The following is a 72,089-nucleotide window of genomic DNA, read 5'->3' on the forward strand; positions in this document are numbered from 1 at the left end:
TCACTGTTCAGCTTCCACTTTGTGGTAATAACAAGGTAGACAACTTTCTTTGTGAAGTCCCAGTGATGATCAAGATGTCATGTGTTGACACCACATTCAATGTAGCTATGCTCTCCGCTGTGGGAACGCTCTACTCCCTAGTTCCCTTGTCACTTATCCTCGTCTCCTATGGGTTCATTGTAGCTACTGTGCTCAGGATTCGGTCCTTAGAAGGAAAGAAGAAAGCCTTTAACACATGTGGTTCTCATGTTATTGTTGTGTCCCTCTTCTATGGGCCAGTAATTATTATGTATGTACAACCCTCTGCTACCAACTCCCAGGACAAAAACAAACTCATGTCCCTGTTCTACAGTTTGGTGACTCCTATGCTTAATCCTTTTATCTACACTTTGAGGAACAAGGACATGAAAGGGGCAATGAGGAGGCTTCTTATCTCATGGTGCCATTGGGGAACAGAAGAAACATAGATATATTTGTGTTCCACACTCTCCACATATAACTCAGCAGGTCTCCTGTTCTAAAATTACCTCTTGCTTTAACCTATAAATTTTTAGGATCCTTTAGCACCTATTCCAATTATATGCCTTTGTGCATATTGTTATAGGTTGTCAGATATTTCAAGTGTGAGTCCTAATCCTCAATTTGCCTGCAATTTGCCTGAGAGTGATGATCAACTCACTAAGTTCCTTTGTATTTAGATGCAGAGTCCACTGTAGTAATCCCAAGAGTGGGCAGTAAATAAATGCCTACTGATGGACTCATTCAGTTTGAGACAGAGTCAGATTCTACCATTTTCTTTGTTACTTTGAGAAATATATATAAATATATATAAATAATATACAAATATAAGTGATTACACTGAAATTTACCATCTTACTATTGTGGATATGATTTTGGGATTAATTTTTGGTTTGAAGTCAACTCTACTTATGAATTATCAGCAAGTACAGATGCATTACTAGCTGACCCGCTCATGTGTATATTCTTTAATCCTTTAAAACTAAGACTATTAAAAACACCATAAAACTCTCTTTTCTACAAGTCTCAACAGATTCCCTTCACTTAAAGCTATCCTACTGAAGCAGTCCTAGGTTACCAGTGGGAAAAATTAATGATTAAAATCCTTAGAAACTTCTACATTGTTTCTAGAATTGAACCATTCAGCCTTTATTGTAAAAATGACCTACCCAGAATCAGAAAATTTGGAGTATTTTATAAATCATCAAAGGATGAAATAGTTTAGTCATTAAGGAATCAGAACATTACATGGTTGGCTGAAGGAAAATGGAAAAATTCAAGATAATAGGAAGAAAAATATAAAATAAAATAACTTGTCTATAAGATCATCAAGTCTGAGACATAAGTGAAAAAGTAGAAAATTTGATAATAATGTGGTGTCTAGGGGAGAGGCTGTTATGTTGATTTTATCAATGATGTACACAATATTATAAGTCTTTCATTTTATTATAATTATATGCCCCTTGCCCTTGTAATACTCTCATCTTTCAACTCATGCTTAATGCAAATATGTTTTTCTAACAACAAAATTTGTGTGCTCTTCATATACCTATCCCTCATCTGTGTGCCTGCACAGTCTACTTAATGCCAAGAAGATAATCTACTGATTCACAGTTTACAAGCCTCTGGTATAAATATATACTCAACTCTATTAAATCAATTATAGTAAATGATTTCAATCTTCAGTTTGTTTTGTATTGCTATAAACTTCCCTTTGTATACTTGAGTGGATGAATACTACTATTGGAGACAAGGAAAAATCATTCCTTTAAAGGCAGACTAATACTCTGGCACAGGCACATCTGTTCAGGTCTAAAAATAACGTCTGTTGGTTTTACTGTGTATCCTTCCTCCATAGTACCAATCGCACTTGAAACTTCACATTCCTTTAAATGGTCACTCCTGTCTCCAAAAAGACAATGCAGTCCATTTTTCTCATTTGGTAACTCAAGAAGCTATCACAATGAGTGCTACAGAACACATTCTCAATGAATATATTTAAACAAATGATTGAATGAAAAGTGTTACCTAATATTACCTATTACTGTTAACATTTCCATCACAAAATTATGCAAAAATTTGTCCAGTACTAAATGAGGAATTTAATAAAAATAATTAAATTTAAGGCACTATTTCTCTAATTATCTTGTAATATTCTGGTAGGTATGAAGAAGAGTAGTTTAGAAAAGTAATCTATATTCAAACAAATTTGAGAAAAGCCATGTATTATTCTTGGAATTCTGGAAAAATAACATATTTAATGTTTGAGAATTCCAGAGCAAACTATAAAACCACGGCTAATATAATACTTCCCAGATATTTGTTTCTTATTTTATTAGCTTAGTTTTGAGCAGAAAAGTAAATACCACAATTTTTGAAATAACTCACTAGAAGACAGTGAATCTTAGAACTGTAACAGAGGAAGAAGATGAGCTAAATTATAGTAGAAAATTCTACTTAAATTGTGGTAGAATCATTCTCAGTTATTTAGTTTTGAATGAATAAACATTCTCTTATTAAAGGTTTGTAGATGATTGAGAGAAAACTCCCTGTAATAGTTCTAATATGTCAGGGCTGGGGCTGTGGAGTAGTGGGTAAAGCCACTTTCTACAGTGCCAGCATTCCATATGGGTGCTGGTTTGATTCCTGGTTGCTTTATTTCTGATCCAGATCTCTGCTATGGCCTGGAAAAGCAGTAGGTGATGGTTCAAGTCCTTGGGCCACTGCACTACATGGGAGATGTGGAAGAAGCTACTGGTGCCTTGCTTTGGATAGGCTCAGCTCCAGGTGTTGAGGCCATTTGGGGAGTGAACCAGTGGATGAAAGACTGACACACTCTCTCTCTCTCTCTCTCTCTCTCTGTCTCTAGCCTCTCTGTAACTCTGACTTTCAAGTAAATATATAAATTTTAAAAAAAGGTTCTCAAAGGAAAAGGAAGACCTTTCTCTCTGTCTCTCACTGTCCACTCTGCCTGTCAAAAAAAAAAAAAAGGTTCTATTATGTCTTCCAAGAAATGTGAAATCTTGGTAATTAACTATTTTTTAGAGCAGACAGGCAGAGTTAGACAGTGAGAGAGAGAGACAGAGAGAAAGGTTTCCTTCCATTGGTTCACCACCCAAATGGCCTCTATGGTCGGCATGCTGCGCCGATCCGAAGCCAGGAGCCAGGTGCTTCCTCCTTGTCTACCATGCAGGTAAAGGGCGCAAGCACTTAGGCCATCCTCCACTTCCCTCCGGGGCCACAGCAGAGAGCTGGACTGGAAGAGGAGCAACTGGGAAAGAATCCGGCGCCCTGATCAGGACTAGAGCCATGTGTGTCGGTACCGCAGGTGGAAGATTAGCCTAGAGAGCTGTGGCACCAACTGGTTATTTACTATTTCAAGATACAGTTTTTGAAGTCATTTGTTCGAAATCTTCAAATTGAAGCTTCATTAGATTATTACATTATTTAATTATTTAATTATGGTATAAATATGATAGCAGCTACCATTCAGGAAGTAAGGTAGTTATTGTACTTTAAATATTAAAGTAAATAGAATAAGTTGCTTTCTTTACTGACTATACTGTCTCCTAAATCCTAGCTCTTAAATATGTAACCAATAATAATGAACAAAATGACAAAATCATAATTTATTTTAATTTTATAAATATTTTTTGTAGTAGATTTAATTCTTTTTATTTTTTTAACTTTTATTTAATGAATATAAATTTCCAAACTACAGAATATTGATTACAATGGCTTCCCCCCCATAACGTCCCTCCAACCCGCAACCCTCCCCTTTCCCACTCCCTCTCCCCTTCCATTCACATCAAGATTCATTTTCGATTCTCTTAATATACAGAAGATCAGTTTAACATACATTAAGTAAAGATTTCAACAGTTTGCTCCCACACAGAAACATAAAGTGAAAAATACTGCTTGAGTACTAGTTATAGCATTAGATCTCAATGTACAGCACACTAAGGACAAAGATCCTACATGAGGAGTAAGTACACAGTGACTCCTTTTGTTGACTTAACAAATTGACACTCTTGTTTATGGCCTCAGTAATCACCCTAGGCTCTTGCCATGAACTGCCAAGGCTATGGAAGCCCCCTGAGTTCACCAACTCTGATCATTTTTAGACAAGGCCATGGTCAAAGTGGAAGTTCTCTGCTCCCTTCAGAGAAAGGTACCTCCTGCTTTGATGACCTGTTCTTTCCACTGGGATCTCACTCGTGGAGATCTTTCATTTAGGTTTTTTTTTTTTTCCCCAGAGCGTCTTGGCTTTCCATGTTGAAATACTCTCATGGGCATTTCAGCCGGATCTGCATGCCTTAAGGTCTGATTATGAGGCCAGAGTGCAGTTTGGACATTTGCCATTCTATGGGTCTGCTGTGTATCTCACTTCCCATGTTGGATCATTCTCTCCCTTTTTGATTCTATCAGCTAGTATTTGCAGACACTATTCTTATTTATGTGATCTCTTTGGTTCTTAGACCTATCATTACAATCAATTGTGAACAGAAATTGATCATTGGGACTAGTGAGATGGCATTGGTACATAACCATACCATTGAACCCAGCCATCCCACTCCTTGGAATTTACCCAAAGGAAATTAAATTGGCAAACAAACAAGCTGTCTGCTCATTAATGTTTATTGTAGCTCAATTCACAAAAGCTAAGACCTGGGACCAACCCAAATGGACATCAACAGTAGACTGGATAAAGAAATTATGGGATATGTACTCTATCGAATACTATACAGCAGTCCAAACCAATGAAACCCGGTCATTTGCAACAAGATGGAGGAATTTGGAAAACATCATGTTGAGTGAATTAAGCCAGTCCCAAAGGGACAAATATCCTATGTTCTCCCTGATCGGCGACAACTAACTGAGCACCAAAGGCGAAACTTGTTGAAGTGAAATGGACACTATGAGAAACAGTGACTTGATCAGCTCTTGTCCTGACGCTTGATGTACAAGGTAATACTTTACCCATTTTCGTATTTTTTTTGTTCTAATACCATTGGTTGAACTCTGTAATTAGCACACAATTATTCTTAGGTGTTTAAATTTTAACTGAAAAGTGATCCCTGTTAGGTATTTGGAAAACATTATGTTGAGTGAAATAAGCCAATCCTAAAGGGACAAATACCACTTGTTCTCCCTGATAGGTGACAGCTAACTGAGCACCAAAAAGAAACCTGTTATAGTGAAATGAACACTATGAGAAACGGTGACTTGATCAGCCCTCACCCTGACTGTTGATGAGCAGCTTAATATGTTATCCCTCTTAGTATTTTTTTGTTTGTTCTACTTAATACTTTTGGTTGAATACTGTAATCAATATAAGAAACACTGACTTGATCAGCTCTTGTCCTGACGCTTGATGTACAATTTAATACTTTATCCATTTTAGTATTTTTTTTTTGTTCTAGTACCATTGGTTGAACTCAGTAATTAACACACAATTATTCTTAGGTGTTTAAATTTTAACTGAAAAGTGATCCCTGTTAGGAATTTGGAAAACATTATGTTGAGTGAAATAAGCTAATCCCAAAGGGACAAATACCACTTGTTCTCCTTGATAGGTGACAACTAACTGAGCACCAAAAAGGAAACCTGTTAAAGTGAAATGAATATTATGAGAAACAGTGACTTTATCAGCCCTCACCCTGACTGTTGATGAGCAGCTGAATATGTTATCCCTCTTAATACACAATTCTTCTTAAGTGCTGAAACTTAACTGAAAAATGATCACTGTTAAATATAAGAGTGGGAATAAGAGAGGGAATAGATGTGCAGTTCGGGACATGCTCAAGCTGACTTACCTCAAACGGTAGAGTTAGAAACATACCAGGAGTTTCCAATTCAATCCCATCGAGGTGGCATGTACCAATGCCATCTCACTAATTTTATAAATATTAATATCCAAATATATATAAACTGTTTCTCAGTGAACCTACTAAAATAAATTCAACACCCTTTCATGATGAAAACTCTAAGCAAACTGGGTTGGGAAGGAACATTCCTCAATAGAATCAAAGCAATCTATGAAAAAACCACAGCCAACATCCTGTTGAATGGGGAAAAGTTGGAAGCATTTCCACTGAGATCTGGCACCAGACAAGGATGTCCACTCTCACCACTGCTATTCAATATAGTTCTGGAGGTTCTAGCCAGAGCTATTAGGCAAGAAAAAGAAATTAAAGGGATACAAATTGGGAAGGAAGAACTCAAACTATCCCTCTTTGCAGATGATATGATTCTTTATTTAGGGGACCCAAAGAACTCTACTAAGAGACTATTGGAACCCACAGTAGATTTTGGCAGAATATCAGGGTATAAAATCAATGCACAAAAATCAACAGACTTTGTATACACAGGCAATGCCATGGCTGAGGAAGAACTTCTAAGATCAATCCCATTCACAATAGCTACAAATATAATCAAATACCTTGGAATAAACTTAACCAAGGACGTTAAAGATCTCTATGATGAGAATTACAAAACCTTAAAGAAAGAAATAGAAAAGGATACCAAGAAATGGAAAATTCTTCCATGCTCATGGATTGGAAGAATCAACATCATCAAAATGTCCATTCTCCCAAAAGCAATTTATAGATTCAATGCAATACCCATCAAGATACCGAAGACCTTCTTCTCAGATCTGGAAAAACTGATGCTGAAATTCATATGGAGGCACAAGAGACCTCGAATAGCTAAAGCAATCTTGTACAACAAAAACAAAGCCGGAGGCATCACAATACCAGATTTCAGGACATACTACAGGGCAGTTTTAATCAAAACAGAATGGTACTGGTACAGAAACAGATGGGTAGACCAATGGAACAGAATTGAAACACCAGAAATCAACCCAAACATCTACAGCCAACTTATATTTGATCAAGGATCTAAAACTAATTCCTGGAGCAAGGAAAGTCTATTCAATAAATGGTGCTGGGAAAACTGAATTTCCACGAGCAGAATCATGAAGTAAGATCCCTACCTTACACCTTACACAAAAATCCACTCAACATGGATTAAAGACCTATATCTACGACCTGACACCATCAAGTTACTAGAGAACATTGGAGAAACCCTTCAAGATATTGGCACAGGCAAAGAATTTCTGGAAAAGACCCAGGAGGCACAGGCAGTCAAAGCCAAAATCAACTATTGGGATTGCATCAAATTGAGAAGTTTCTGTACTGCAAAAGAAACAGTCAGGAGAGTGAAGAGACAACCGACAGAATGGGAAAAAATATTTGCAAACTATGCAACAGATAAAGGGTTAATAACCAGAATCTACAAAGAGATCAAGAAACTCCACAACATCAAAACAAACAACCCACTTAAGAGATGGGCCAAGGACCTCAATAGACATTTTTCAAAAGAGGAAATCCAAATGGCCAACAGGCACATGAAAAAATGTTCAAGGTCATTAGCAATCAGGAAAATACAAATCAAAACCACAATGAGGTTTCACCTCACCCCGGTTAGAATGGCTCACATGCAGAAATCTACCAACAACAGAAGCTGGCAAGGATGTGGGAAAAAAGGAACACTAACCCACTGTTGGTGGGAATGCAAACTGGTCAAGCCACTGTGGAAGTCAGTCTGGAGATTCCTCAGAAACATGAAGATAACCCTACCTTTCGACCCAGCCATCCCACTCCTTGGGATTTACCCAAAGGAATTTAAATTGGCAAACAAAAAAGCGGTCTGCACCCTAATGTTTATTGCAGCACAATTCACAATAGCCAAGACCTGGAACCTACCTAAATGCCCATCAACGGTAGGCTGGTTAAAGAAATTATGGGATATGTACTCTTTAGAATACTATACCGCAGTAAGAAACAATGAAATCCAGTCATTTGCAACAAAATGGAGGAATCTGGAACACATCATGCTGAGTGTAATAAGCCAATCCCAAAGGGACAAATACCATATGTTCTCCCTGATTGGTGACAACTGACTGAACACCAAAAAGGAAACCTGTTGAAGTGAAATGGACACTATGAGAAACAGTGACTTGATCAGCATAGCCCTGACTGTTAATGAACAACTTAATACATTATCCCTCTTAGTAGTTTTTTAGTCTGAACTACTTAATATGACTGGATTAATTCTGTAATTAATACACAGATATTCTTAAGTCTTGAAATTTAACTGAAATGTGATCCCTGTTAAACATAAGAGTGGGAATAAGAGAGGGAAGAGATGTATAATTTGGGACATGCTCAAGCTGACTTGCCCCAAATGGTAGAGTTAGAAACATACCAGGGGAATCCAATTTAATCCCATCAAGGTGGCATGTACCAATGACATCTCACTAGTCCCGGTGATCAATTTCTGTTCACAGTTGATCATAATGAAAGGACTAAGAGTCAAAGGAAGCACATAAACAAGTCTAGTACCTGCTAATACTAACTGATAGAATAAATAAAGGGGAGAGTGATCCAACATGGGAAGCGAGAAACTCTGGCCTCAGAATCAGCCCTAAAGACATTCCGATCTGGCTGAAAAGCCCATGAGAGTATTTCAGGCATGGAAAGCCAAGACACTCTGGGAAAAAAAAAAAAAAAACACACACACACCTAAATGAAAGATCTCTGTGAGTGAGATCACAGTGGAAAGAACAGGAACAGGTCATCAAAGAAGCAGGTACCTTTCTATGAAGTGAGGAGAGAACCTCCACTTTGACTATGACCTCGTCTAAACAAGATAAGAGTCAGTGAACTCAAAAGGCTTCCATAGTCTTGGAAACTCATGACTGGTGCATGGGGAGATTACTGATGCCATAAACAGGAGTGTCAATTTGTAAAGTCAACAACAGGAGTCACTGTGCACTTACTCCTCATGTAGATCTCTGTCCTTAATGTGCTGTACATTGAGACTTAATGCTATAGTGGGTACTCAAACAGTATATTTCACTTTGTGTTTCTATGGGGGTGCAAACTATTGAAATCTTTACTTAATGTATACTAAACTGATCTTCTGTAAAAAAAAAAAAAGAGAAGAAATTATCAATTCCCAACTTGACTCTCACTGGGATTAAACATGACAATAGGTCTGATCTGATTTCATCATCATTTAAAAAATCATCTATTATTTTTCACTTTATATTTGTGTGGGAGCAAACTGTTGAAACCTTTACTTAATGTATGCTAAACTGATCTTCTGTATATAAAGAGAATCGAAAATGAATCCTCATGTGAATGGAAGGGGAGAGGGAGTGGGAAGGGGGAGGGATGCGGGTGAGAGAGACGATATGGGGGGGAAGCCATTGTAATTCATAAGCCGTAATTTGGAAATTTATATTCATTAAATAAAAGTAAGAAAAATAAACAAAATTGACACCTTATTGGCCCAAGTAACTAAAAAAAAGAGAAAAGACCCAAATCAATAAAATCAGAGATGAGAAAGGAAACGTAACAACAGACACTACAGAAATAAAAAATCATCAGAAATTACTACAAGGACCTGTATGCCAGCAAGCAGGGAAACCTATCAGAAATGGATAGATTCGTGGACACATGCAACCTACCTAAATTGAACCAGGAAGACATCGAAAACCTAAACAGACCCATAACTGAGACAGAAATTGAAACAGTAATAAAGGCCCTCCCAACAAAGAAAAGCCCAGGACCAGACGCATTCACTGCTGAATTCTACCAGACATTTAAAGAAGAACTAACTCTAATTCTTCTCAAACATTCAGAACAATCAAAAAAGAGGGAATCCTCCCTAATTCTTTCTATGAAGCCAGCATCACCTTAATTCCTAAGCCAGAAAAAGATGCGCATTGAAAGAGAATTACAGACCAATATCCCTGATGAACATAGATGCAAAATATCCTCAATAAAATACTGGCCAATAGAATGCAACAACACATCAGAAAGATCATCCATCAGACCAAGTGGGATGTATCCCTGGTATGCAGGGATGGTTCAACATTCGCAAATCAGTTAATGTGATACACCACGTTAACAGACTGCAGAAGAAAAACCATATAATTATCTCAATAGAACCAGAGAAAGCATTGGTGGGAATACAAAATGATGAAGCCACTATGGAAGTCAGTCTGGAGATTCCTCAGAAACCTGAAGATAACCCTACCATTCAACCCAGCCATCCCACTCCTTGGAATTTACCCATAGGAAATTAAATTGGCAAACAAACAAGCTGTCTGCTCATTAATGTTTATTGTAGCTCAATTCACAATAGCTAAGACCTGGGACCAACCCAAATGGACATCAACAGTAGACTGGATAAAGAAATTATGCCTGTAATACTCTCATGGGCTTTTCAGCCAGATCCACGTGCCTTAAGGGCTGATTCTGAGGACAGAGTGCTGTTTAGGATATCTGCCATTCTGTGGGTCTGCTGTGTATCTCGCTTCCCATGTTGGATCGTTCTCTCCCTTTTTTATTCTATCAGCTAGTATTTGCAGACACTAGTCTTGTTTATGTGCTCCCTTTGTCTCTTAATCCTATCATTATGATCAATTGTGAGCAGAAATTGATCACCGGGACTAGTGAGATGGCATTGGTACATGCCACCTTGATGGGATTGAATTGGAAACTCCTGGTATGTTTCTAACTCTACCGTTTGAGGTAAGTCAGCTTGAGCATGTCCCGGACTGCACATCTATTCCCTCTCTTACTCCCACTCTTGTATTTAACAGCAATCACTTTTCAGTTAAGTTTCAACACTTGAGAATACCTGTGTATTGATTACAGTATTCAACCAAAAGCATTAAGTAGAACAAACAAAAAACTACTAAGAGGGATAACATATTAAGCTGCTCATCAACAGTCAGGGCAAGGGTTGATCAAGTCACCATTTCTCCTAGTGTTCATTTCACTTTAACAGGATTCCTTTTTGGTGCTCAGTTAGTTGTCACCTATCAGGGAGAACAAGTGGTATTTGTCCATTTGGGATTGGCTTATTTCACTCAGCATAATGTTTTCCAAATACCTAACAGGGATCACTTTTCAGTTAAAATTTAAATACCTAAGAATAATTGTGTGTTAATTACAGAGTTCAACCAATGGTACCAGAACAAAAAAATACTAAAATGGATAAAGTATTACTTTGTACATCAAGCGTCAGGACAAGATCTGATCAGGTCACCGTTTCTCATAGTGTCCATTTCACTTCAAGAAGTTTCGCCTTTGGTGCTCAGTTAGTTGTCGCTGATCAGGGAGAACATAGGATATTTGTCCCTTTGGGACTGGCTTAATTCACTCAACATGATGTTTTCCAAATTCCTCCATCTTGTTGCAAATGACTGGGTTTCATTGGTTTGGACTGCTGTATAGTATTCGATGGAGTACATATCCCATAATTTCTTTATCCAGTCTACTGTTGATGTCCATTTGGGTTGGTCCCAGGTCTTAGCTTTTGTGAATTGAGCTGCAATAAGCATTAAGGTGCAGACAGCTTGTTTGTTTGCCAATTTAATTTCCTTTGGGTAAATTCCAAGGAGTGGGATGGCTGGGTTGAATGGTAGGGTTATCTTCAGGTTTCTGAGGAATCTCCAGTCTGACTTCCATAGTGGCTTGGCCAGTTTGCATTCCCACCAACAGTGGGTTAGTGTCCCTTTTTCACCACATCCTCACCAGCATCTGGTGTTGGTAGTTTTCTGCATGTGAGCCAATCTAACCGGGGTGAGGTGAAACCTCATTGTGGTTTTGATTTGCATTTCCCTGATTGCTAGTGATCTTGAACATTTTTTCATGTGTCTGTTGGCCATTTGGATTTCCTCTTTTGAAAAATGTCTATTGAGGTCCTTGGCCCATCTCTTATGTGGGTTGTTTGTTTTGATGTTGTGGAGTTTCTTGATATCATTGTAGATTCTGGTTATCAACCCTTTATCTGTTGCATAGTTTGCAAATATTTTTTCCCATTCTGTCGGTTGCCTCTTCACTCTCCTGACTGTTTTTTTTGCAGTACAGAAACTTCTCAATTTGATGCAATCCCAAATGTTAATTATAGCTTTGACTGCCTGTGCTTCTGGGGTATTTTCCAAGAAGTCTTTGCCGGTACCTATATCTTGCAGGGTTTTTCCAATGCTCTCTAGTAATTTGATGGTGTTGCGTTGTAGATTGTGTTGAATGATTGACCATAGTTTCTTATTTCTTTACCTGAAACATAATTTTTATTGGAAATTCGGCATTTATAATACTACAAATGGGAATTATGGATATAGATTCTCCCTGGGTTTGTTCTTACATATTTTTGTAGTTGACAAACTTGTAGTACATTGTCATTATCTAAAGTCACAGTACTGTGTTTACCCTCATCTGAACCCACTCATTCAACCATTGTTTTCTCAAGGGAAATACATTTCCTGAAGTGAAAACATTTTCTCAAATAATACTGTTACATGAATATGCAAATCAATTTACTTCAAAATAGCAAAAATGTTGAAACAATATAACTATCAACAGGTTTAATGGAAAAACTATACTATATGCAAAAGGGATATTACTATTAAAGAAAAGGAAAAGGTCTGTTCACTTTTACCTGCTGTTTGATATAATTGAGTTTGTTTTCAAATTGACATACTCTGGATTATATATGTATTTGAAAAAGCATGAATATTTTCTACATATTTGGCTATTGTATGAAGTGTGTATGTGGGGAGAAGATTATTTTATCTCCTTATTATAAAGACATTAAATAGTTTTATTGTTTGATAGTTTAATTGGAAAGATCACACTTTTACATAGCTGTATACCTTATGCCAATTTGTTTCACACGTTTGCTCTGGATACTTAAAGAGGTGTCAAGGGAGCCATGGATGCTGGTGGCATGAGTAAACCTGTGAGAGGTTTACAGATGAGGAACAGGAAAACCTTATGTGAGACATTCTTTTTTAAAAAAAAATATTTAATTTATTTATTTAACAGGTGGAGTTACAGACAGTGAGAGAGACAGACAGAGAGAAAGGTCTTCTTTCCTCGGTTAACTCCCTAAATGGCTGCAACAGCTGGAGCTGTGCTGATCCGAAGCCAGGAGCCAGGTGCTTCTTCCAGGTCTCCCATGTGGATGCAGGGGCTCAATAACTTAGGCCATCTTCCACTGCTGTCCCAGGCCACAGAAGAGAGCTGGACTGGAAGACAAATAACCGGGACTAGAACTGGCGCCCATATGGGATGCCGGCCCCATGGAGGATTAACCTAGTGAGCTATGGCGCCAGCCCAAGACATTCTTAAATGTAATAAGTTATTAACAGAAATCCCATTAAAATTTCCCAGAATCATTTATTCTTATTTGTCATCACTAATTGTATCCTACTTAAAATTGGTTTCCAGTATTTTGGGGAAGTGAATCAGTTCATTGTAAAATATATCTATTAATAGAGATTTCCAAGCTGAGTTCAGTAGGTAACTAATTATGCCCAAGAAGCATTTCCATAGAGAACCCTGTCCCAGGGAACTTTCTTTGGTAATTCATCTGGGATAAGAATAAATGGTCTGTTTGAAAACAATGCTCAAGAGATCTCTGAAATATAATACAAATAACACATACACAGGGTTCCTTGATATTTTCTACTATTGTCTTCGTATGCTTTTTTCTTGTTGACGTTTTTGTATCAACAGAAAAAAGGTTTCAAAGCTAGTTCCTACATCCCTTCCTTCATAATTCCTTTCAGTTAAAAGATGTTTATTAAAATAAGGTGAGTAAAAAGACATTTGTTTTTAAATCAGGCATTCTTAGGTAAGGTTGGAATATGTGTAGTTCATACTGGTTAATATATTCATGGAAGGCAGATATCATCATATTTTGTAGAAACTCTTCTAAACTTTGGAAATATCTAATTAAATGGCTCAAAAACTACTAGATTTTCCTGTTATTCAAGTCTTCTCCTTGTTTCTCACAAAAATAAACTTCAAAATAATATAAATTTCAATAAATATTATATTTAGCAAGTACTGAATATCTGACTGAAATATGAAGCCTTTATTCTATCACATGAATTTTTAAAATTTATGGTCCAATTTTGATGGATTAATTTTTTTAACTTTTATTTAATGAATATAAATTTCCAAAGTACAGCTTATGGATTACAATGGCTTTTTCCCCCCATAACTTCCCTCCCACCTGCAACCCTCCCCTTTCCCTCTCCCTCCCCCCTTCCATTCACATCAAGATTCATTTTCAATTCTCTTTACATACAGAAGATCAATTTAGCATATAATAAGTAAAGCTTTCAACTGGTCGCACCCACAGAGAAACACAAAGTGAAAAATACTGTTTGAGTACTAGTTATAGCATTAAATCACAATGTTCAGCACATTAAGGACAGAGATCCTACATGAGGAGTAAGTGCACAGTGACAGCTGTAGTTGACTTAACAAATTGACACTCTTGTTTATGGCATCAGTAATAACCCTAGGCTCTTGTCATGAGTCACCAAGGCTATGGAAGCCTTTTGAGTTTGCCGACTCTGATCATATTTAGACAAGGTCGTAGTCAAAGTGGAAGTTTTTTTCTCTTTTTTCCTTTCTTTGTTTCATTTTTCAATTTTTGATCAACATGCAGTGTTTGTACATTTTTATGGAGTGCGATCTACTATCTCAGCAAATGCACTCAGTATAAACCAATCAAATGACACAACTAGATTTCCCATTTCCTTATCTTTTCTTTGTGCTTGGCACCTATCAGCTCTTTTTCCCCAGTTACTCATGCAATATATAAGACATGATCATGAAGTCTTCCCATCCGACTGTGTTGTGGACACTGAAACTTGTAATCTGTGTGTGGTGTCCATTCTCTCTCTCTCCTTATTCTTCTCAACCTCTAGGAATTACTGTTCTAAGTTCAGAAAGACTGCTTCCTTAATCTCCATGTATGAGAGATAATATTCAGGGCATTGTTTGTTTTTTAAGATACTTAAATGTATATAAAATTTAAAGAGGCTAAAAATAAAAATACTGTGTGTGATAAAAATGAAGTGTAAATAGAATTCAAAGCAGCTAAAATGTGAGTGGACATACAAGGGTGATTTCAACAGGAGTAGAGTTTATTAAAGTAGCTTCATATAGTCAAGGACAAATAAAATCTTGTGTAACGAAATAAGAATGGGAAACCACTGGAAGTAGAAAATATAATATAAAAAAGATGGAATTCAAGAATTGGTACTTATAAAGTGGGAAAATGACATGGAAAATTAGAAATACAGCCATAGAATTGTAGTGATTAAATATACTTCAAGAATAAATCACAATGGTTAGCCACATCTTCTCTGGCATCGCTAAGGTAATATTTGGGGAAATGAAGGGGTTCTGGGGTAGTCATCATTCATAAATAAAACTATACTTAATAAAGTGAACAATGTAAACGCAATTTCACATAAAATAAATCTAATAAAATAGCTGGAAGCACACTGCAGTGAATATTATTATTTGAATCAGATATAATTAACTATGGAAGTATTTACATAGGATCAAATTTAAAATTTAGCTTTTAAAAAAATAGAAGGATGATCTGTGATAGGAAATATAAAAGGTGATTATAACTGTTAAATGAATAGATAATACATGTCTTACATTGCCATATTTAATAATATGCGTAAATTGAAATTTTTAGGATATTCATCTTAAAAATCAAATTAATTCATATGATGTTTTTCTAAAAAATATTTTATTTATGTATTTGATAGGTAGAGTTACAGAGAGAGGGAGAGATAGAGAGAGAGGTCTTCCATCTGCTGGTTCACTCCCCGAATGGCCTCAATGGTCAGAGCTGAGCTGACCTGAAGCCAGGAACCAGAAAGTTCTTTTGGGTCTCCCACATGGGTCCAGGGGCCTAAGATTTTGGGACCTCTTCCACTGCTTTTACAGGCCATTAGCAAAAAGTTGGATTGGAAGAGGACCAGCTGGGATACAAACTGGCACCCATCTGGGATGCAGGTGTCAATGGTGGAAGCCTGGCCTACTATGCCAGAGTGTCAGCTCATAGCATGTTTCTAATATGCCACGTAAACACAGAATTATACCTAGAGAATAAATTGTCAAGGTATTTTCCTAAATTTGATGTGTTCAAATAACATCTTGAATATAACACAGGTCAAAAAATGTGTAGGAACTCACAATTATTCAGGAAACATGCCTAGCATACAAATACTTTCTTCTTAATCTTGGAACTCTGAATTCATAGCTTCAATATCTCTTTTAAGGCAGTGACAGCTTTTGATCATTATACTATCCATGAATATTAGCAGAAAGTAAAAATTGTCATTGGCATAGGATTTTGAAGTTGTTATTAATGACTTAATGGATCTAAAAATTCGTTGGAAAGTTTGTCACACAAGGGTCATGAAGGATTTTTGCAGTTATTATAATTTTGTTATAATTACTGCATATTCTGAACTAGGATAGTTTATAAGAAGGGCATGACACAACTTAACTGAGTAGCTTTGTGTTACATCTCAAAGGATGGTTTTGAGAATTTGATAAAATAGAAAATGTGGAAAATAAACATTATAAACCCATGAAGGCAATCTATTATCATTTAACTACTAATTGATTGGCAGAGTAATCCAGAATTGTATCACTGGGATGCTACCTTAACTTTTTTTGTGAATATCACTCATTTTATAGATGATACCACGGATTGAAAAATATATATACAAAAATAAACTGTCTCAAAATGCTGCTGTACTCAAGTAGTGGACTTTGTTGTTTCAGTGTGCTTTTTATACTGTAAAATAAAGGCGTATAAATTGCAAATGTAAAATATTTTCTGGTTGAGTATCTCTGGGCCTGAATTGTGGTATCAATTTCTCCTCCAACAGCTATTTCCTAGAATTGAAAATATGAAGGCTCTTCAAAATGTTTGGGAACAGGGTTCATTGTGAAAAGATTATGCATGGATTTTAAAATTTTTAAACCAAAATAAACTTATCTTAATTTTATTTTCACATATACTATTTGAAATATCCTTGAATACAATCAATGGGTTGCTTTTAAATATGCAAACTCTTACATTAATGAAGGATAATGAGCTCACTCAATGATGAAAAATTCATATAATACCTTTACAACAAATTTAAATCAAATGATCAAATGCTCAAAGTTTGAACTACATATCTATGTGAAAGAAAACACATAAATGCACAAACAAATTTGTGAACATAGAGGAAACTTTGTCACTCTAGCTTGACTGAATTTATGTGAGCAGTGATCCACTGATAACTGTCAAATCTTGAGGCAATTGGTATTTATAGTATTCAAAATTGTTTCTCAATTGCAAATAGCTAAATGAATTTGTTTAAATACAAAATTTTCTCACTTTCTATGGAGATGATATGATTATTACACTCAATATTTGGGGCTGGACAAGGCCAGTCTCCTTTTTCTTCTGCTATTACTAGCATTTCAATAATTCCTTGCATCAGTGTTTCTGAAAATAAACCATCTAATTTTAGGTGCTCATCCCACATCGACTATGTCAGACACCTGGAGGTACAAATCAATAAATCCATATTAACAACCTGCTCATGTGATCTTTATGCCAAAGTTTGACAGCCATTGTTTTTGGAGTTTCCTAAATAGAATTACTTCTTCTTTTCTGTTAATCATAACCAGAACACAAGAACATAGGAGGAAATTCATACATATAAACAGAAAGGCTTCCAGTTCCAGAGTCATTTGATTACTTATTATAGTTGCTTTTTAGTTTCATGAAAGGATATTATTAGGTCATCTTATGCCAGATCCTTTATTTTATTTGCCCTACAAATTACCGCATCTCATCTTGGATGAGTGAATAGTCAGTGCATAATTATGTTCTATCACTCATCACAAATTTCTGCCTTTGTTCCACTTCCCTACTTAGTGAGACAGATTGAGGATAATGGCGCCAATTAATGAAAGCCACCCTGAAGAGTTCATTCTTCTTGGCTTTGCTGACCGACCTTGGATGGAGCTGTCTCTTTTCATTGTTCTTCTCATAATGTACCCCATGGCCTTGGTTGGAAACATCACCATCATTCTTGTGTACAAGTTAGACCCCTGTCTTCACAGTCCCATGTATTTCTTCCTCACCAACCTCTCCTTTTTGGACATATGTTACACCACCAGCATTGTCCCTCAGATGCTCTTTAACTTGGGAAGCTCTAAGAAGACCATCAGCTACATGGGATGTGCACTTCAGCTTTATTTCTTCCACATAATGGGGGGCACAGAATGTCTGCTCTTAGCACTTATGTCCTTTGATCGTTATGTGGCCATTGGCAAACCTCTGCACTACACCCTCATCATGAATCAGCGCACATGCATCCTGTTGGTATCTACTGTGTGGCTCAGTGGAATTACCTATGCTGTCTCAGAAGCCACCGTTACACTACAGTTGCCTCTCTGTGGTCTCAATAAACTGGATCATTTGGTGTGTGAGATTCCAGTTCTGATAAAGACAGCCTGTGGTGAAAAAGAAGCCAATGAGTTCACACTCTCTGTGGTGTGCATTTTCATGTTAGCTGTTCCTCTATGCTTAATTCTTGCTTCCTATGCTAGTATTGGACATGCTGTATATAAGATTAAAACTTCTGAGGGAAGAAAAAAGGCCTTTGGGACATGTTCCTCTCATCTCATTATAGCTTTCTTATTTTATGGTCCAGCCATTAGCATGTACCTTCAGCCCCCCTCCACCATCTCAAGGGACCAGCCCAAGTTCATGGCTCTCTTCTATGGAGTTGTGACTCCCACATTCAACCCCTTCATATATACCCTTAGAAATAAGGATGTAAAGGGAGCATTGGGAAATGTGGTGAGGAACATTTTCAGTTCCAAGAGTTAGTAGATATCAAGTAAAATTATATATAACAACTAGAGTGGGTTTACATGGGTTTTTTTCTCATAATTAACTCTTGTCTCATAATCAAATCTCATGGCACATGCTCTTGAAAATATACCACACTTCTTGTATTGTTTATAATATTGTTTGATAAGGATTATACTCAAATAATATTCACCAGTGTAAGCACTGTGTTTTTGAAAATACATTTACATAATTTTATTCTGATTGGTACATAGCAAAATAATACTTAAAGCAGTAAAACATATTAATAATATAAATTGACTACTTTAAGCTAATCATAAAAATGGCATGATATCAATTCAACAACGGACTTTCTGTCATGTTGTCTGAGAAACGTTTCATCATTCTCTGTGACTTTTCCCAAGTCTACATGGGCAGCCTGACTACATAGAATATTCAGTGTGAAGCAGTCTATGTGTTAGAAGAAATAAGAATCTCATAGGCTTATCTACCTGTATTTATGCAGATGCTCTTGCTTCTTAAAATACCATTGTAGATATGGGTGTTTGTCATCCCACATCAGGATGCCTGACTACAATACTCAGCTCTGCTTTCAATGCTAGCTTCTTATTCAACACCTGAGAGACAGCAGGTGATGGCTCGAGTACTGACACCCACGTGAGACACCCAAAATTAGTTCTAGTCTCCTGATTTGGCCCGATCTAGTTCCGGTTCCAGCATTTGAAGGGTGAACCAGCAGATGGAAGATCTCTCCTTGTCTATTTCTGTCTTTTAAATAAGTGTATAAAATTATTTTAAAAAATCATTGTAATTTTTATTTAAATAAGTATAGGATGATTTTTGTATTTTAAAGAATTTATCACCAAATATTGAAATGAGAAGAATAATGAAGAAATAAGACAGATAAGTTTCTTAGCTTTCATTTTAAATGCTGTCAATTTAATTCTTCTGAGTTAGTGAAAGAACAGGAAAATAATTTAATAAGGAACCACAACCTAGAGACAATTTTATGCCTAAACAGGAACATCCAGGAATGCCTTTTGTAACTGTGCAAGAAATGATATGAGAAAGAAATAATTTTTACTTTTGGAATAAAAAGGAATTTGATTATATCAACAAACTATGGAAAAAAGTGTCAGTGTAAGGAATAGTGAGAGCTGTGATATAGGATTTTACAGAGGGAAAAATCCACGTTCCCCTCTGATTTTGAGTCTGACTGGGAGGGATGACAGGGGGTTGGGCACCCATGTAGGACTGTGAGGTTGCCCCCATCCTCCCAACCTTTCACAGGTTCCAGGGCTCAAACTGCCATGGTTGAGCACCCACAGGCAGCTGACTCTGGGAAAGTCTCTGCTCTCTCCATGGACTGGACAGGCTAACAGGGCAGAGTGGATCCTCTACACCCTGTGCCTATGGGATCCTTGCACCTTGTGACTGTGAGAAATTTATGAATGCACAATAGGAAGCAGGGTGTAGCTGTGACTCTGGGAAATCACTGTGTCTGGAATCAGAGGCTCAGAGATCCCGGATTGCCTGGGATGGGTTGCTGCTGAGAGATCTGTGCTCACACTGAGGACTGCACAGATCCTTTGTGGCAGTGCAGGTGAGTGTTGCACCCACTGTGGGATAATCTCTGGGCACTGATCATCTTGGAATTGAGGAGATGAGGGTGTGAATACAACAGCAGCGATGATCATACTCTCTCCACTGCTGACAATAGAGATCTATACCCAACTTGAGTATCACTCTTGATACTCATCCACCCTGGAGCACTGACCAGAGCTCCCTGGCTGCAGCCAGAACACACTTCTGGGTATTCACTGAAAGAGCAGATACTCTGCCAAACTACAGAGGCATAGTTCAAAGAAAAATCTATCAGAGGAGAAAACCAACAAATACTTCCCTAAATGTCTAAAAATTGCAGAAATTCAAAAAACAAGAATAAGGAAGACAATATGACTCTCACAAAGGAAAACAATAACACTTCAATATTAGAATGTGAAGACAAAGAGGTTGATGAAATATCTAAAAAGGAATTCAAAAGAATGATTATAGGGTTACTCAGAAGCAATGAGAAGCAAATTCATGAGTTACAAAAATTTCTAAGTGACATGGAGGATAAATTTTCCAATGACATTAGATTTAAACAAAGAAATCAATATTGAATATTAGAAATGAATAATATGTCATATAAATAAGTCAAATATTTCAGATAATATGTCAAATAAAAAATATAGTGGGTAACCTTAACAAAGACTTGGTAAGGCAGAAGAATGAATATCCGAGCTAGAAGACAAATCTTCAGAAATGTCTCAGTCAAACCAAAAAAAAAAAAAAAAAGAAATTAGAAACATTGAAAACAATGTTCAAGATTTATGGGATATTATCACACTACCCAACATATGGGTCTTAGGAGTTCCTGAAGCTGTGGAAATAGAATAAATTAGAAGGCCTATTCAGTGAAATAATTACAGAAAGTTTCTGTAATTTGGAGAATGAGAGGGAAGTACATGAAAGAAAGTACAGAAGGCACATAGAATTCCTAGCTAAATATTCCAAATAATGAATTTTTAAATATTTTCCAGAGACAAATGGTAAAAGTTGTATATGTAATGGGAGTATATAGTAATGTTCCCCTAACCAAGTAGATATCATAATTGAAGATATATGTATGCATATATATGAAGACTCACAAATGATGAAAAGCTGTAATAGTGTATAATACTCATTTTAGTTTCAATCTTACTTAATCTTTCAACAAACCTTCAAGGTGCATATTATCTACATTTGATAGGTAAGATTAAACTGTCTCATTTATTTCTGAGCCTGCCTTCTTTATGTGAAATTGGAATTTCAGTCTTTGTGTTATCAAAAATCCAAGCATTCACCTTATAGCAAGATATCTGTGAAGAGGATAGAAATGCAAGACTATACATTCAAGCGATGAATAATGTGATAAATTTACATGAGGCAGTATGTAAAACTGAAAGCCAGATATATCTTGAACCAACAACTTAGAACCAAATGTGATGTTAAAGAATGTGTATCTCTGTAAGTGATAAGGTCTGGTAGGGTTTTAAATTCTAAAATTATGTAAGATCTTTAAGACTAAATTTCACCAATTAAAATAATGTTTGGAGTAGGAAAACTATAGAAATTGATACATTAAGCATATTGCAACTATTCATAAAATATAAACAGGTATTTAAGTAAGATAAGAGTTCACAATTGATCATAATGAAAGGACTAAGAGTCAAAGGGAGCACATAAACAAGTCTAGTACCTGCTAACACTAACCGATAGAATAAATAAAGGGGAGAGTGATCCAACATGGGAAGTGAGACACTCAGCAGACTCATAGAATGGCAGATGTCCTAAACAGCAGTCTGGCCTCAGAATCAGCCCTAAAGGCATTCGTATCTGGCTGAAAAGCCCATGAGAGTATTTCAGGCATGGAAAGCCAAGACACTCTGGCAAAAGATCTCTGTGAGTGAGATCCCAGTGGAAAGAACAGGTCTTTTTATTTATTTATTTATTTATTTTTTTGATAGGCAGAGTGGACAGTGAGAGAGAGAGACAGAGAGAGAAAGGTCTTCCTTTGCCGTTGGTTCACCCTCCAATGGCCGCCGCTGCAGCCGGCGCACCGCGCTGATCCGATGGCAGGAGCCAGGATCCAGGTGCTTTTCCTGGTCTCCCATGGGGTGCAGGGCCCAAGCACCTGGGCCATCCTCCACTGCACTCCCTGGCCATAGCAGAGAGCTGGCCTGGAAGAGGGGCAATCGGGACAGAATCCGGCGCCCCGACCGGGACTAGAACCCGGTGTGCCGGCACCGCAAGGCGGAGGATTAGCCTATTGAGCCATGGCGCCGGCTGAAAGAACAGGTCTTCAAAGAAGGAGGTACCTTTCTCTGAAGGGAGGAGAGAACCTCCACTTTGACTATGACCTTGTCTAAACAAGATAAGAATCGGAGAACTCAGAGGGCTTCCATAGCCTTGGAAACTCATGACTGGAGCATAGGGAGACTACTGATGCCATAGACAGGAGTGTCAATTGGTAAAGTCAACAACAGGAGTCACTGTGCACTTACTCCTCATGTAGGATCTCTGTCCTTAATGTGCTGTGTATTGAGATTTAATGCTATAACGAGTACTCAAACAATATATTTCACTTTGTGTTTATATGGGGGTGCAAACTGTTGAAATCTTTACTTAATGTATACTAAACTGATCCTCTGTAAAAAAAAAGAAATTATCAACTCCCAACTTGACTCTCACTGGGATTAAACATGACAATAGGTCTGATCTGATTTCATCATCATTTAAAAAAAAATCATCTATTATTTTTCACTTTATGTTTCTGTGTGGGAGCAAACTGTTGAAATCCTTACTTAATGTATACTAAGCTGATCTTCTGTATATTAAGATAATCGAAAATGAATCTTGATGTGAATGGAAAGGGAGAGGGAGTGGGAAAGGGGAGGGTAGTGGGTGGGAGGGACAGTATGTGGGGGAAGCCATTGTAATCCATAAATCGTACTTTGGAAATTTATATTCATTAAATAAAAGTTAAAAAAAAAAGAATGTCAAAAATGGAAAAGATAGAAAATGTGTGAGAGTTTGATATAAGAGACTGACTTAATTGATTTTATTAAATGTAGACCCTCTGGGACAGAGATGAGCCACTGACAATGGCGACATTCAAGCCTACAAGACTGAATAGGAGGTAGAATTTTTGTGAAGAAGTTTAATAGGAGGAAAAGCAATTTTTAGAACAGAAGTTAGGAGGACTATAGAAAATATGAAGCAAAATTCCAAGAAAGATGGTTGGTGTTGTGAAGCAGCAGATAAACCCATTGCCTGTGACACTAGCATCCCCCAGGTGCCAATTCCCATCCTGGTTGCTCTGCTTCCCATTGTGGTTCCCTGATAATGTGCCTTGGAACGCAGTAGAAGATGGCCCAATTACTTAGACTCTTGCCACCCACTTGGGAGATCCAGATGGAGTTCCATCTGCTGGCTTTTGCCTCTCCCTGTCCTTGTTGTTGTAGCCGTTTGGAGAGTGAACCAGTAGATGGAAGATATCCTCCTCCCTCCCTTTTCCCATCCCCTCTAGATTTGCCTTTCAAACAAATAAACATTAAAAAAGAGTTCAAGGAAAATGTACTAATTGTATCCATAAAGGAAAAGACTTTGATTTAATATATTTTAGGATGACGGTTTTGTGCATACAACACTTTTATTTTAGCAAGACTTAACTCTGGGAAATGAAAAGTTACACAGCAGTACTTTCTGTACACACTTAGAAGCTTAAGAGTTTGTAATTCTCTTTCCTCAGAATTCATCAGTGACTTCATAGTACTTATGAGGAACACCTATAATTTTCAGATTTTAAGATCTTTACATATATTCATATTTATGTAAATATGTTGTAAATAGAGGAGACAGGACTATAGTTAGGAAAACAGATGGTAGAGCTCCCGTGTGTGGGCTGGTTCTCTGAAAAATTGCTGGGCACGCTTCTCAGAAACTAGACAGATGATAGCAAGGGTGCAAGCTGGCAAACTGCAAAATGCCACTAGCTGCAGAAGGTACCTGGCTCAATGCCAGGGACCCCTCTGTGGGAAAAGCAAGTTGCCTAGCAACAGCTAACTAGTCTGATAATTGGCGGTTATCTTACTGTCAAGATTGACATCTTGGGGGCCAACACTGGTGCAGTAGGTTAATCCTGTGCCTGCGGTGCCAGTATCCCATATGGGCTCCAGCTGGAGTCCCGGCTGCTCTACTTCCAATCCAGCTCTCTGCTGTGGCCTGGGAAAGCAGTAGAAGATGGCCCATGTCCTTGGGCCCCTGAACCTGCATGGGAGACACAGAGGAAGTTCCTGGCTCCTGGCTTTGGATCGGCACAGCTCCAGCTGTTGGGGCCATTCGGGGAGTGAACCAACGGACAGAGACCTTTCTCTCTGTCTCTCCCTCTCACTTTCTGTGACTTTACCTCTCAAATAAATTAATAAAAATCTTTAAAAAAATGAAAAAAGGACTGACATCTTAGTCAGCCAATAGAAAGAAGATCTCATTTACTGGGATAGAATTATGCCCCAAAGCAAGCCAGATGGTTTTGTACCCTAGGAGCCCCTTCTGTGCCTTTTCCTTACCAATAAACCCACTTATGCTCCAGTGCTTCTGATCCACGTGCAACAGTCTTCCTAGACACGGGACAAGAACCCGACTGGGTACTGACACCGGAATTCCTGTGCCATTTCCTGTGTGATGATTGTGAGCAGAAGTGAAGGGCTAAATGTGCAGTAGGGAAGACTGAAGTGCTTGGAATAAAAACTGCTATAACATTTTTTTCCGAAATTTCTTCTCTTGCTATTACCCCATATCCCCCCATGAAGCAACTACTGCACCTTGGGAATCTTGCTTTTTCTACTGTGGGGAAAGCACCATCTCAGATTGCAAGTTCTTAACTACAGCAAATCCTTGAGTTGTCTCTGTTTAGATTCTATAGAAAGCATTCTGAAAGAGATAATACCAACTAATTAATGAATCTGATGGTAACAAGTGACTTATAGGTAAAAGAGCACATCTGATAGGTCACATTAATGAGGCTATTACTAAATAATTTTTATAGCTCCTATGTGTACTTAAATACCTTTGTTACTACATATTGGCGTGTGCTGTTATTAATAAATTAGTAAATTAGTGCGGCTAATTACAAGTAACACATTCCATCTGTACAAGTGCAATTCTTAGTATAAATATTATGTAAGTACAATATTATCATAAGGATTATATTTTTAAACTAACTGACAGAGATTTAGGTAATTTCCTTTTTGATTTGTGAGAAATTTTTAAGTAAATGATAGTATATAAAGTTCTTTCGCAAACATCTCACTTAAAACAAAGATTTAATGGATGTCAGAGAAAAGTTCCTCAAAAAAATATCTGTGAAAAATGTTGACATACGATCTATTGTCTAAGAAGCTGTCTTGAACATATTAGGTATGGCTATGAATTTACTATGAATTTAACATGCTTCTGCTAAATAATTAATTGTTATTAATTAAATATCTGGTGAAATTATTTGAAAATGAGCATATTAATGATGCTTTTTAGCAAATAATTTGCTCAAATATATATTTCAATCCAATGAGTTAGCCTAAATGAGTTATCATTATTACACACAAAACTTCTTGTGATTTTATTTTTCAATTATGCTAATCCACAATGTACATATTGATATAAATGATTTAGACTTTTATACCATCCCTTAGGGTCTCCATAAACTGTGAATATTAATTTTGAAGTACTAACACTGCTTTTCCATAGTCCTTCTGGCTATCATATTACGTGAACTGCTTGAATTATCAAATTATACCTTACTATGACTAACCTGAAAATTAGAATAGAAAATTCATCTTCTAATACTATAATGGAATCATGAATAAAATCAAGTTTAGATCATTGGACAAGTAGATATAAGTAAGCACAGAGATATACTAGACCAAATGAGGAAACTGAAATATCCAGTGATCCCAGTACATCTCTCCATCATCCCCAACGTTTTCATTCACTTAAGCCAAATACATGGTTACTTTCCCTGCTTCAATGATTATTCATTTATTTTTTTAAGATTTATTTATTTATTTGAAAGTGTTACATAGAGAGAAAAGGAGAGGCAGCTAGAGAAAAAAAAAAGAGACAGAGAGAGAGAGAGAAAGAGAGAGAGAGGTACTCCATCTGCTGGTTTATTCCCCAATTGGCTGCAACAGTCAGAGTTGCATCAATCCAAAGCCAGGAGCCAGGAGCTTCTTTCGGGTCTCCCACATGCGTGCAGTGGCCCAAGGATGTGGGTCACCTTCTACTACTTTCCTATGCCACAGAAGAGAGCTGGATCAGAAGTGGAGCAGCTTGGTCTCGAACCGTTGCCCATATGGAATGCTGGCGCTTCAGGCCAGGGCATTAACCTGTTGCGCCACAGTGCTGGCCCCATTCCCATGCTTTTCTTTAATGTCTTTCCTTTTTGTTCTGATATTCAATCCAGAATACTATGTATCTTTCAGTCCCCTCCATCTGTATTTCCTTGTTATTCACGACCATGACACTTTTGAGGGAATACTGGTCAGGTAATTAGCAGAATGCACCTTGGTTATGATTTGTTTTATGTATTCTCATTATTAACTTCAAAATTTAGGTTTTTTAGAGGTTTTTGGAGGCAAAGTTCTCTTATCTGATCATAGGAGGGAAGACACGATCTCTGCATAGCATTACTGATGGTGCTGATTTTAATCACTTGTTGAAGACAGTGTATGTACTTCATAAAGCTTAAACTTTCAAGCTTATCTTTCCATACTCTATTCTTTAAAATACATCCACTAGGTCTAGCCTATACTTAAGAAACGACAGTAGATAATTATCTTCCATCTTGTTCAGGGGGTATTAGTACAGCCACAGTGAAGAATACTTTCTCCTCCTCTATATCTTTATTTTTAATCATTTATTTATATCAGTGTATTGATTATTTATTTTGTGCATTGGCTTATACTCCAATGCTATTGTATTTATCTTGCTGCTCAAATTTTTCCAACTTGCTATTTTCCAGCTGGCTTGGTTATTGTATTCCTTGCACATGTCTACATTTTTTCTGTAATCCATTTGGTTTAGGAAATCTAAATTTCTGGTACTACTGCTCCTATTCTAGGATTATCTGGTATATTCTTTTATCATACTAAAAATCATATATTCTTCCAAATATCCTTTCATTGAAGAATAATATTACACACTAAAAGGTAAATACTACATATGAACATATGAATATTGCTGCTGGGGTACCATTGCTTCTGGGTCTTTCAGTAGAATTAAGTAAATAAAACATATATACAGACATACACACAGATAACATATACACATATATCTAAGTGTTTATGTAACTGTCCATCTCTGTGTACATGTATATGTATGTTTGTTCTCATGTATGTGTAAACTATCTTATCTAACACAACACAATAACACATGGTTCATTCTAGTCTTTCTCTTGCTTGTCTGTAATTTCCATTACCAACAGTGAGAAATGTTAGATCTCATGATCCAACATCTTTTAACACTTTTGTCCAACACTAGGGAACATGTAGATCTATGCCGCAAATCATTATACCCCCATGAGAAACAAAACGTTAACGCAGAATTATTTTTATCTTTAGCCTCCAATGAAATATACTTTTCTAAAGTTATTTAGGACAGCATTTTTCTAAAGATTTATTATTTATTTATTTATTTGAAAGTCAGAGTTACACAGAGATAACGAGAGGCAAAGAGAGAGAGAGAGAGATCTTCCATCCGTTGGTTCACTCACCAATTGACCACAATGGCTGGAGCTGATCCAAAGCCAGGAGCCAGGAACTTCTTCTGGGTCTCCAACGTGGTACAGGGGCCCAAGGACATGAACCATCTTCTACTGCTTTCTCAGGACATAGCAGAGAGCTGGATCAGAAGTGGAGCCGCTAGGACTTGAACCGGTAACCATATGGGATGCAGGCACTGCAGGCAGTGACTTTACTGGCTACGCCACAGTGCCAGCCCCTAGGATAGCATTTTTTTTTACTCCACTCTTTTCAATGTAGTTATGCTGTATAATTAATATATTCATAGATTCATTTTTCAGAGTCTGCGTTCCACCCTAGGATCTTTAGTATATTCATTGATGTTTTTCTTTGCTTATTTGCATACATTAATTTTTTATTGTTATGGGCATTTTTTTTGTGTTGATAAAATGCAAAGTCATGCAGCATGGGTATAGTAGGTATAGAATAATTCTATCATCCCAAAAGTTCTTCTGTGTGTATTCTTCGTCATCAACCAACCTCCTTTCCACCAACCCCTCACAACCAGATTCTTTTCCATTTGTATAGTTTTGTTTCTCCAGTAATATTAAGAATGGATGCATACAAAAGTCATTCTTTAGATGACTATTCACATTTTCTAGGAAGTTCATTTGAGAAACACCCATATTGTCAGAGATAGAAGGAGGCCATTTTTCCCATTAAAATAAAATATTCCATTGTGTGGGTATACCCCCAGCTTATCTTTCTCCTGTTGAAGGACATAGGTTGCTTACAATTAAGTATTTATCCATAGCCTACTACAAAATATCACACAGATATGCAGTGAACATAAATTTTGAATTCATTGTCACAGTAAGTCTATACTAAACTTTTTTTAACTTTTATTTTATGAATATAAATTTCCAAAGTACAGAATATGGATTACAATGGCTTCCCCCAGTAACGTCCCTCCAACCAGCAACCCTCCCCTTTCCCACTCCCTCTTCCCTTCCATTCACACCAAGATTCATTTTCGATTCTCTTAATATACAGAAGATCAGTTTAGCATACATTAAGTAAAGATTTCAACAGTTTGCTCCCACGCAGAAACATAAAGTGAAAAATACTGTTTGAGTACTAGTTATAGCATTAAATCTCAATGTACAGCACACTAAGGACAAAGATCTTACATGAGGAGTAAGTGCACAGTGACTCCTGTTGTTGACTTAACAAATTGACACTCTTATTTATGGCATCAGTAATCACCCTAGGCTCTTGTCATGAGTTGCCAAGGCTATGGAAGCCCCCTGAGTTCACTGACTCTGGTCATATTTGCACAAGGCCATGGTCAAAGTGGAAGTTCTCTCCTCCCTTCAGAGAAAGGTGCCTCCTGCTTTGATGACCTGTTCTTTCCGCTGGGATCTCACTTGCGGAGATCTTTCATTTAAGACATTTAAAAATTTATTTAAAAGATTTACATATATGGGGTAGAGTGTGATATTTCATTAAATGTATGCAATGCGTATTGATCAAATAAGCACAATTAAAATGTCCCTCTTCTTGTCATCACATTATTTATTTATTCATTTATTTTTTTATTGAATGCATTTTTACATAGATACAACTTTAGGAATATATTGGTTCTTTCCCCATGTTTCCACCCCACTCCCATCCCACCTCCCATTCCCTCTCGCATCTTCTTCTTCATTATGGATTATTTTTAGTATGACTTCATATAAAGAGGACTATCTCTATGCTAATCATATATTTCAACAATTTGCCCACATGCCCATACATAACATATAGCACGCAGTTTGGGGAGAAAATTTGCAGTGGATTCTCATATTGCAATTCAATAGAGACAGAGCTCCTACCTGGGGAGCAAGTGCACAATGACTACTGTTGTTTGTTTGTTTGTTTGTTTTTTTTTAACAATTAACACTCTTTTTTTATGACTCAGTATCATCCGAGGCTCTTGTTGTGGGCTGCTAGGGCTATGGAGGCCTTTTGTGACCATAGACTCCGTCGGTATTTGGACACAGCCATAAGCAAAGAGGATGTTCTCTCCCTTCGGAGAAGAGTGTCTTCTTTGATGACCCTTCCTTTCCTCTGAAGTCTCGCAGAGCTCCTCCTTGTGTGTGTGTGTGTGTGTGTGTGTGTGTGTGTGTGTGTGTTTTTTCCACAGAGTCTTGTCTTTCCATTCCTGAGATGCTCTTACAGGCCTTTCATCCCGACCAGGAAGCCTTATGGGTTGATTCTGAGGTCTGAGTATTGTTTACTGCGAAAGTCATTCTAGGACTCTGCTGTGTGGAGTGCTTCCCATGTTGATCCTTCCTTCCTTTTTTAATTCTATTATTTTTACCTGGGATTTGATGTTATTTATGTCGTCTCTTTTAAACTTAGACTGCTCTATCTGTTGCCTTTAACGTTTCAGTTGATCATTGTAACAGTGAAGATGGTGTTTATACCACTGATTCGTATGGGTTTGGAGCCCCATTGTCATTATGTTATGATTAGAGCCTTTGAATTCTGCTTTTATTTGCTCAGGAAATATATTATATATTATTGTGTAGTATAGTCATCCCAATGTCTTGTGCATTGCTAGAAACTTACATGAAAAACAGTGTGTAGTTTCCTTAAAAAACTAAAGATAGGACTGCCACATGATTCAGCAATAACACTACAAGGTATAAACCCAAAAGAAAATTAACCATTATATTAACGTGCATTTCCATGTTTATTAGCTAAAGTTTCCATCATCAGATGAATGGATAAAGAAACTATGGTATATATAAACACAAAGGAATACTATTCAACCACAGAAAGAATGAAATCTTGTGATCTATGGCAAATAGATAGAAATTGACAAAATTACATTAATTGAAATAAGCCATGCACAAAAATTAAAATATATTACATGTTCTCCCTTATATATGAAAAATTTAAAAAATTGACCTGAATGTAAGAGTCATTACCAGAGACTGGGAAGTGTAGTGGGGAGGGAAGTTAGAGGGAAGTTGCATAATGGGCACCAAATTATAATTATATAGAAGGAAGAATTTCCCAATATTACATACCTAAATCGTAAAAGTCTCAAAAATTACACTGAGATGCAAGTGATTCATGAATTGATATGATATTTACATTGAGTTATCACTTACTCTTTGTTTCACTACAGAACATTATTTCCAGTTTAAAGCAATATATTACATAGTCCATTTATTTCAGATGAGATGATTTATAATAATATAGGTAACAAAACTATTATCCTCATAAAAATACATTTCTTTATTGGAAAATATGTAAGTCGACTTTCATAATATGCTTAACCACAAATATTTAATTTCAAATCAAACTTTAATAAAAATGTAAACTAACATCTTTCACATAACAACATTTATCACAAAATTTTCAAATATATTTTTTTTGACAGGCAGAGTTAGACAGTGAGAGAGAAAGACAGAAAGAAAGGTCTTCCTTTTTTCTGTTTTTCACCCCCCAAGTGGCCGCCATGGCCAGTGCGTTGCGGCCAGTGCACCGCACTGATCCGAAGCCAAGGAGCCAAGTGCTTCCTCCTGGTCTCCCATGCGGGTACAGGGCCCAAGGACCTGGGCTATCCTCCACTGCCTTCCCAGGCCACAGCAGAGAGCTGGACAGGAAGAGGAGCAACCGGGACAGAATCCGGCACCCCAACTGGGACTAGAACCCGGGGTGCCAGCACCACAGGGGGAGGATTAGCCTAGTGAGCTGCAGCGCCGGCCTTCTATGTCCTTTTTATTACTTACTTTTGCTTGAACTAACTGGGATTCAAAAGGACTCAAAGGGCAGTGACCTCAACAATAAATGACCTTCCACCCTTTAAAGGTTCTACCAACTATCAGCGTTACCCAACCAAGAACCAAGCCTCAGGCACTTTAATCTTTTGGAAGCAAATTTAAACACCATGAAATCCATGCCATTACTCAAGAATGAATAGAGGTGTTGGAGAAAAAGATTTATGATATTTTGGGGCCAGTATTTCAGTGCAGCAGGTATGGCTGCCACCAGCAATGCAGGCTTCCCATATAGGTACTGGTTTGAGTTCCAGCTGCTTCACTTCTGCTCCCTGCTAATGTACTTGGGAAAGTAGCAGAAGATGGCCCAACTGTTTGGGCCCCTGTACCCATGAGGGAGACCTGATGGAGTTCCTGGCTCCTGGCTTTGGCTTGGCCCTACCCCAGCCATTGTAGCTTTTTGGGGAGTGAACCAGCATAAATCTTTAAAATATTTATATTTTACTTTTAATTAAAATAATGGTAAACAAACAAAAATAATCTGCCTAAGTGTGAAAAATAAGACATTTTTAAACAATTGAGAATATTTCTCATAGGATTTATAAACTGCTCTCTTGCCAATAGTTGCACCAAATTCCACCACTGTTTTTAATTAAGAGCATGCTACTTTGGGTTCATTAGGATTCTGCTAGGAAATAAATTCTCTGTTTATATTTGGTACTGATTTTACATGGCTGTCTTCTCCATAAGTGAATGCTATTAAGGCAAATGGTGTTTTCTTCATAGCTGTTACCAGAAACTCCACGATCTCTTAGAGCACTAGCTCAATAAATGCTGACAGCATGGCAAATGGATGGGCAAATGACTGGTTGGTGAAGAGATACTCTATTATACTCTTAATAGCATAAGTATAGAGACTCACTCTCTCCCCATTAGTCTCTTTACTGCCCCTCTGACATCTTTGTTTCGGAGGGTATAGATTAGAGGGTTAAGACTTGGTGTCACAACAGTATAAAAGAGGGCAATGAACTTGCCTTGGTCTTGAGAATTTTCTGATGGTGGCTGGAGATATATACACATGACTGGAATGAAAAAGAGTGATACAACCAGCAGATGGGCGCCACATGTCCTAAAGACTTTCTGAAATCCAGTGGTGGATTGCATTCTCAATACAACCTGGGCAATGGCACCATAGGAAGTAAAAATGAGAAGTAGAGGTATGAGAACAAAAATGGAGCTGGTGATCATGAGAGTCAGTTGATTAGCATGAGTATCAACACAAGATATTTGCAGCAGTGCTGGAACTTCACAGAAAAAGTGATCCACTTGGCGATGTCCACACAGGGGTACCCAGAAGGTAAAGAGGGAATGAAGGGCTGAGTTGGTAAAACCACATATCCAAGAAACCACAGCCAGTGCATGGCAAAAACGAGGGTGCATGATGGCAGTGTAATGCAAAGGTCTGCATACTGCTGCATAACGGTCATAGGACATCACCACCAAAAGGACACACTCTGTGGCTCCCAATGCAAGGACAAAGTAAAGCTGAATCATGCAGCCAATGTAAGAGATGGTCTTCTCTGGGCCCCAGAGGTTAACCAGCAACTGAGGGATGGAGCTGGTGGTGTAGCAGAGATCCAGAAAAGAGAGGTTTGAGAGGAAGAAGTACATAGGAGTGTGCAGATGGGAGTCCAGGTATGAGAGGATGATGATGAACAGGTTGCCTATGAGTGTCATCAGGTAGAAAATCAAGATCACCACAAAGAGAACAACTTCCAGGTGAGGCCAACTTGAAAAGCCCAGTAGAATAAAATAGCCTTGAGAACTATAGTTCATTTTTGCCATCAGTCATTCATTTCTTGTTTCCTGAATAAAAAAGTGAAGAAATAATCTGAGACTCATAGGGATGCATGTACAAGAAAAAAATTGCCCTTTAGAAGGATCTACTACTCTTCAATTCCAGGACAATTTGAGCAGTAAGAGAACCTAAAATAAGTTAAACATAAGAATCCTCAAAAAAGAAAATAATTTGAATGAGCATTTGGCTTAACCATGTTAAAGATCGGTTGAGATGTCTGCAATCTGTGTCAAAATACCTCATTTTGAATCCCAGCTCTATTTTCAGTTCTTATTTTCTGTTGGTACATGCTTTTTGAGACAGCAGTTAATGGTTCAAAGAGATCAGTCTCTGTAATACACGTGATAGATCTGGATTGAGTTTTTAGTTCCCAGCTTCTGCCTAACCCAGTCTTACCATTATAGGCATTTGGGAAGTTAACCAGCAGATGGGAGCTCTCTCTCTGTCTTTCCACTTCCATCTCTCCCTCCCTCCATCTCTTCTTCCTTCTGTCTCTATCTCACAAATAAATAAATATAAAAACCTTTAGCTGTTATGAGTTGAGCTGCAATAAACATAGGGTACAGATAACTCTTTTTTTGATTTTTTTTTTTTGACAGGCAGAGAGGATAGTGAGAGAGACAGAGAAAGGTCTTCCTTTTTGCCGTTGGTTCACCCTCCATGGCTGGCGCGCTGCGGCCAGCGCACCGCGCTGATCCGAAGGCAGGAGCCAGGTGCTTCTCCTGGTCTCCCCTGGGGTGCAGGGCCCAAGCACTTGGGCCATCCTCCACTGCCTTCCCGGGCCACAGCAGAGAGCTGGCCTGGAAGAGGGGCAACCGGGACAGAATCCGGCACCCTGACGGGAGTAGAACCCAATGTGCCGGCGCTGCTAGGTGGAGGGTTAGCTTAGTGAGCCATGGGGCTGGTCAAGGTACAGATAACTCTTTCATGTGTTGATTTCATTTCATTTGGGTATACTCTCTGGAGTGCGGTGACTGAGTTATATAGCAGATCTATTTTCATATTTCTGAGGAATCTTCATACTGTCTTCCATTATGGTACACAATAGCTAAGATATAGAATCAACCCAGATGTGCATCAATAGATACCTGGATTAAAAAGTAGTGGTGTATATAAAGTACCAAATACTGTTCTGTGGTGGGAAGACACCGTGTTCTTAAAGTAGTAATTATGAAATGTATAAAGTTTGTACTCCTTAAATAAAAAGAGAATGAAATCCCGTGTTTTGCAACAAAGTGGATGCAACTGGAAGCCATTATGCTTAGTGAAATAGGCAGCCCCAAAATGACAAATATCATGTTTCCCTGATTTATGGCAACTAATATACAGAGTACAATAAAATGTAATGTTTATGAGCAAAATTGACATTTTGAGTTTTGACTCTTGTTTGCAGTCCTTTTCTATACTCTTGAGGCTCAGTGGTTTTTCTACTTACTACTTGTTGAATTCTTTATTTAGTGGAGGGTGAAGCTTGTGATTATAAAATGAACTGAAAGTAGGTCATGGAAAAATTTAAAAAAATAATAAAGAAAGGAGAAGAAAAGGAAGGAAAGTGGGTGGAGGGAGGGAGCATGGGAAGTATCATTATGCTCTTAAATCTGTGTATATGAAATACATGAAATTTGTTCACCTTATATAAATACTTTTTAAAATTTAAAAATGCAGTAATGAATAAATGAATAGTGAATACAAAGTTATTTCATACACAAGAAACCTAATTAATAAAGAAGGAATGATAGAGTTCCAAACACATAGAGTATGCAAAACTACTAGATTAAAAATTTGATGAAGAATGGGATATTTACACATCCGAAAATATCTCTTCCAAATTTGCTTGTCAATGAAACAGTGAAAAATACAAACGTTATAGCAGAAAAAAACCAGTGGTTTTGGTTATGGACAAACCATAACCTAGTTATCAATGTTAATATCAAAAATGTTTTGACAAACCAACATGATGATGTAATATTGTCATGAGGCTTCTAATGTTATTGTTCTGAAGAAAACATGATGTCATTTCAGGGGCATTCCTGGAGAACATGCACAGTCTCATTTAATAATGAAAAAAAAAAGAGAAAACACAAATTAAGATAAAATACATTACCAATACTAATAGAAAAATATATTCAACGAGAATAAAGGGTGATGACCTAGTCCAAATAAAAGGTGTCCATTAAGATACGGTACCTAATGTGTGATTTTGAACATGAAACAAACTATTGGAGACAACTGGGGACATTTTGGTATGGAATTATTTAGATAATAATATTGCATCTGTATTCAACTTGTTAATTTTGATAATTGCAGCGGTTATGTAAAATCTTATCTTTGTTTTTAGACATTGATCACTGAAGTATTGAAGAGTAGAGGAACATCAAGACCACAACTTTCTTTCAAATCATCTAGAGAAAGATGATAGATGGATAGAAAGATGGATATAAAAATTGATGATAAAGCTTTTGTGGGAAAAATATCTGCTGATGCTCAATTCAATTAAAGGGTAAATAGAGTTCTTTGAATGCTTTTTAAACTATTCTATAAGATCAAAATTTACCATAGTAAAAAAATTACAGAAAATAAACATAAAACATTTTTATGTTAATTCAGATATTTGTCTTATAGAAAAAAAAACTGTTGTCTTCTACTCATCTATCCTATGGTGACATCTGGGTAAACTATACAAAATTCTCAATCTGACTGGGGAAGAAAATTTCCATGAAAAATGAATAATTGTTCAGGCTGAATATCAGTTGTCTTTCAGCATTTTCATATCCTTGTATGAAACATAACAATGGCAATCTCAATAGTCTTATGTGTAGATGAAAAGACAGAATGAAGAGTATCATATTCAGTACAGGTTTGAAAATGTTTACATTGGGTAAAATATATTCAGCTTAACTTAAATGTTCTTAAATAAAGATACCATATTTTCTTATCTTTGATGTGTTTCTTTGTATTAACAACTTATTTCTAAAATGAAAAATAAAACATAAATTATGATATCAACAAAAAATACACAAACATATGCACATCAGCTCATGGGTATTCATGATATGAACAAAACTGATCATCTGGGACATGTTATATTAGCCTTGAAAGGATGTGTAATGCAATTGAATTTGAAAACAGAAAATATTATTGAAAGGAAGATAAAAATTCAATGATGAATCAAAGAAGAAGGAAAGGTGTATGTGAAATGTGGAGGAATCTGATTACAGTATTTAGTGTTAAAAGTGTGTATGCCACAGGGCTGAGAAATCTGAACCATAGAGCCTGAAGAAGTTTTCTATGAGATTTCTTTTTCTTTAGGGATATAACTGAGACAATACCTGAATTATGAGAATAAGTTATGACTAATGTGCATTTTATTGCTCATTTGGAAAAATAATTCTGAATATTTAATGAAGCATTAACTTGCTTTTTTATCACTTAATATATTGTTCTTAGTGAATTTTTATTTAAAAATAAAGTGCATATCACAAATAAATTCATATGACTCTTCAGTGACTCTTTCCTGCAGAGTTTCAGTCTTTTATAGGAAACATTAATATTTCTTTTTTTATATTCATTGTGATAAAATATATTGACTCCTGCTTAGGTGTCCTTTTTTCTTTTCTGAATATTTTGCCTCCTCTAACCTTGTCACATCTTTATCCTTTCCACCTCCCACAGCCATTCTTATTCACATTTCTTATTAAGTTAAGGCACAAGAGGAAAGAGATTATAGTAAGACATCTGTGGTAATCACTTCTTGAGGAGGAGGTAATCTCATAATTACATTTGTTTGACAAATTACAACTCTTGTAAAAAATGTCAAGAGTAGCTAATTGGAAGAAAGCTGGTAACATTCTTTGGCCCCAAGACTACAAGTCTGATTCCAGACTTTGCAACTCTGTACAGTGTTGATAATGTATATAACCGTTAACCAGTTATTACACTAGTCTCAACTATTTGTATGATTTGAAAACCATACAGGATAGCAAGTCAATACATTTTCGAATAAGAACTTTTTAAAAGCTACTCAGCATGTAGGATCTCTGTTCTTGATGTGTTGTACTATGTGAATTAACAGTATAACTAGTACTCAAACAGTACTTTATATTTTGTGTTTCTGTGTGGGTGCAAACTGTTGAAATCTTTAGTTACTACATACTAAATTGATCTTCTGTATATAAAGATAATTGAAAATGAATCTTGATGTGAATGGGATGGGAGAGGGAGTGGCAGATGGGATGTTTGAGGGTGGGAGGGTGGTTATGGGGGGGGGGGAAGCTGCTGTAATCCAAAAGCTGTACTTTGGAAATTTATATTTATTAAATAAAAGTTTTAAAAAAGCTATGGTTAAATAAGAAATAGCAAAGGTCAAATAGAAAATTATGAAGATTACTTGATTTAAAAGTCATTGCCATTTGTGGAATGACAAATTTTCCCTAAGATTTTTTAAAAATTCCCTAGAATGGAGATAATGCATCATGAACATATGGAACCCAATATTGTACTTCCTCTGATGCAGATAAAATTTTCTTCTTTCTTCAACATTCAACTCCAGAAATTAGTACATTAACTAAAGCCAAGTGACAGCTAAAATATATATTTATCTATTATATGAATTGTACTTGAACAGTCTCATAGAGAGGGATTAGAAAGGAATCTAACAGAAGGAACCAAAAATACAAGATGCAAGTAGGCGTTTATGATTATGTCTTTGCTATGTATATCTGGAAATCAGTCACTATACAATGAAAAGTGGTCTATTTCCTCCATCCCCATAACTAGACAACATGTTTTTATTATCATATTATTCCATTTGTACTCTTACCTAGTGCTTAAGCAGTACTTGAACAACTCCTTTCTCTTGTGTTCTGTCGGTGCCTGTCCACAATACTTTTGTGTTGTTTTCCCTAACTATGTCCTCATCATGTGTATACTGTAGTCTGTTCCCTGATTTCCTTGAAATTGTCAATGGAAATGACTATCTACCTTATACATTCTACTCCACAGATTGAGGAAAGCAGAGTCTGAAAATAACCATTATTATTATGCTAGAAAGAGAAAACACTGAGCACTGAGTCTAATAAAAGAATTTGATTTTAGCCATAGAAAGGCACTCATTAGAGCACTCCATGTACCTGGGAGTAGATCCCTATTTTAGAGGAAATAAGGTCTCTATGGAAACAAGACTACAGCTTATTTTCTTTGACTGGGGCCATTGGGAGCATGAATCCCAAAGTGTTAATTAATGTTCTTCAAGGAATTGTCTTGGTTAGAACAATTTCACAAGAATGCAGCATGATACTGCCTTGTTGTACCAAGGTGACTATATATATATATATATATATATATATATATATATATTCATCACTGAGAAAAGCAGGGAATTTAATGGATTGTCTTGAGTTACCTGAAATTCCTTCCTCAATTCCTCATCATGCTAAGGGATAAATTAGAAAGCTAATTGTATGAGTACCTTCTATTTATGTAAATTTTGATACAGATTATGTTCAAATATATATATATATTATTCAAAACTTCTAAAACTTTATTATAGAACTCATACCCAATACTTAAAACTTGTCATGAAGTTAATTAACATTCATGAGAGCAAATTAATGGTTTAGTATTGAATTAATATGTTGAGAATTCAACATAATATGTAGTAACAATATAAACACTTGTAAGAAAAATGCCATTGGACTTTTTTGGCTTATGTTCTGCTATAATCAGAATCTAAAATAAAAAATGAATGGAAATTCTCATGCCATTCTAAAGAAAAATCAACTATAACTAAGATGCACTATGAAAAATAACAAATCACCTGGTGGTGATAACAATTCTTTAGTTTGGAAAAAAATTCAGTCACTTTAAAATTTCTCATTACTGGCTAATTGCCAAAAAAGAGATATTTAAATTTTACACACACAAACACACACAAGATTCTTTGGTGTTGAAATTATAGTTTTCATCAATTTTATTACTTAATATGTCTTTTACATAATTTAGTCTTAACATACACAGAAATGTGTAAATTTATTTTGAGGAGAAAACCCTACACACAGTTCATGTGATTGTTTTCTTAAATTATCATCTTTCGGGGCCAGCATTGTAACAATCGGGTAAAGCCTCCACCTGCAATTCAGGCATCTGTTATGGACACTGTTTTGAGTTACAGCTGCTCCACCTCTGATTCAGCCCTCTAATAATAATAATAATGATCCTGCTCTCTTAATAATAATAAGTCAAACCCAGTGCTGTGCCCCTTCTACCCAAGTGGAGATATGTAAGAAGCTCCTGGTTTCTGGCTTCAGCCTGACCCAGCCACGGCCATTGTGACCATCTGGGGAGTAAACCAGTAGATGGAAGATTGTGTGTGTGTGTGTCTCCCTCTTTCTCCATAACTCTGCCTTTCAAATAAGTAAAATAAATCTTTTAAAAAATTATCCTCTACCTTGGACTAGTTAATGGGCATATAGTCATCTGTATCTTTGCTTTATGCATCTGCATGTTGAATAAACTACAGATCAAAAATACTCAGAAACATTTCATCTGTACTAAACATGTGCAGATTTTTGTCATTGTATCTTAAACAATACACTGTAACAAACATTTACATTGAATTTTATTTTATTAAACCTTACAAGTAATCTAGAGACTACGTAAAACACAGGGGAAGATACGCACATATTATACACAACTACTGTGAAATTTAAATAATGAATTTGGGCATCCACTGATTTTGATGACCCCCCAAAAAACTGGAATCAGTACCTGGGAATACTCAGGGATAACTGCTACTTCCTAAGCCTATAAATACTATTCATCTTGGAAATGTGAGTGACATCCAGATTGTGATCAGGACTTTCCAAGAAATTTACACAAAAATCTTAGGGTAAGGTGTACTGAATGTGGTGGAAGAGAGAAACACAGAAATATCTAATTCATACAGACTGCTTTGTATTTCCCGAGTGTATAAAGTGTATGTCAATGTATTCCAACATAAAGGATATCTTATTTAAGTTTTTAGAAGTTATCACAGAGGGGAAGGAACATATTATATTTGAAGGTGAAAGTACACTCTACCTTTGCTATAAAGACATCCTGAAATAACCTTTTCAATGAATGCAATCTTATTTTTTCTATTTTTTTGACAGGCATAGTGGACAGTGATAGAGAGAGACAGAGAGAAATGTCTTCCTTCTTTCCGTTGCTTCACCCCCCAGTGGCCGCTGCGGCCAGCACACTGTGGCTGGCGCACCGCGCTGATCCGAAGCCAGGAGCCAGGTGCTTCTCCTGGTCTCCCATGCGAGTGCAGGACCCAAGGACTTGGGCCATCTTCCACTGCACTCCCGGGCCACAGCAGAGAGCTGGACTGGAAGAGGCACAACTGGGACAGAACCGGGACTAGAACCCGGTATGCCAGCGCCACAGGTGAAGGATTAGCCTATTGAGCTGTGGCGCCGGCCTGATCTTACTTTTTCAAGCAAACATATTTCCTAATGAACAAATGGCATTTTAACTCTAGTTGTAATGATTAGATATATAATGTGGGAAAATCTTTAAAGTAGAAATCAAGATGATTTAGGAGCAGGTTTACTCAACATTAGAGGTGTCCTTAGATCTATATGGCATAATTTCTGCCAGGCAAACTTGCATCCTGCTAAAGGGTACTGATTAAAATAAATACATGTCAGGATTCTGATTCAAAATATGCCTTTCTGACTAACATAAATCCAATGACTTTTCAAGCTGTGGTACCCAGAGTCCTAATGCCTTTGAAGAGTCCCAGAGATCATTAGTGCATAAGAGTGGGGTGGAGAAAGGTTAGATACAGTGAGGTGAGAAAACTATGTTGAATTTTATTTGAACAAGAATACCAGATAAAAACATAGATAACTACTCCCCTAGTCTAATATTAGAAATAACCACTCTACTTTGTTCTTATTTTGTTGTATATTGATCATATGTTCAAATTTTAACCTGGGCAGAAAGTGTGTATAGAATGCATATTTGTATTGTACAGTATTGTGATATGGCATAGTAACTAAATGCTCAAAATTAAACTTCCATGTAGACTTATAACCCAATAATAATTAAATAATTCATTCTATATAAGTTAAAATATGAAAATATTTTTATTACATTGGAATGATATGAAGCATTACTAAAATTTCTGGATATGTCTTTTTTAAACAATATTTATTTATTTATTTGAAAGTCATAGATACACAGAGAGAGAAGGAGAAGCAGAGAGAGAGGTATTCCATCTGCTGTTTCACTCTCCAGGTGGTTGCAATGGCCATAGCTGTGCCAATCTGAAGCCAGGAGCCAAGAGCCAGGAGCTTCTTCTAGGTCTCCCCTGCGAGTGCATTGGCCCAATAACTTGGACCATCTACTATTTTCCCAAGCCATAGCAGAGACCTGGATCAGAAGTGAGGCGACTGGGTCTTGAATCAGCACCCATATGGAATGCAGGCACTGCAGGCGGTGGCTTTACCTGCTATGCCACAGCTCCAGACCCAAGGGTGTGTCTTTTTTAAACTATTTTTAACTTTTATTTAATGAATATAAATTTGCAAAACACTGCTTATGGAGTACAATGGCTTCCTCCCCCATAACTTCCCAGCCACCCTAAGCACTCCCCTTTCCCACTCCCTCTCCCCTTCCATTCACATCAAGATTCATTTTCAATTCTCTTTATATACAGAAGATCAGTTTAGCATATATTAAGTAAAGATTTCAACAGTTTGCACCCACAGAGAAACACAAAGTGAAAAATACTCTTTGAGTACTAGTTATAGCATTAAATCATATTGTACAGCACATTAAGGATAGAGATCCTACATGTAGAGTAAGTGCACAGTGACTGCTGTAGTTGACTTAACAAATTGACACTCTTGTTTATGGCATCAGTAATCACCCTAGGCTCTTGTCATGAGTTGCCAAGGCTATGGAAGTCTTTTGAGTTCACCAACTCTGGTCATATCTAGGCAAGGTCATAGTCAGAGTGGAAGTTCTCTCCTCCCTTCAGAGAAAGGTACCTCCTTTCCCTATCCACTGGGATCTCACATGGGGGGTATCTTTCATTTTTTTTTTTTGCCAGAGCACCTTGGCTTTCCATGCATGAAATACTCTCATGGGCTTTTCAGCCGGATCCGAATGCCTTAAGGGCTGATTCTGAGGCCAGAGTGCTGTTTAGGACATCTGCCATTCTATGAGTCTGCTGTGTATCTCGCTTCCCATGTTGGATCATTCTCTCCCTTTTTTATACTATCAATTAGTATTTGCAGACACTAGTCTTGTTTACGCGATCCCTTTGGCTCTTAGTCCTATCATTATGATCAATTGTGAACAGAAATTGATCACTTGGACTAGTGAGATGGCATTGGTACATGCCACCTTGATGAGATTGAATTGGAATCACCTGGTATGTTTCTAACTCTACTGTTTGGGGCAAGTCAGCTTGAACATGTCCCGAACTGCACATCTCTTCCCTCTCTTATTCCCACTCTTATATTTACCAGCAATCACTTTTCAGTTAAGTTTCAACACTTGAGAATAACTGTGTATTGATTACAGTATTCAACCAAAAGTATTAAGTAGAACAAATAAACAAAAAAAAATACTAAGAGGGATAATGTATTAAGTTGTTCATCAACAGTCAGGGAAAGGGCTGATCAAGTCACCGTTTCTCATAGTGTTCATTTCACTTTAACAGGTTTCCTTTTTGGTGCTCGGTTAGTTGTCACCGATCAGGGAGAACATATGGTATTTGGCCCTTTGTGACTGGCTTGGTTCACTCAGCATAATGCTTTCCAAATTCCTAACAGGGATCACTTTTCAGTTGAAATTTAAACACCTAAGAATAATTGTGTGTTAATTACAGAGTTCAACCAATAGTACTAGAACAAAAAAAAATACTAAAATGGATAAAGTATTACATTGTACATCAACCGTCAGGACAAGAGCTGATCAGGTCACTGTTTCTCATAGTGTCCATTTCACTTCAACAGGTTTCCACTTTGGTGCTCAGTTAGTTGTCACCGATCAGGGAGACCATATGATATTTGTCCCTTTGTGACTGGCTTGGTTCACTCAGCATGATGTTTTCCAGAATCCTTCATCTTGTTGCAAATGACTGGGTTTCATTTTTTTTTTTTTTTGCAGGCAGAGTGGACAGTGAGAGAGAGAGAGAAAGACAGAGAGAAAGGTCTTCCTTTTTGCCATTGGTTCACCCTCCAATGGCAGCAGTGGCCAGCACGCTGCAACCGGCACAATGCACTGATTGGAAGGCAGGAGCCAAGTGCTTCTCCTGGGCTCCCATGGGGTGCAGGATCCTTGCACTTGGGTCATCCTCCACTGCACTCCCAGGCCATAGCAGAGAGCTGGCCTGCAAGAAGGGCAAACGGGACAGAATCCGTTTCCCCGACTGAGACTAGATCCCGGTGTGCTGGCGCCGCAAGGGGGAGGATTAGCCTATTGAGCCACGGCGCCGGCCCTCATTTTTTTGACTGCTGTATAGTATTCTATAGAGTACATGTCCCATCATTTCTTTATCCAGTGTACTGTTGATGGGCATTTGGGTTGGTTCCAGGTCTTAGCTATTGTGAATTGAGCTGCAATAAACATTAAAGTGCAGATAGCTTTTTTGTTGGCCAATTTAAATTCCTTTGGGTAAATTCCAAGGAGTGGGATGGCTGGGTTGAATGCTAGGGTTATCTTCAGGTTTCTGAGGAATCTCCAGACTGACTTCCATAGTGGCTTGACCAGTTTGCATTCCCACCAACAGTGGGTTAGTGTCCCTTTTTCCCCACATCCTCGCCAGCATCTGTTGTTGGTAGATTTCTGTATGTGAGCCATGCTAACTGGGGTGAAGTGAAACCTCATTGTGGTTTTGATTTGCATTTCCCTGATTGCTAGTGATCTTGAACATTTTTTCATGTGCCTGTTGGCCATTTGGATTTCCTCTTTTGAAAAATGTCTATTGAGGTCCTTGGCCCATCTCTTAACTGGGTTGTTTGTTTTGATTTGTGGAGTTTCTTGATTTCTTTGTAGATCCTTGTTATCAACCCTTTGTCTGTTGCATAGTTTGCAAATATTTTTTCCCATTCTGTCGGTTGTCTCTTCACTTTCCTGACTGTTTCTTTTGCATTACAGAAATTATTCAATTTGATGCAATCCCAAATGTTAATTTTGTCTTTGACTGCCTGTGCTTCTGGGGTATTTTCCAAGAAGTCTTTGCCGGTACCTATATCTTGCAGGGTTTCTCTAATGCTCTCTAATAATCTGATGGTGTCAAGTCATTGATTTAAGTCTTTAATCCAAGTTGAGTGTACTTTTGTTTAAGGTGAAAGGTCGGGGTCTTGCTTCATGATTCTGCATGTGGAAATCCAATTTTCCCAGCACCATTTATTGAATAGACTATCTTTGCTCCAGGAATTGGTTTTGGATCCTTGATCAAATATGAGTTGGCTGTAGCTGTTTGGATTGATTTCTGGTGTTTCTATTCTATTCCATTGGTCTATCCATCTGTTTCTGTACCAGTACCATGCTGTTTTGATTACAACTGCCCCGGAGTATGTCCTGAAATAAGGTATTGTGATGCCTCCAGCTTTGTTTTGGTTGTACAAGATTGCTTTAGCTATTCGAGGTCTATTATGCCTCCATATAAATTTCAGCATCATTTTTTCCAGATCTGAGAAGAAGGTCTTCGGTATCTTGAGTGGTATTGCATTGAATCTATAAATTGCTTTTGGGAGAATGGACATTTTGATGATATTGATTCTTCCAAACCATGAGCATGGAAGATTTTTCTTTTTTTTTTTTGGTATCCTCTTCTATTTCTTTCTTTAAGGTTTTGTAATTTTTATCATAGAGATCTTTAACGTGCTTGGTTAAGTTTATTCCAAGGTATTTGATTGTTTTTGTAGCTATTATGAATGGGATTTATCTTAGCAGTTCTTCCTCAGCCGTAGCATTGTCTGTGTATACAAAGGCTGTTGATTTTTGAGCATTGATTTTATATCCTGCCACTTTGCCAACCTGTTCTATGAGTTCCAATAGTCTCTTAGTAGAGTTCTTTGGGTCCCCTAAGTAAAGAATCATATCATCTGCAAAGAGGGATAGTTGGAGTTCTTCCTTCCCAATTTGTATCCCTTTCATTTTTTTTCTTTCCTAATAGCTCTGGCTAAAACTTCCAGAACTATGTTGGATAGCAGTGGTGAGAGTGGGCATCCCTGTCTGGTACCAGATCTCAGTGGACAGGCTTCCAACTTTTCCCCATTCAATAGGATGTTGGCTGTGGGTTTTTCATAGATTGCTTTGATTGTATTGAGGAATGTTCCTTCCATACCCAGTTTGCTTAGAGTTTTCATCATGAACGGGTGTTGTATTTTATCAAATGCCTTCTCTGCATCTATTGAGATAATCATATGGTTTTCCTTCTGCAGTCTGTTAATGTGGTGTATCACATTAATTGTTTTGCGGACATTAAACCATCCCTGCCTACCAGGGATAAATCCCACTTGGTCTGGGTGGATGATCTTTCTGATGTGTTGTTGCATTATATTGGCCAGAATTTTATTGAGGATTTTTGCATCTATGTTCATCATGGATATTGGTCTGTAATTTTCTTTCAATGCTGCATCTTTTTCCAGCTTAGGAATTAAGGTGATACTGGCTTTATAGAAAGAATTTGGGAGGATTCCCTCCTTTTCAAATGTTCTGAATAATTTGAGAAGAATTGGAGTCAGTTCTTCTTTAAATGTCTGGTAGAATTCAGCAGAGAATCCATCTGGACCTGGGCTTTTCTTTGTTGGGAGGGTCTTTTTTAAATTATTGATCTCGAGGTCTTGGTGAATTGCAATGCATGAGGTTCATAGAGACAATTAAGGAAGTGATCTAATTAGCTACAGATATCTCAGTTTATTTCACACAGAAAATAAATCCATTACATTAATGGTCTTTTAATTCTACTTCCCATTACTTTTCCAGTCACAACCTCCTGTAAATTCATCATCAGCTCCCCTAGAACCACCACTGTCACCTCCAAAACCAAACACCTAAACTGTAGCACTTGTACTTCAATCAGTCCAGCTCTGGCTGCTGTAAGTGTTTGGAAGTGAACTAACAGATGGAAAGACTCTGTCTGTCTGTCTCTCTCTCTCTCTCTCTCTTTGCCTTTCAAATGAATGAAAATAAATATTTTTTAAAAAAATAATTAATACTAGAAAGTGGAAAGTTAAACAATAGTAATTTCTGCAGATATATTTGAATAATGGAATATGTCATTCTCTTCTACTAGAACTATTCATTATAAATTAGTAGTAGTGAAAACCACGTGTAAGTTTAAGACTCAAATTTCCTTGTTTTTTTGTACAATTTATTGTCTATGAAGATTGTTAGGACAAACAGAGAAGTATGGAGAACTGAGAAATATTTTGCAGAGAAAATGCTTCCAAATTTCTTTCTGAAATACCTTTTCTTCTATTATATCAATATCCTAATACTGAACAAACCATGGAGTTAATTGTACCATGAAGACTCCACTACTTCTACACTCTGGGAACTCATTATCTCAGTTGCAAATTCTTAAGTGCAGCAAATCCTCTAGATTTAGATTCCATAGAAGCTATTTTAAAAGTGTTTGTATGGCTTAAAGGCTTGATCTAACTGAGTTTACTAAGGAATTCTTAAGTGAATGGGCATGCATTATAAGTCACATTTATGAGACTATTTGCTTATGTACATCAATAGGTATTAGTATATATTTTACTTATCTTTTATTTTAATTAATGAATATATTAATGCAGATAGTTATTTTCTGACATTCTGTTTGCACAAGCACAATTCCTTTTGTGAAAAATGATTTACTTGTTTATTTGAAAGTCAGAGTTAGAGAGAGAGGGAGAGACACAGAGGGAGAACTTCCCTCTGCTGGTTCAATCCTCAAGTGGCCACAATGGCCAAGATTGGGCCAGACTGAAGCCAGGTTCCAAGAACTTCTTGCGGGTCTCCACTGTTGCGATAGGGACCAAAGCACTTTAGCCATCTTCTGCCACTTCTCCATGTACATTAGCAGGGAAGCTGTGTTATAAGTGGAGCAACTGTAACTTGAACTTGCATCCATGAGTGATGTTTATGTCCTGCTACTCCTCAATGCCAGTCCCACAAACCCAATTGTTAGCATTAACATTTATTATAATAATAATTATATAATACAATTCATAGTTGTAATGGTATGGTAAAGTAATTAAGTTCATATTAGATAGACACATCAGAAAAAGATTATTAAATTTATATAAATAGTAGTATACACAGTACATTCAAAAACATCTCATTTGAAAGATTTTATGACTGTACGAGAAAGTTGTTTGAAAATATATAATGGGGCAGGAGCTGTAGCATAGTAGGTTAAGCCTCTGGCTGCAGGGCTGGCATCTCATATGGGTGCCGCTTCATCCCAGCTGTTCCACTTCTGATCCAGTTCCTGCTAATGTGCCTGGGAAAACAGTGGAAGATGGCCTAAATGGTTGGAACCCTGTCTCTTGGCTTTGGCCTGTACTAGTCCTGGTCAGGGCTACCATTTGGGAAGTGAACCAGTGGATGGAAATTCTCTCCTTCTCCTTCTCCTTCTCCTTCTCCTTCTCCTTCTCCTTCTCCTTCTCCTTCTCCTTCTCCTTCTCCTCCTTCTTCTCCTTCTTCTCCTTCTTCTCCTTCTTCTCCTTCTTCTCCTTCTTCTCCTTCTTCTCCTTCTTCTCCTTCTTCTCCTTCTTCTCCTTCTTCTCCTTCTCCTTCTTCTCCTTCTCCTTCTTCCCCTTCTTCCCCTTCTTCCCCTTCTTCTCCTTCTTCTCCTTCTTCTCCTCTCTGTATTTCTGCCTTTCAAGTAAATAAATAAATAAATGTTAAAAAAGAAAATGTACAATATGGATTGACAAGTGCTAAATTATTTGAGAAATTCTCTGGGATAGAATAGATATAACTGTGTATTTATATATTTAACATGAAGTAGTGAGGGTGTTGTAGTGCAGTGGTTATTCTGCTCTTTGTGTTGCTTGCATCCCATATCAGATTATGTGGAATTGATTCCCAGCTGTTCTGCTTCTAGTCCAGCTTCCTGCTAATGCACCTGGGGAGTCATCAGATTATGTTTGACATGCTGGAGCCCCTGTCACTCAGGTGGGAATCTTAAATGGAGTTTGACTCATGGCTTCAGCCTAGCCAGCTCCGGCTGTTGTAGGCGTTTGGGAAACAAACCAGTGGATGGACGATCTTTCTCCCTGTCTCTCTCTCTCTGTCACTCTGCCTTTTAAATAAATAAATAAATGAATCTTTAATGAAAATAAAATTACTAAATTATTCAAGTTTATTAGTGTAACATTTGCTAAAATGATCAGAAGACAGAACATGCTAACTTATTTGTTTTCCCAAATACTGATTATAGTTATAGACAATAATTTCTAGCCTGACTTTTTAATAATTCTACTCCAAAATGGCCATATTGTATGGATAATGACAGATTTTTCTCTCCTTTGTCTTGTTTTCTTGTGACTACTACAACTAAAATATCATTTCTGGCCACTCTCCTTCAGGTTATCATTTTGTGACAATTTTAAAAGGGCAGATTATACTTTGCTATTTTTTTAACTTTTATTAATGTAAAGATAACTGATTCCATGTATTTAATAGATACAACTCTAAGAAGATAGCCATATTTCCCTTTCTTTCTTCCCCAGTTTCTCAATCTCCCTCTTTCCTTCTTTTTTGTTTTTCTTTATTTTTTTTTAAAAAAAAGCATTTCAATTCATTCTATAATTCACCACTTATACGCACCATAATACTCAACAATCAAAAAAGTAGAAAGACCTCAATTCCCTTTGCTAGTGCTAACTTGAAAAGTGGAGTAGAAATTCATCTTTTAATAGACTAATGAAATCATGAACAAAATCCAATATAGCTCAATGCACAAGCTGGTCTAAATAAGTAGTGAGACATATTTAGCTGAAGTACACAGCAGATCTCTCCATGACCACCAACTTTCACATTCAGTTAAACATAAAAGGTGCCCACTTCACCTGTATTGATAGCTACTTCTAACATGTTATGTTCCTGAGAGTCTCTTTGAGACAGTTACAGCTCCCTCTTCCTCTTAGCAGAGTCTATGTACTTTGTATGGAAATTCCTGTATTTATGAGGTGGGAGAAAATAAGAGGCAGTGTTAACATAAATTTTTGGCATTTTACATTTTCCAGCATGTTGGTAGTAATAGTTAGCTGGTAGGTCATCTCTTTGCAAACATTTTGAAACAATTTTAGATTTACATAAAAGTTGCAAAAACAGTATGCAGACTTTCAATATACCACTCACCTATTTTAACTTTCAGTGCTACATTTTGAAATATATTTGTCGGTAAGAAAAGCTACAAATAAGCATGAATGTGGCAAATATAATTGTGGTAGTGATAGCAGTACAATCTCATGTTGCTACATATGTGAATATTTAGCACACATACATATGTGCACAAAGAGATGGAGAATTACAGAGGCAGTTATAAGTATATGTGTGTGCATGGTTTATATATATTATTACTATATATATTACATATATATATATATATATATATATATAACTCAGCCATATCTGCTAAAAAGCCTAAATGCAATATATATATATGTAACTCAATTACTGGTTTATAATATTCTCCAGTGAAAGGAACCATACCCTTGGAGAAACATTTGATTATAAGGCTGAGGAAGGAATACACAAGATAAGCCTAGAGGAGTAGTAGTTGCAGCACTTCTAACAGAACCTAAGAAGGTATACAAAAACTAAATGCAAAATGAAAAATGTTCAAGGAACATAGCAGTGAGAAAATTTTGAGTGACAAAATAAATACCAACCAATGTATAAAGTGAATATCCCTGACTCCACACTGATATAAATAAATGATTTAAAAAAATAAATGAAGGAGAAGAAATAAGTTATTATAGGTATGTAAGTACTCCTCTGAACAAAGTATAAAGATAAATACACCTCCTATCTCTTAAGTATAGGATTAACTCAGTGAATCTCTTTTAAGGAATAGAGCATGGAAAGAAAAATTAAAGTTTTATTTAGTGAATGCACTAACTTCAATAAAGATTAAGATATGCACCATCAGTGATCCATGTACATATCTTCTGTGATGAGATTAGAATAGCATGTTGCCTCTAAGGTTTCTCCTTCAAAAACCCATTGGCTAAACAAACCATGAGAAAACATAAGACAAGCCATAACAGAAGGGCATTCCACAACATATCTGAAAAGTACACCTCAAAACTGTGGTGGTTATAGAAAACAAGCAAATACAGACTGAGGAGACTGAATGGCAGACTGTAGTTTTCCTAGTTTTTATGTATTGAGTATGTAGTTTTCCTACTTTTTATGTATTGAGTATTAGGATTATTGGAAAATTGAGACTGTGGATATAGAGTGGATTAAAATTATGGCTTTGCAAAAACTGATGAAAGGAAGAATGTGGAGGGAGGGAGGGAAACTGGTGGAGGGAGTGAAGTGTGGTTGTCTTCTTGGAACTGTACCTCTGGAATGCAATAAATCTGTTCTCTTTACATTAATAAAAATGTTAAATTAAAAATTAAAAAATACATTGTGGCATCCTGGGTCAGATATTAGAAAAATGGCAACAAGAAAAAGGACATTTAAGAGGCCAGCACTGTGCCATAGCTGGTGAAGCCACCGCCTGTAGTGCCAGCATCCCATATGGGCGCCACTTCTAATCCAGCTCTGCTATGACCTGGGAAAGCAGTGGAAAATGGCCCAAGTGTTTGGAACCCTGCACCCATGTGGGAGTACTAGAAAAGTCTCCCAGATCCTTACTTTGGACTGGCCCAACCCCTGGCCATTTTGGCCATTTGGGGAGTAAAATAGCAGATGGAAGACTTCAATCTCTCTCTCTCTCTCTCTCTCTCTCTCTCTTTTTCTCTAACTCTATCTTCCAAATAAATAAAAAAGGACATGAAAGAAAAACCTCATGGAATCCAAATAAAATACCTAAAGTTAATAGCAATATAATAATTTTAATTTCTTAGTTTTGACAAAACAATAGGAAAATTATTCCCACTACCCACCCACTTTTTACTTTTCTGTTCAATCAATACTAGTACACTTAAAAAAGATTCACTGTACCACATGAGAAACAAACATACTATCTAAATCATACTTTTATAACTTTTATTTAATAAATATAAATTTCCAATGTACAGTTTATGGATTACAATGGCTTTTTGCCCCCCAAAACCTCCCCACAACCCACATAGCTCCCATCTCCTGCTCCCTTTCCCATTGCATTCACATCAAGATTCATTTTCAGTTATCTTTATATACAGAAGATCAATTTAGTATAAATTAAGAAGTAAAGATTTCAACAGTTTGCACCCACACAGAAACAGAAAATGTAAAACGCTGTTTGAGTACTAGTTTTAGCATTTATTTATATTGTACAGCTCATTAAGGACAGAGATCCTACATAAGTGCACAGTGACTCCTGTTGTTGACTTAGCAAATTGACACTCTTGTTTATGGAGACGGTAATCACCCTAGGCTCTTGTCATGAGTTGCCAAGGCTATGGAAACCTTTTGAGTTCACCAACTTCAATGTTATTCAGACAAGGTCATAGTCAAAGCAGAAGTTCTCTCTTCCCTTCAGAGAAAGGTACCTCCTTCTTTGATGACCCGTTCTTTCTACTGGGATCTCACTCACAGAGATCTTTCATTTAGGTCCTTTTTTTTTTCCCCCAGAGTGTCTTGGCTTTCCATGCCTAAAATACTCTCATGGGCTCTTCAGCCAGATCTGAATCCCTTAAGGGCTAATTCTGAGGACAGAGTGCTGTTTAGGGTATCTGCCATTCTATGAGTCTGTTGTGTATCCGGCTTACCGTGTTGGATGGCTCTCTCCTTCTTAATTCTATTGGATAGTATTAGCAGACACTAGTCTTGTTTATGTGATCTCCTCGACTCTTAGACCTATCATTATGATCAATTGTGAATTGAAATTCATCACTGGGACTAGTGAGATGGCATTGGAACATGCCACCTTGATGGGATTGGATTGGAATCCCCTGGTATGTTTCTAACTCTACCATTCGATTGAGCATGTCCCAAATTGTACATCTCCTCTCTCTCTTATTCCCACTCTTATATTTAATACGGATCACTTTTCGGTTAAATTTAAACACCAAAAAATTGTGTTTTAATTAAAGATTTCAACCAATAGTATTAAGTAGAAAAAAAATACTAAAAGGGATAAAGTATTAAGTTGTTCATCAACAGTCAGGACAAGGGCTGATCAAATCACTGTTTCTCACAGTGTCCACTTCACTTCAACAGGTTTCATTTTTGGTGCTTGGTTAGCTGTCACCGATCAGGGAGAACATATGATATTTGTCCCTTTGGGACTGGCTTATTTCACTCAGCAGGGTGTTTTCCAGATTCCTCCGTTTTGTTGCAAATGACCGGATTTCATTGTTTTTTTACTGCTATACATATACTCTATAGAGTATATGTCCCATCATTTCTTTATCCAGTATACTGTTGATGGGCATTTGGGCTGGTCCCAGGACTTAGCTATTGTGAATTGAGCTGCAATAAACATTAATGTGCAGACAGCTTTTTTGTTTGCCAATTTAATTTCCTTTGGGTAAATTCCAAGGAGTGGGATGGCTGGGTTGTATGCTAGGGTTATCTTCAGGTTTCTGAGGAATCTCCAGACTGACTTCCATAGTGGCTTGACCAGTTTGCATTCCCACCAACAGTGGGTTAGTGTCCCTTTTCCCCCACATCCTCTACAGCATCTGTTGTTGGTAGATTTCTGAACGTGAGCCATTCTAACTGGGGTGAGGTGAAACCTCATTGTGGTTTTGATTTGCATTTTCCTGATTGCTAATGACCTTGAACATTTTTTCATGTGCCTGTTGGCCATTTGGATTTCCTCTTTTGAAAAATGTCTATTGAGGTCCTTGGCCCATCTCTTAAGTGGGTTGTTGGTTTTGTTTTTGTGGAGTTTCTTGATCTCTTTGTAGATTCTGGTTACTCACCCTTTATCTGTTGCATAGTTTGCAAATATTTTTTCCCATTCTGTCGGTTGTCTCTTCACTCTCCTGACTGTTTCTTTTGAAGTACAGAAACTTCTCAATTTGATGCAATCCCAATAGTTAATTTTGGCTTTGACTGCCTGTGTTTCCATGGTCCTTTCCAAGAAGTCTGCCAGTGCCTATATCTTACAGGGTTTCTCCAATGTACTGTTTACACACAGTAACTTTTGTCTTCAGTTTTAAATTTTTAGTCAAAACATTGTTTTCCATTTCCCATTTAGGTCAGTACTAATTTGTACTCTACCCTTTCAATTCAGTTATTTTGTATAGTTGCAATATTTATAAATTCATTTGTCATTATATGCATTCTATCTTAGCTTCCTCTGGCATCTTCACTGATATTTTTATTTGTTTGCATATACTAAAGGTGCCTTTTGTGATGGACTCATATATCTGCTGAATAAATATACAGCCAACTAACATTAGGATAGCATTATAAAGAACAATTCTGCCACTCTAAAAGTTCTCCTGTGTAACTATTTTGTCATCAACCAATCTCTCTTTCCTCTACCCCCTGATGACCACAGATGTGTTTTTCATTCCTATAGTTTGGTATTTGGAGGTTGACTTATGAGTGGACTCATACAATATTTATCCTTTGGAATATGGGCTCACTTTTTTAGTAAGTTCATTTGGGAAGCATCCATTTTGTTACAAGAATCATTAGCCCATCTTTCCATTAATATATAATATTCAATTGTGTGTATATGTCCCACTTTATCTTCCCCCTGTTGAAGGACATAGGTTACTTCCAGTTTTGGATTTCTGTATGGACATAAGTTTTGCATTCACTGAAGCAAATGCCTAACAATGTGGTCCTATGTCACAATAAAGCTATATTAAATTTCGCTAGAAAATATCTAAAAGTCTTTCAAAATGGCCTCACCATTTGGCTGGCCCTCACAATAATATGAGAGCCTCCTCTGCTTAACATTATTTACAGGACTTATTTTTGTCAGTGTTTCTTTATGCTATAAAAATTGTAGTATTTGATTTTCCCTCATTATATGTGTACTTTCAATTATACACAAATTTTGTCTCTTGACCTGAAATGTGTAAAATATTGACAATCTTGCAGTCTGTGTGAACGACTACTTACTACAGATTTTTTATCTGGATTTTTTAAAGTCATTGAACTCTCTTTCAGTATACTAAACTGTAAATCAATTATTATAAGCTTTTTAATGGGGGAAATAATTATAGAAAATGGCATAATTGATAGTGCTAAGCCTAATTATTTGCAAAAGTAGTGTGTGCACCAAACAAAGCTGAAACTTAGAATTTTTGTTATGTACACTCTTCATTGAAGGACAGTCTTTAAGTCCATCCTAAACTTATTTGAGATGAAGAGACCATAAGTTCCATCTCTTGGGAGAGGAAGTAGATATATACCTATAAGGAAGATTTCTCTCTTATTTATTTATTTAATCATTTATATCAATATGGACTCAGAGATGTTTATTTTATACTTTGGGTTAGAATGAAATGCTATTCTATTTATCTTGTTGCTCAAATTTTTCAAGCTTTGACTATTGAAGATTCAGATTGATTGCTCTGTCTTTGAGCAGGATTTTTTGTTATGCTTTTGTTTTGGGGGACACATCTTTAATTTCTGATATAACTGTTACTTTAATTATTATAATTTTTTGTATATTCCTTCCTTCTACATGTTTCAAATTGCACACTTTTTAAAAGCATGCATGGATATTTTCACTAGAGAATGATATTATAAACCAATAGTTGAGTATATATATGCACATTGCTACTGGGGTGACATTACATCCAGATATTTCAGTGGTTAGAGCTAAGCAATACCTCTAAGTATTCTAATCCATGCATACATGCATACCTGTAAATCTCTCTCTCCCCTGTTTCTCCACCTCCACACACATAAAGACTCATCATAGCCTTCTTTTCTCACTGTTATCTAATTTCCCTTATCAACAATGAGGAATCTAGATCTCATTATCCATTATTTCTATGGTTATTTTTCTCTGGTTATGTGTAAGACTATTTTGGGATTAATTTACCCTCATCAGAAAAAAAATATTTTCTAGAGTACACTGTTTATGCACAGTTATCTTTGTAGCATTATAGTTTTCCATCAAATTTTCATTTTCCAAAGTTTATACAGAAGTATTTATTTTAATTATACAGTTACAATATTTGAGATAATCTATCACAGTCTGATTTGTTCCTAAGGTCTTTTATATCCTGCTTTGTATAATTACTTGTTTGCAAACATTATAGTTCACTTTGGTGATACACACTTCTGTGAGTTTAGGCAAATATGTAAAGTCATGTATCACTAGCATAGTACAATGCAGAAAACTCCAACTCACAAGTTCCATTGTGTATTTTCTTTGCCATAGCAAATCTTCCTTAACCACCCTTGCCATTTTTCCATTCCTATAGCATTACTTTTTCCAGTTGTCTAATGAATGGATTCATAGAATATTCAGTCTTTTTGAATCTTCATTAATTTAGTAAAATATATTTAATGTGCATATCTATTGTTGCACATATTAGTAGCTATTTACTTTCCACTTTTATCTAGCTTTCTCTTGTGTAGATATACCCAAGTGTATCCTCTCCAGTTGAAGGATATAGCTTGTTTAAATTTTTCAGTGATTATGAATAAAGTTCCAATACATATTTGATGTAGATTTATTTGTAGACATAAGCTTTCATTTCACTAAGATAAAATCGTAAGAATTTTATGATGAGGTCATATGGTAAGTTTATATTAAACTTTCTAAGTATGATAAGTTTAAATTTAATTTTATAAGAAACTAACAAATAGTTCTACAACTGACATTCTCATCATCAGTGCATGAGACTTCTCCTATTTTTAAATTCTTGCTAGCACTTATTACTGCCAATTATTTGTTTTGCAAATAAAGCAAGCTATGGGAATTTACCTTCACTGTTGTTATGTAAGTATTTCATAATTCTCCAATTTTGCCTCTTGGTTTGCCTTTAAATTATTTCTTCTTTTTAAGTTCAGTTTGTTCTTGCTATTCTAAGTCATTGAGATGTGTCATTGAATTTTTTATTAGTAAACTTTCCTGTAAAAACCATAAAAACCATAATGCTCTCAAAAATGTATTTATTTACTTACTTATTTACTTTGATAGACAGAATGAGATACAGACAGAGTCAGAGAGAGATAAAGAGAGAGTGCTCCCATGTTCTGCTTAAAGCCAGGTTTTCCATGTGGGTGGTAAGGACCAAACTACTTGTGTGATCACCTGCTGCCTCCCAGGGTGTGCACTATCAAGGAGCTGGAATCAGGAGTTGAACAGGGCTTCAATCCATGTACTCTGATATGGGATGTGGGCATCCCAAGTGGCATACTAACCACTGGGAAAAATGCCCATCTTATCTATTTTGTTCATCAGTTTTCTTCCTTCTTACTACTGCTTTTTCTGCATCTCACAAATTTTCATAGCTTGTGTTTTCATTTTTATCATTTTCAAGAAATTTTGTGATTTCCTTTTTAATTTTTCCAATGATCCATGGTCATTCAAAAGTAGGTTGTACAATTTCCAAGTATTTTAATTTTTTTTGACAGGCAGAGTGGACAGTGAGAGAGAGAGACAGAGAGAAAGGTCTTCCTTTTGCCGTTGGTTCACCCTCCAATGGCCGCCACAGCTGGTGTGCTGCGGCCGGCGCACCGCACTGATCCGAAGGCAGGAGCCAGGTGCTTCTCCTGGTCTCCCATGGGGTGCAGGGCCCAAGCACTTGGGCCACCCTCCACTGCACTCCCGGGCCAAAGCAGAGAGCTGGCCTGGAAGAGGGGCAACCGGGACAGAATCCAGCGGCCCGACCGGGACTAGAACCCAGTGTGCCGGCACCACAAGGTGGAGGATTAGCCTATTGAGCCATGGCGCCTATTTTAATATTTTTTATAATTCTTTTTCTTGATTTCTAGATTTGCTTCTTTGTGATTTGAAAAGATAATGGGATGGTTTTGGTTTTTAAAAATTTATTGAGGGGCTGGTTCTGTGGTGAAGCAGTGCTGGCATCCCAGATGGGCACCGGTTGGAGTTCCAGCTGCTCCACTTTTGATCCAGCTCTCTGCTATGGCATGGGAAAGCAGTGGAGCCCAAGTACTTCTGTCATAATCCACTGTCTCCCAAGATGTGTAAGCAGGGGACTGGGTTGGGAGAAGAGTATCCAGGACTCAAACAGATAGTCTGATGAGGATATTCCAAAGGGTGGTTTAATCCTCTATGGATGACATCCACCACTCACTATCATTCTTTTATCTTTTTCATTTTGATGTCCATGGAGAGTTTTTTTTTTTTATTTGACAGGCAGAGTTAGACAGTGAGAGAGAGAGACAGAGAGAAGGGTCTTCCTTCCATTGGTTCACTACCCAAATGGCCACCACGGCCAGCACTGTGCCGATCCAAAGCCCGGAGCCAGGTGCTTCCTCCTAGTCTCCCATGAAGGTGCGGGGGCCCCAAGAACTTGGGCCATCCTCCAATGCCCTCCGGGGCCACAGCAGAGCTGGACTGGAAGAGGAGCAACTGGGATTAGTACCTGGCGCCCATATGGGATGCCGGCGCCACAGGCAGAGGATTAACCAAGTGAGCCATGGTGCTGACCCATCCATGGAGATTTTCATCCTGTCTTTTGATTCATCATTATCTCTTAAATTCATTCTCATCATGAATACCAAGTAAAACATGAATTAACTATACCATCACATCTTTATAGAAACAAAAATAAATTACATGAACAAAAAATGAAAAATATGAGATTGTAATTATTACAATGGTTATTAAATTATCTGAATGTATTTGGACAAAAATGTTTTTTAGCCCATTAAGTGTCAAGTTTTCAATTCTGTGAATATTTCAACAAAATTGACACAGATGCATTAAAATACATCAGTAATCATAATCTAGAGCTTATATATTTTTATCATCACTAAGAATGAAGAAACAGATTCCCTATAAATAATAAACTGGGATAATAAAATATGTTTTACATAAATAAACCATCCTATAAATAAGACATTGAGCAAATATTATAGCTTTTAAACATTACAAAATATGCAAAGAAGTGACTTTCATGAGCTGATAAATAATTGCTTTTGCTGGAATGGAGATAAGCATCTCAAACAAAGGCTTACAGTACATTTTTGACAGCATGCTGTTGGTTTCACATGCTTTCAATCAACATTTTTCTTGTCATTTGAGAATAATTTGACTTGTCATGTAAAATATGATACCATCTTAGACAAAAGTAGATTCAAAAGTATTATGATTCTGCCCTCTTGATGGTTTCTTATTGCATAGCATTAGATATACTGAGCAGATATCTCATTTGAAATACAATGAATTTTTTTAACATTTATTTAATGAATATAAATTTCCAAAGTACAGCTTCTGGATCACAATAGCTTCCCCTCCCCATAACTTCCCTCAAACCTGCAACCTTCCCCTCTCCCGTCCATCTCCCCTTCCATTCACATCAAGATTCATTTTCAATTATCTTTATATACAGAAGATCAATTTAGCATATATTAAGTAAAGCTTTCAACAGTTTGCACCCACACAGAATATAGAGTGTAAAATACTGTTTGAGTACTAGTTATAGCATTAAATCACAATGTACAACGCATTTAGGACAGAGATCCTACATGAGGAGTAAGTGCACAGTGACTCCCGTTGTTGATTTAACAATTGACACTCTTATTTATGGCGTCAGTAATCACCCTAGGCTCTTGTCATGAGCTGCCAAATCTATGGAGGCCTTTTGAGTTCGCTGACTCTGATCAATACAATGAATTTATGAGAACTTTCTTGTCTTTGTTCACACATTTGTGAATAGCTCAAAAAATATAAAGTACTGTTTGAATACTAGTTTTACCATGAATTTGCATAGTACAACACATTAAGGACAGAAATCCCACATGGGGAATAAGTGCACAGTGACTCCTGTTGTTGATTTAACAATTGACACTCTTATTTATGATGTCAGTAATCACCCAAGGCTCTTGTCATGAGCTGCCAAGGCTATGGAAGCCTCTTGAGTTCACAAACTCCTACCTTATTTAGACAAGGCTATAATCAAAGTGGAAGTTCTCTCCTCCGTTTAGAGAAAGGTACCTCCTTCTTTGATGGCCCATTCTTTCCACTGTGATCTCATTTAAGCATCGACTCTTGATTCCATGCCAGTATCCTTGTGATATTCCTATTCTTCATGTTTTGGAACCAGGTGGAGGAATACATAATGGTTCATGACCTTATTCCAATTCATCCTATTGTGCCAAGCCCTTATAACTACATTGATAGAGATAAAGGAGGACACTTTATGATATACCGTCCTAGCCCTAAAAAATGTGTTTTTCTGCAATCCATAAAATCCAGAATCTCATTTTGTTTGCTTTTGAATGGACTGACCTATTCTCAAATATAACTCAGCAATATATATGGACAGTACTTTTTTTGTAATGCTCTTGCATAGAACTCAGGTAACTTCAATTAAAAAGGGAACAATTCTACAATATGTAGGTAATATTCTCACTTGCAGTGCCCTCCAAGGAGGACTCACAAAAATACCATCCAAATCTTAAACTTTAGCAAAATGAGGATACAGAGCTTCCCCCCCAAAAAGCTCTGATATCTAAAAAGAGGTAAATTATTACCATATATTTTGATCACAGGAAGGTGTGTTCTTTCACTCAAGAAAAAGTAACTTACATTACTTATGGGGCCCTCTGGGATGGAAAAAGCAGCTGAGGACATTCTTTGATACAGCAGCATTTCGTAGGCTGTGGAATCCATAATTGGGTTGATAGTCAAACTTTAATGAGATTCTAAAAGGTCCTAAAGCAGACCCACTATACTGGACAGAACAGGAAACTTGTCAAGAATTGAAGAGCTGTTACCAAAACCTCCAGCACTAGGAATCCCTAACCTGGACAAGCCATTTACTCTGTAGCAGAGAATGGGGGTATATCTAGGAGTACAGACAAAAAAAATGGGTCTGTTTACATGACCGGTGGCCTATTTTTTTAAATAGTTAGAATTAGTGGTTTCAGGGTAGCCTGCATACTTAATGGCTGTTGATGCTGCAGCACTCTTAGTGGAAGAATCCATCAAGCTTTACATGGTTCAGGCCAGCCAACTGGAGTTCAAACTAAACACCAGATACAAGGAGTTTTAGAAATTAATTAGGATATCAATGGTCGACAGGAGGATATCTCACAAACTATCAGGCTCTTTTCTTAGACCACCTGAGATGACTCTTTTAAAAAAAAATTATTTGTAAGACAGGGTTACAGAGAGGGAGAGACAGACAGAAAGATCTTCCATAAACTGGTTCATTCCCCAATAGCTGCCATGGTTGGAGCTGGGCTAATCAGAAGGCAGAAGCCAGCAGCTTCCTCTGGATCTCCCAGGTTGGCGCAGGGGACCAAGGACTTAGGCCAACTTCTACTACTTTCTCGGGCCATAGCAGAGAGCTGGATTAGAATTGGAGCAGCTGGAACAGTACGCTACACTTTGTGTGTTTGTGTGAGTGTAATCTGTTGAAATCTTTACTTAGTATATACTAAGTTGATCTTCTGTTTATAAAGATAATTAAAAATGAATCTTATTGAAGAATGGGGTGGGAGAGGGAGTAGGAGATGGTATGGTTTGCAGGTGGGAGAGTAGTTATGGGGGGAAAACTGCTGTAATCCAAAAATTGTACTTTTGAAATTTATATTTATTAAATAAATGTTTTCTAAAAAATAAATAAATAAAGATCTAAACAAGCAAAAAAGTAAGTGGAGCATCTCGTACTCAAACCAGTGCCCATATGGGATGCTGGCACTGTCAGCAGAGGCTTGACCCTCTATGCCACAATGCTGATCCCCTGAGATAATTCTTATCATATGCCAAGTTCTCATTCTGGCAACACTACTACCAACTATAAGTGCTGAAGAACTAACACACTCTTGTATAGAGACTATAGGACAGATGAACTTCTAGAAAATTCAGATGTTGAGTGGTTTATTGATGGCAGTAGTTACATAACAGAAGTTCCAAAGGCATGTTATGCTCTAGTAGATCTTACTCAGGTGATAGAATCTCAGGCATTGCCAATTAATACTTCAACTCACAAGCCTGAAAATATTGCCTTAACTAGAGCCTTGTGGTTAGGAAAAGGCCAATGAGTTAATATTTATACAAATTTCCAGTTATGCTTTCCCTGTGTTACATGCACAGGAAGTAATTTGGAGAGAAAAGAGGTCTACTGACTGCATAGAATTCTCCTATTAAATATGGAAAATAAATATTAACTCTCCTACAGATAGTCTTGAAACCATTGGAAGTGACTGCCATTCATCATAAGAAAGAAGAAAGACATGTTAGCAAGGAAAAGACACTGGCAGATAATGCAGCAAAAAGAGCTGCCAGGAAGTTCTAGAAATGGCTGTATTACCTCAGCCTGTAGAGATAACTAAAAATCCCTACTATACTGAGGTTATACTAATGATGCCAGTGGATGGCTGACTTAAGGTCATAGGGCCATTCTTTCAATGGCCTCTCAATGGAAGAGGAGATTTAATGCAGATATTTTCTTGGGTATTTGAAGAGAAAGGACAGCATACTCTCATACTTTTTAGCATACTGTAAATCAACAGGCAGTTACTGATCTAGTGATTTCTTGTCACCTGTATGCTTTTTAGAGATCTCAGTCATCAGGTAAATTAAAAAAAAAAAAAAACTAATCATAGTCTTAAAAAAATTCTGGCTAAGCTTTCCAAGATACTTCAGACACAGCTTAAATTATTGAACCTTGCCCTCCTCAGTATGAGAAATACACCTAAAGTTGCTCTAAAACATCCAATTTGAAATGCTATGTGGAAGGCCCATCTTCACCTCTCACATCTTCTTTAATTCAGAGACTCAAGATTAGATAAAATGTATTATTAATCTAATTCAGGCACATAAAGCTCTGGTGGAGTATGAAATTTTCTCAGTAACAAATTCCCAAGTCATTAACAGCCTATCTCCTCAGGATACCTAGTTTTATTAAAGACTTGGAAGGAAGGATCCCCTGCAGACCAACTGCAGTCTAAATGGAAGGTATCCATCCAGGGTGCTTCTGAATACTCCTAGAAAAGTTACAGGACATCCCATGCTGGGTACATTTGTAAAGGATTAAAATTCTAGCTCTTGAGTCTTCACAGATACACACAAAAGACAAGTCTGCCTACTTTTGTGAACCAAAGATTTCAAATACCTCTTCAAAAGGGTAGAAAAGATAAGTAAATTCTTTGCTTTTGTCATATCAACATTGCTGCACTTCATGGCAGACAACTTTTAACCAACTCCTGTCCTGATTGTCTCAAGAAGCTGCTATTAAACTCCTTAGTGAGTTTCTTTAATATAATAGCAAAGATTCAAGAAGTTCCAGAAGTAAAGTTCCAAGAAGTAAAGATTCTGTCACGCCTTATGGAAGCAGTTTTAAAAATCTGTCCACTGCTTTGGGCAATCAACCCTAAAGTTCAGGTTAGTTTTCACAGCACATACTCAAGTCCATGGATGTTCTAATGCAGTCCACAAAACATATACTGGTAGAAAGAAGAGAAACACATTCAGTGATTAATAAAGCCTCTCATATTTACCCTAGCAGCAGTATGTTCACTAAAAGAGACATTGCAAAGTTCCATATCAAGGCTAAGTGGTTCTTCCTTGCAAGTTTACCCAGGTATGTGCAGAACTTTGTATTGTAAAATACTGGGCTGCTTTCAAGGTGTACTTCCCAGGATGATAGAAGTTTCTATATTCTTTTCTGCAAAAACGTTGTCTTCATTAGGCCCTCACACACACATAGACTAATTTCTAACTTCCTACCTAACAGAAACACAATGCAAAGAAAGTGTCTATTTGCAGGAGAAAGTTGGCTAAGGCACTTCATAGAAATCTTGGATGGTCCCATAGGAACACAGGTATCTCCACCAGATTTGTACCAGTGCTATTATGGCCCCAGCCATTCCACACTGAAAGCCAGTGCCTCTGTGAACTCAACTCCTGTTAGCCAGCCAACTTACCCCTGCTGGGACTGAGAGGAGTATCCATGGCCCATTGTCATTGCCTTCAATTACAGCTGAAGGTATGGGAGACTACATTACAGAATCCAACTAGAACTAAAGTCAAAGTAGACTGTCACATTGACATCATAAGACACATCTTCAGGACAAAGCCTTTTGCCATGAAGGCTACTCCTCAAAGTGAAAGAGACACCACATACACTAGTGCAACTATCAATGGAGGAACACAGGACATATGGAGAAGCAAGACAAGATGATTCTCTCAAAGGAGCAAATTAATGGTTTAGTGACAAAATCCAAAGGAGATTGAATAAAGCCTGATAAGGAACTCAAAGAAAGAATTTTAAGGATGCTCAAAGAGAATATAGACATTTTAATAAAGGCAAGAAATCAATGTAGGACATCAAAGATAAAGTCAGTAAAGAGTTAGGGATCAGCAGAAATTTTGTAAATTAAAAACTCAGTAAGCAAATTAAAAATGTAGTTGAAGTAAAATAAAATATAATTGAAAGTTTCAACAACAGACTAGATCTAACAAAGGAAGGCATATATTAAAATGAAGAAATGTCTTTTGAAATATCAGTCACAGGGCCGGCACTGTAGTATAGTGGGTAAAGCTGTCACCTGCAGTGCCGGCATCCTATATGAGCACCAGTTTGAGTCCAGCTGCTCCACTTCCAATCCAGCTCTCTGCTATGGCCTGGGAAAGCGATAGAATATGGCCCAAGTCCTTGTGCCCCTGCACCCATGTGGGAGAACTGGTTGAAGCTCCTGGTTCTTGGCTTTGGATTGGTGCAGCTCTGGCCATTGCGGCTAATTGGGGAGCAAATCAGCAGATGGAAGACCTTTCTCTCTGCCTCTCCTCTCTCTGTGTAACTCTTTCAAATGAGCAGATACAACTTAATAAAAAAAAACTAATATATATATAAAAAACTAATATAAATCAGATACCAGAAAAAGAAAAAAGATCTTTGAGACACAATTAAACAAATATATCCATATTGAGGGTCTTGAAGGAAAAGGGGGAATGAAGACATAAAAAACTGATTCAAGGGGCAGAGCCCAGATGGCGGAATAGTGAGGGCACGACCGATAGTCGGGGAAAATTTAGTTTAATAAAAGGGGAGTTACGGTAGCCTCAGAAAAAGGACCAGGAAAATATTGCAGAAGAAACTCTTCTGGATCTAGTGGCTGTGAATTGGAGGACCTACTGGGAGAACAAGGTCGCCCACCACGTGGAAGCTGAGCTGCGGGAGCCGCAGGGTCTGCGTGCCAGTGCAGGAAGGGGAGTGCATGTCACACAGACACCAGCGGGGAGAGTTGGGACGCCCAAGGCTCCGAGTCCACACATTGGCGCTGGAAGGGGAGGTGAGCTCAATAACACGAAACATTGGCGGGGAAATGGGGGTCAGAATCTAGAGGGGAGCCAGAAAGTGCACCAGACTCACTACAGGAGAGAAGGAAAAAAAAAAGGTGGGGGGTTTCTATCTCCGCCAACCTTGCAAAGGTTGCAAGGCTGCAAGGCTTGCAAGAATTTCCAAGAGTTTGCAAGAGACAAAGAGCAGGCCCCCTCTCTGGATTTACATAACAACGGGGGAGAGCTAAGGAACTGAGTCACTACAATTAAGTAGCCTAGGCAACCCAGTGGGAGTCCAGAGGAGAAACAGAGCTTACACAGACTCTTTGGGTAGAAGCCAGAGATTGGAAGCAAAATATCATCAATTCTGCACAGCTGTGCCGTGTGGTATTATTTACCCCCTAAATAAATAAATAAAATAAAATAAATAAGTAAATAGAGAGAGAGAGATTTACCACACATGACCTGAGGGTGTCACCTTTGCACACCCGTAACCCAGAAGAACCAAGCAGAGCTCTCAGGCCACACCCATCTCAAGCCTCCAAGGCTCCTCCAACATCAGGCAGTCCGCTTTACACAGACATAGTATAAAATAAAAAAAAAAATAAAAAAATGCACAGTGACAAAAGAAGAATTAACTATGCCAAGCAACAAACACAGAAATTGAGGGAACAAGATCAACGATGACATTATGATGCCTCCAAATAAACAAAACACCCCAAGCCAAGATTATGAAGATGATGAGATAGAAGAAATGCAAGATACGGATTTCAAAAACTTTATGATAAGATCATTTAGAAGTTTTCAAAAGCAAATCCTTGAACTACAGAAATCCTTATTGGACAGGATTGAAAATCTCTCTCGTGAAAATGAAATTTTAAGGAAGAATCAAAATGAAACGCAGAAACTAGTAGAACAGGAAAGTGTGATAGTGAAGAGAAATCAAAATGAAATGAAGAGCTCAATAGATCAAATGACAAACACATTAGAAAGCCTTAAAAACAGAATGGGTGAAGCAGAAGAGAGAATATCAGACTTAGAAGACAGAGCACAGGAAAACCTACAGTCAAACCAAAGAAAAGAAGAGGAAATTAGAAATCTAAAAAATATTGTTGGGAATCTACAGGATACTATTAAAAAAACCAACATTCGAGTTCTAGGAGTTCCTGAAGGCAGATTACTCTCAGAGGATCTCCAATTAGACTCACAGCAGACTTCTCATCAGAAACACTACAGGCTAGGAGGGAATGGCGAGACATAGCACAACTACCAAGAGAGAAAAATTGCCAGCCCAGAATATTATATCCTGCTAAGCTCTCATTTGTGAATGAAGGTGAAATAAAGACCTTTCATAGCAAACAGAAATTGAAAGACTTTGTGGCCACTCGTCCGGCCCTGCAAAAGATACTTAAAGATGTGCTGCACTCAGAAACACAGAAACACGGCCATCAATATGAAAGAAGGTAAAGGAAGAACACCTACCAGTAAAAGAGCATGGGAAGCTCAAAGCATATACTAGGAAATATCTCAGGGAAAATGGCAGGGCAAAGTCACTACGTATCAATAGTCACATTAAACATCAATGGTCTGATTTCTTCACTTAAAAGACACCGATTGTCTGATTGGCTCAAAGAACACAACCCAACTATTTGTTGCCTACAAGAAACACATCTCTCTAACAAAGATGCAAGCAGACTGAAAGTGAAAGGTTGGAAAAAGATATTCCATGCCAACAGAAACCAAAAAAAATCAGGTGTAGCCATATTAATATCAGACAAAATAAACATTAATAGAAAAACTGTTATGAGAGACAAAGAGGGACACTATATAATGATTAAGGGTTAAATTCAACAGGAAGATGTAACTATTATAAATGTATATGCACCTAATTACAGGGCACCGGTCTATTTAAAAGATATGTTAAGGGACTTAAAGGGAGACTTAGATTCCAATACAATAGTACTGGGGGACTTCAATACTCCACTCTCAGCAATAGACAGATCATCCGGACAGAAGATCAACAAGGAAACAGCAGATTTAATCGACACTATTGCCCAAATGGATCTAATGGATATCTGCAGAACTTTCAATCCTACATCTAAAGACTTCAAATTCTTCTCAGCAGTGCATGGAACCTTCTCTAGGATTGATCACATACTAGGCCATAAAGCAAGTCTCAGCAAATTTAAAAGAATTAGAATCATACCATGCAGCTTCGCAGACCACAGCGGAATGAAGCTGGAAATTAGCAACTCAGGAAACCCCAGAAAGTATGCAAACACATGGAGACTGAACAACATGCTCCTGAATGAACACTGGGTCATTCAAGAAATCAAAAGAGAAATCAAAAACTTTCCGGAAGTAAATGAAGATAACAACACAACATATCAAAACTTATGGGATACAGCAAAAGCAGTATTGAGAGGCAAATTTATAGCAATAGGTGCCTATATCAAGAAATTGGAAAGATACCAAATAAATGAGCTTTCAGCACATCTCAAGGACCTAGAAAAACTGCATAAACCAAAACCAAATCTAGCAGGAGGATAGAAATAATTAACATCAGAGAAGAAATTAACAGGATTGAATAAAAAAAAAAAAAACACTACAAAAAATCAGCCAAGCGAAGAGCTGGTTTTTTGAAAAAAAAAGAAACAAAATTGACACCCCATTGGCCCAACTAACTAAAAAAAGGAGAGAAAAGACCCAAATCAATAAAATCAGAGATAAAAAGGAAATGTAACAACAGACACCACAAAAATTAAAAGAATCATCAGAAATTACTACAAGGACCTGTATGCCAGCAAACAGGAAAATCTATAGGAAATGGATAGATTCCTGGACACATGCAATCTACCAAAATTGAACCATGAAGACATAGAAAACCTAAACAGACCCATAACTGAGGCAGAAATTGAAACAGTAATAAAGGCCCTCCCAACAAAGAAAAGCCCAGGACCAGATGGATTCACTGCTGAATTCTACCACACATTTAAAGAAGAACTAATCCCATTTCTTCTCAAACTATTCAGAACAATCGAAAAAGAGGGAATCCTCCCAAATTCTTTCTATGAAGCCAGCATCACCTTAATCCCTAAGCCAGAGAAAGATGAGGCAAAGAAAGAAAATTATAGACCAATATCCCTGATGAACATAGACACAAAAATCCTCAATAAAATTCTGGCCAATAGAATGAAATAACACATCAGGAAAATCATCCACCCAGACCAAGTGGGATTTATCCCTGGTAGGCAGGGATGGTTCAACATTCGCAAATCAATCAATGTGATTCACGACATTAACAGACTGCAAAAGAAAAACCATATGATTATCTCAATTGCTGCAGAGAAAGTATTCGATAAAATTCAACACCCTTCCATGATGAAAACTCTAAGCAAATTGGGTATAGAAGGAGCATTCCTCAATATAATCAAAGCAATTTATGAAAAACCCACAGCCAGCATCCTATTGAATGGGGAAAAGTTGGAAGCATTTCCACTGAGATCTGGCACCAGGCAGGGATGCCCACTCTCACTACTGCTATTTAACATAGTTCTGGAAGTTTTTGCCAGAGCCATCAGACAAGAAAAAGACATCAAAGGAACACAAATTGAGAAGGAAGAAGTCAAACTATCCCTCTTTGCAGATGATATGATTCTTTACTTAGAGGATCCAAAGAGCTCTACTAAGAGGCTATTGGAACTCATAGGGGAGTTTGGCAAAGTGGCAGGATATAAAATCAATGCACAAAAACCTACAGCCTTTGTATACACAAGCAATGCCACGGCTGAGAAAGAACTGCTAAGATCAATCCCATTCACAATAGCTACAAAAACAATCAAATAACTTGGAATAAACTTAACCAAGGACGTTAAGAATCTCTACGATGACAATTACAAAACCTTAAAGAAAGAAATAGAAGAGGATACCAAGAAATGGAAAAATCTTCCATGCTCATGGAATGGAAGAATCAACATCATCAAAATGTCCATTCTCCCAAAAGCAATTTATAGATTCAATGCAATTCCAATCAGGATACCAAAGACATTCTTCTCAGATCTAGAAAAAATGATGCTGAAATTCATATGGAGGCAAAATAGACCTCAAATAGCTAAAGCAATCTTGTACAACAAAAACAAAGCCGGAGGCATCACAATACCAGATTTCAGGACATACTACAGGGCAGTTGTAATCAAAACAGCATGGTACTGGTACAGAAACAGATGGATAGACCAAAAGAACAGAATAGAAACACCAGAAATCAATCCAAACATCTACAGCCAACTTATATTTGATCAAGGATCTAAAATCAATTCCTGGAGCAAGGTCATTCTATTCAATAAATGGTTCTGGGAAAACTGGGTTTCCACGTGCAGAATCATGAAGCAAGACCCCTACCTTACACCTTACACAAAAATCCACTCAACATGTATTAAGACCTAAATCTATGACCTGACACCATCAAGTTATTAGAGAACATTGGAGAAACCCTTCAAGATATTGGCACAGGCAAAGAATTTCTGTAAAAGACCCGGGAGGCACAGGCAGTCAAAGCCAAAATTAACTATTGGGATTGCATCAAATTGAGAAGTTTCTGTACTGCAAAAAAAAAAAAAAAAACAGTCAGGAGAGTAAAGAGACAACCGACAGAATGGGAAAAAATATTTGCAAACTATGCAACAGATGAAGGGTTGATAACCAGAATCTACAAGGAGATCAAGAAATCCACAAAAACAAAACAAACAACCCACTTAAGAGATGGGCCAAGGACCTCAATAGACATTTTTCAAAAGAGGAAATCCAAATGGCCAACAGGCACATGAAAAAATGTTCAGGATCACTAGCAATCAGGGAAATGCAAATCAAAACCACAATGAGGTTTCACCTCACCCCAGATAGAATGGCTCACATACAGAAATCTACCAACACCAGATGCTGGCGAGGATGTGGGGAAAAAGGGACACTAACCCACTGTTGGTGGGAATACAAACTGGTCAAGCCACTATGGAAGTCAGTCTGGAGTTTCCTCAGAAACCTGAAGATAACCCTAGCATACAACCCAGCCATCCCACTCCTTGGGATTTACCCAAAGGAATTTAAATTGGCAAACAAAAATGCGGTCTGCACCCTAATGTTTATTGCAGCACAATTCACAATATCCAAGACCTGGAACCAACCTAAATGCCCATCAACGGTAGACTGCATAAAGAAATTATGGGATATGTGCTCTTTAGAATACTATACCGCAGCAAGAAACAATGAAATCCAGTCATTTGCAACAAAATGGAGGAATCTGGAACACATCATGCTGAGTGAAATAAGCCAGTCCGAAATGGACAAATACCATATGTTCTCCCTGATCGGTGACAACTGACTGAACACCAAAAAGGAAACCTGCTGAAGTGAAATGGATACTATGAGAAACAGTGACTTGATCAGCATAGCCCTGACTGCTAATGGACAACTTAATACATTATCCCTTTTAGTAGTTTTTTTTTGTCTGTTCTACTTAGTATGACTGGTTTAATTCTGTAATTAATACACAGTTATTCTTAAGTGTTGAAATTTAACTGAAGTGTGATCCCTGTTAAACATAAGAGTGGGAATAAGAGAGGGAAGAGATGTATAATTTGGGACATGCTCAAGCCAACTTGCCCCAAATGTTAGAGTTAGAAACATACCAGGGGATTCCAATTCAATCCCATCAAGGTGGCAGGTACCAATGCCATCTCACTAGTCCAAGTGATCAATTTCAGTTCACAATTGATCATAATGAAAGGACTAAGAGTCAAAGGGAGCACATAAACAAGTCTAGTACCTGCTAACACTAACCAACAGAATAAATAAAGGGGAGAGCGATCCAACATGGGAAGGGAGATACTCAGCAGACTCATAGAATGGCAGATGTCCTAAAAAGCACTTTGGCCTCAGAATCAGCCCTAAAGGCATTCAGATCTGGCTGAAAAGCCCATGAGAGTACTTCAGGCATGGAAAGCCAAGACACTATGGCAAAAAAAAAAAAGACCTAAATGAAAGATCTCTGTGAATGAGATCCCAGTGGAAAGAACAGGTCTTCAAAGAAGGAGGTACGTTTCTCTGAAGGGAGGAGAGAACCTCCACTTTGACTATGACCTTGTCTAAACAAGATAAGAGTTGGAGAATTCAAAAGACTTCCATAGCCTTTGCAACTCACAACAAGAGCCTAGGGTGATTACTGACCATAAACAGGAGTGTCAATTTGTAAAGTCAACAACAGGAGTCACTGGTGCACTTACTCCTCGTGTAGGATCTCTGTCCTTAATGTGCTGTACACTGAGATTTAATGCTATAACGAGTACTCAAACAGTATATTTCACTTTGTGTTTCTATGGGGGTGCAAACTGTTGAAATCTTTACTTAATGTATACTAAACTGATCTTCTGTAAAAAAAAAAAAAAAAAAGAAAAAAGAAAAAAGAAATTATCAATTCCCAACTTGACTCTCACTGGGATTAAACATGACAATAGGTCTGATCTGATTTCATCATCATTTAAAAAATCATCTATTATTTTTCACTTTATGTTTCTGTGTGGGAGCAAACTGTTGAAATCTTTACTTAATGTATACTTAACTGATCTTCTGTATATTAATAGAATTGAAAATCAATCTTGATGTGAATGGAAGGGGAGAGGGAGTGGGAAAGGGGAGGGTTGCGGGTGGGAGGGACGTTATGAGGGGGAAGCCATTGTAATCCATAAGCCGTACTTTGGAAATTTATATTCATTATATAAAAGTTAAAAAAA

The 72,089-nt window shown here is 37.2% G+C and overlaps 3 protein-coding genes across 3 annotated transcripts in view; 2 read left to right on the forward strand and 1 right to left on the reverse strand.

The window, feature by feature from the left end:
- Positions 1-467, forward strand: part of LOC100353856 (olfactory receptor 2B11-like) — a 951-nt gene extending 484 nt beyond the window's left edge. The window contains exon 1 of the mRNA XM_002714342.1: positions 1-467. This exon is cut by the window's left edge and continues 484 nt beyond it. Within this exon, the coding sequence (XP_002714388.1) occupies positions 1-467 (467 nt within the window).
- Positions 468-17,874: 17,407 nt separating this feature from the next.
- Positions 17,875-18,816, forward strand: LOC100338322 (olfactory receptor 2B6-like). The gene has a single exon (XM_002714363.2). It carries the CDS (start codon positions 17,875-17,877, stop codon positions 18,814-18,816), a length of 942 nt encoding a protein of 313 aa, XP_002714409.2.
- Positions 18,817-32,809: 13,993 nt separating this feature from the next.
- Positions 32,810-33,736, reverse strand: LOC100337810 (olfactory receptor 2J3). The gene has a single exon (XM_002714362.4). It carries the CDS (start codon positions 33,734-33,736, stop codon positions 32,810-32,812), a length of 927 nt encoding a protein of 308 aa, XP_002714408.4.
- Positions 33,737-72,089: the final 38,353 nt, after the last annotated feature.

The sequence above is a fragment of the Oryctolagus cuniculus genome, chromosome 5, assembly GCF_964237555.1.
Source record: "Oryctolagus cuniculus chromosome 5, mOryCun1.1, whole genome shotgun sequence".
Lineage (NCBI taxonomy): Eukaryota > Metazoa > Chordata > Mammalia > Lagomorpha > Leporidae > Oryctolagus > Oryctolagus cuniculus.

Coding starts and splice junctions, on each gene's coding strand:
- LOC100337810 (XM_002714362.4), bottom strand. CDS start 33,736: ATGGCAAAAATGAACTATAGTTCTCAAGGCTATTTTATTCTACTGGGC.
- LOC100338322 (XM_002714363.2), top strand. CDS start 17,875: ATGGCGCCAATTAATGAAAGCCACCCTGAAGAGTTCATTCTTCTTGGC.